The sequence below is a fragment of the Gouania willdenowi genome, chromosome 3 (genome assembly GCF_900634775.1).
Source record: "Gouania willdenowi chromosome 3, fGouWil2.1, whole genome shotgun sequence".
Classification (NCBI taxonomy): domain Eukaryota; kingdom Metazoa; phylum Chordata; class Actinopteri; order Blenniiformes; family Gobiesocidae; genus Gouania; species Gouania willdenowi.
The window spans coordinates 40,862,314-40,934,402 of record NC_041046.1 but is presented as its reverse complement, the minus strand read 5'-3'; the positions used below and the strand labels follow the sequence as shown (position 1 = coordinate 40,934,402).

The 72,089-nt window shown below is 37.5% G+C and overlaps 1 protein-coding gene and 1 long non-coding RNA gene across 2 annotated transcripts; both read right to left on the bottom strand.

The window, feature by feature from the left end:
- Positions 1-21,754: 21,754 nt before the first annotated feature.
- Positions 21,755-22,294, bottom strand: LOC114480508 (uncharacterized). The gene is made up of 3 exons (XR_003676121.1): positions 22,243-22,294; positions 22,007-22,098; positions 21,755-21,871 (listed from the first exon to the last, which is right to left on the bottom strand). It is a non-coding gene; the product is annotated as an uncharacterized LOC114480508 (long non-coding RNA).
- An 11,698-nt stretch (positions 22,295-33,992) lies between these two features.
- LOC114456908 (sodium- and chloride-dependent glycine transporter 2-like) lies at positions 33,993-70,170 on the bottom strand. Its single transcript, XM_028438972.1, has 16 exons — positions 70,034-70,170; positions 68,639-69,094; positions 66,798-66,945; positions 66,330-66,461; positions 65,996-66,169; positions 63,951-64,101; positions 62,072-62,204; positions 60,059-60,193; positions 59,011-59,114; positions 58,048-58,172; positions 57,282-57,394; positions 47,296-47,427; positions 46,779-46,878; positions 45,091-45,191; positions 40,756-40,923; positions 33,993-38,489 (listed from the first exon to the last, which is right to left on the bottom strand). The coding sequence occupies exons 1-16, from the start codon at positions 70,034-70,036 to the stop codon at positions 38,334-38,336; spliced, it is 2,331 nt and encodes a 776-aa protein (XP_028294773.1). The 5' UTR covers positions 70,037-70,170; the 3' UTR covers positions 33,993-38,333.
- Between the last annotated feature and the right edge of the window lie 1,919 nt (positions 70,171-72,089).

The window sequence follows — 72,089 nt, the reverse complement described above, 5'->3', positions numbered from 1 at the left end:
TGGAATGTTTCAATGGTGTATTCCTTTAAAATTGTCCTCCTCTGCTCCTTTCCTCTTCCCTCGTGGATCACTGCTCTCACTGTTAAGACAGTTTAAGCTGTCGCAAAAGACACTATGTGATCAAACACGATCACCAGTTCTAAATATCTGTCCGAACCCGACCTGTCTGGTGCCGTCGGATCCCGCCAGGCTTCGGTTGGGTATCCATCCTCTATTATCAGCTGTAAACAGTTGATGCACGCCCCGCGGTGGCTTGGCTGATGGCTGCTGTTACCTAACCACCGTGGTGTCACTGGAGTCTGATTTGTAGATCCTGCCCTATGCTCCTTTAAACCTTGTGTAAATTATTAAAATCAATGTTTTTTCTTTTTTCCCCAAACAATGTAAAACTTATCAACCTATATTCTTCTTTAATAACCATCATATTTTAAAACTATTATTTTATATATATTGAGGATCCCTCAATAGTGTTACATTGAAAAACAAAGGTAAAACAATGCTGAAAAACCTTCCCGAAGTGTCCAGCAAATGTAACTTTGAAAGCAATGCTATGGATTTTATTTTCTTTAGTTTTTTTTTTACTTCATATTCTGACGGTGGAGGTGATCTCGAGAGTGGAGGTCTGCAGCTGGACTGCCTTATTTTTAGCCCATGACAAAGTTAATTTTGCATATTTTTATTTGATCATTTCTAGTTGTTGTGACCTTCTATAGCATTGTCCCTTTTCAGTCACTCTGGTTTTATCAGTAATCCATACAGAGTTTTAAAATGTTGCCACACTGTGGGTTAAGTTCATGAGACCATATTTTTATTAGATACAAAGTAGACTGCACGACCTAAATGTTTAAAGTTACCAGGGTTTTAAAACCTTTTACTGTTGAAAACTAATGTGTCCTATTTATTCTATCAATTCCACTTTACAAATAACAATTTTGTATGTGTAGTTTTTCACACTGAAAAATTTTGTAACAACAAATGTTCATTTTTTTTTTTTTGTTACTTTGACATTCAACATTTTGAAGGATGAAAACTCACCACTACAGCGATGCAGCAGCCACAGATGCCCATTCATCTGGCCTTTCGTTCGTCCTACTGAAAGTCACTGTCATTGGATCACAGCCTGAGCCATTTGATGCTGTAGCGTTTGCTGTGTGAAACCATGAAGCGTGACGGCCCATCTGGACCGAGCACAAATCAAAGGGCCCGCATTACAGTGGACAGATGTTGTCCTCTGTTTGCTTACTCTCCTCTCGGTGCTAATGCAGACAAATATTTGTTTCTGTTCACATATTGAGGCAGCAAAGGCCAGAAGAGATGTTCTCACACAAGGTTACAAATTTCCAATCTAATTAAGATAATTTGTGGAAAACATTCAGAAGACATTTTGTAGATTCCTTCACATTAACTTCAGAAATAGAGGCACAAACTATTATTAGATGGTCTGCGTGGGGCTTTTAAATGATGATGAGCTGCCCATTTGTAAAACCAACTCAATTTACAACTCTTCGGTTCAAGAAACAAAAAAGATTTCAGTCCATTTCTGCTACTTTTCCACAGACTGACATTACAGAAAATCCCAACAATGCAAAGAAGGAGAAGATTACACGTAAGGTGGAGATAAAACCAGGCTGCTCAGACTGAAATGCTATGATGATTGGTTTAGATACTGCATCTGTCTGAGAAACAAAAATGTTCTCACTTGAAATATATTTGTCTAAATTACAATATTAGAATGAACTCAACCATCAATTTAAGATGGGCCCTGACCTTTAAGACATTCATCATAATTTGTAGAGCACTTTCCAAACAAGTGAATTCAACAGTGTTTTCCAAAAGAAGAACAAAAGAATGGCAACAATTTCTCAGCAGTCGCAACAACCCATCATTGTCAGCCATTTTATCCTTATACCCCTCTCAACAAACCTAAACCCCATCCACACACAACCACCAAAACCAAAGGAACATGGTGGTTTACAACAATAATAGAACTGACGGATATCGGCTTACTGATATTTTTGCCCAATATTTGCCATAATATGAATCCTGATTGACATTGCTATCGGTTTTTCAACCGTTATTGAAAAAAAACAGTGTGCCATTCGGCGCCAAGCCGGATTACTGAATTTACTTTTGTAATTGTGCTACATTGCCATCTAGTGGTGGGAAAAAATATTGTTTGAGTTTCCCAAACTGACCTTTAAATAGAAGTAATTTCTTTTCAAGACCGTAAGTACTGGAATGCATGGGCGGTTTGCTCATAAGAGCGATAGGGCGACGCCCCACCAAAGTTGAAAAAGGATGGATTTTTTTCAATCATATTCTTCCACAGTGTTACAGGGCTGTGACAGTTCTTGACAGTTTGAGCTGCTCTCTATGTCACTGTCCAATCAGCACAGGGCTGTGCATGTAAAATCTGTTTTTTTCTCATTTCAGTTGTTACAATGCATTCCTTATGGGTTCCGGGAGGGGTCCCCATAACGTGCTTTCGTATCTAAGCCATGGCACCGCGCGAGTTACGTTCGAGGTCAGCATGACGGTGAGTGTACAGAGCAACAAGTGTCTACCAAAGGTGGGAAATCATGTAACCAGGGATAATCGCTGAGTTGTTATGAGCGGAAAACCCGGCTAGCAGGCTGTGAAACAGCTAACACATTATTCTGCTAAACCTGGGCACACTGTTTCACCCTGATGGCAGTACGGCAGACACCACCGTTTTTAACTACAAGAGCCACCAACATGCATCATCTGTCTGACAAGGACACACACTATAATGAAAATATACTAAATGAGTAAAAGATTAAAGATGAAATCGGGGCTTTCACCTTTAATTGGCCATGTAATGTTATTACATTAATGGAATTGGTCCTCTGCATTTAACCCATCCCTGAGGAGCAGTGGGCAGCCATTTTGCGGCGCCTGGGGAGCAGTTCGGGGTTAAGGGACTTGCTCAACATCCCACAAATAAAACAAAAAACAATATTTATACAAAAAGTACACAAAACAACAACAGAAATGCACAAAAATACACAAATGACTAAAAAACATATTACAGAAATATACACCAAACGACAACAAAAGAATGAAAATGACTCAAAATACACAAAACTAAATATTTATACAAAAAATATGCAAAATGACAACACAAATGCACAAAATTAAACTACACCAAAAGAGATACAAAAATACACAATGACTCGAAAAAACATACATTACATAAAAATACACCAAACAAAAATATATATATATATAAATGAGAAAAAAAACAAACATTGCATGCACATCATGCACATGTCCCATAGAATTAACCCAGGGAAAATGCACACGCTATTTTACATTGCACTCACAAATAAACCCCTTTATAACATGTATGTATGTAAGTATGTACAACAAACCTTAAAGGATCAGCAGAGCCGGTGGCAGAAAGACTGGGACGGCTTATTGTAAACACAGGAAGAAGATAAACCTCCTTCACAATGAGCTGATGAACAAGGAAAACGATCGTCCCTAAAGGGAACCTTTCTTTCAGCGACTCATCAAAAATGTGACGAAGCGATGGCAGATGATGAAAAACAGCTTTTGATTGGCTACAAGCAGCCACCACTAAAACATGGATCACAGGGAGCAGCTCCGCAGCTAGGGAGACAACCATTGGAAAGTGGACCATCCTAAAATAAACGGCAACGTTTACCAACATTTAGCAACAAACCACGTTTAAACAATGTGTACATTTATTTAATGTTACTTTTGACCAGATTTACTGCAGTATTTGTGATATTTACTTTTCTCGTAAAAATGTAATGTTAGAGTTAAATCTAAATCTTAAATCTAGACCTCGGAGCAGAACTCACCACTTCCAGGGAAACTTTCCATGATTGTTCGCACTGTTTTTTTTTTTTACACGGTGTGATGACAGCGTGCGCCCCACTTTCAGATAAAATCTTTGATTAAATAATAAAAGTGTGTTTATAATTGTGTCATAATTGATATGTTTTATATTAGTTTAAAATGAATATTTTAGGGATGTGCTTATGTGTTAAAAATGTTTGATATTTGCTGACTGTTATGACGTCACTCCTAATTCTTTACGGTGATTGGATGTAACCTACATCAGTCATGTTTTTTCTTAAGCCAATATGTGATGGAAGCAACACAGTCTTTTGATTGTGCTTCAGACATTTTAACCTTTTTCTCATTTTTGTAACTAAAAAGTTTAAAACCAGAAGGAGGTTGTCATGTCTTGTTGCACGTGTCCGAAACGTGGTGTTAAAGATTGGGTTTACACGGTGGTACATGAGGGGAATGAGACGAGTGCCACTACAGTACTCTTGTCCTCCATTAGTTTTTTTAAACACTTTTGTAAATATGGCTCGTTTTGAAGTTAACTGGAAGTTTTGTCATTAGCACAATGGGTTTCCGAACATGTGTTTACGTGAGGTTTATGGATCAATTGAGCAAATGATGATATTCTACTTGGTCACACATAGTATATCATCTTAAAGATGTAAATCCTTGTTTTAATCAGAAATAAAATGGATTAAAAGTGACAAAAAAATAATGGAAAAGTATGGTGAAATGGGAGTTTAAAAACCACAGAAATTGGTTAAAAAAAATTGGTTAAAAGTCAAGATTGGCTTAAAAGTAGCTGAAAAAAGGGAACAATTTGTTTAAAATGGCAAATAATGTACATGACAAATATAGTTAAATTGGCATAAATATTGTGAAAAGAGGTTAAAAGTGACAATAATGGGTCAACATATATGACATTAGGTGTAAAAGTGGTGGAAAGGGTTTATAAGTGCTGAAAATGTCTTGAAATTGGAAAAAATGTGCAGAAAAGGCATTGAAATTTGATGGAAAAGTGTCAGAAATGCAGGTAAAGTAGCAAAAATGCATTAAAAGGAGCAAAAATATGGCAAGAACAAGTGATGAAAGGTTGAGAAACCCTGGTGTATAGTATGTTAGTGTGACATTTCCATCTCATACAAGTGCTACACAAATGTGTGTGTGCATTAGTATCTGCCAGGGTTTGTTCAATTAGGGCTGCACAATAATCACATTTTAATTGTGATCACAAATTTGTTACCACAAGATTAACCCGATCGTCCGCAATATTCACATTTAAAATACGAGCTCTATACTCTGTAATAGCGTATTTATTCAGTTAGCCTTTGGTACATTTTAAAATATTGGATCTTTTTTTTTAAGTTAAATTTTGCACTGTAAACTGTACACATATTTAAAGGTTAATTAATTCTCTATTGTTACAGTTTCATAGTAAACCTGTTTGAGTTCTTACAACTGGATAATTAATCTGAATGACTACACATCAAAAATGAATATAGCATTACCAAAGTTGATTATGTTTTTCTTACTTTGCCGCGATGATATTTACTTGTGGAATACGTCCAGTGGATGGATCAATATTAGTATTAAATTGATATTTCCATGGATAGATATATATATATATATATATATATATATAATGAGACCTAATTGTATCGGTATTGTATCAGTGAATATCAGAAATCTTGAGTTATTGAACATCTACAGGTTTATAAATGAAAGAATTGTATACATGCTTAAATGTAACCTACAATGCACCGTGAAGGAAATTTGCCTACTATTTTTTGGGGATCAAATTGTTAAACAAATGCTCTGCAGGTTCTTATTTCACATCCTTACCAAAGCCTCATGAAACAAATACTTTCACCAACAAAATTCACGCAAGATAAGCAGCACTTTGACTTGTTCAATTAAAAAAAAAAAAAAAAAAAAAAAAAAACAGAAACTTCCATTAATACTGTGTTAACTTTAAACACCAGCATACTGTCGAGGTGTTTTAACTTCTGGCAAACGTCTTACAAGATGAGAAATTCTTTATTAAGCCAATATATTGTGAAAATGTCTTGGCTGTAAAACAAAAGATGTCAGTTCTTTAGAAAGATTACCAAAAAAAAAAAAAAAAAAAAATCACAGAATGCGACCTGCAATTTATCCCACCAGCCACACTTTGAATGTTGTTTTTCTTCAGTAATTATGACAGCCACAAATTATGTGCTGATTTTGTTTAAAAAAAAAAAAGAAAAAAAAAACAAGTAGCAAAATTAGTGTTTTTAGTTAACAGAAAACCTTGGGTGCCACAACACATTTTCAAACTGTCATTACAAACCACAACGCTTTGTAATTAAACCTGCAAAGATTACGCACCCTGTCAGCTGCCTTCAAAAAGGTTCACAAAGTCTAAGAAACACACAAGCTAAATAATTTTAAAAAAATTCTTAAACCTTAGGAAATTAATGCAATTTGAACCTCTGTTTCAGTAGATCAAGACAAATTATTAGGGATGTAACGATTCATTCAACGCCTGATACGATTCGATTCACGATACTGGGTTCACAATACGATTCTCTCACGATTTATTTTACAAAATGGGACTTTAGTCAAATGATGACTGAAAAATATTCCTTTATTTTTTTTGGGAGAAAAAAACTAAAAAATACTGTATTATTTTCCTTTTATTTTTAATTGTCAAAATAATCCCTTGATAAACTATTCAAAATAATGCAATTTAACTAAAAATATGAATGAAATAAATAAGGAATAATGCAAATGAAGAAGAAGCATATTAATTTAAATTCTGGTTCTATAGTAAACAATGCAAAACTGCATAAAATAGTTCTTTTTCTTTTTAAAAGTCCAACTGAAAATGTAATTTGTGCCTTAACAATTGGACAAAAACGTCACTGCACTGATTTACGTCAGATATTTGTTTGGATCAGCAGAGGGCGCTGGTAGCCCAGTGGTCGGTTGGCATGCAGCTAATCTAGCAGTGAAGAAGAGATGCTATGCTAGCAGACAGAGCTAATAGAAAAACGTGACTTTTACAGATATTCACGTAATATTACAAATATCCTTTTGGTGCTAAAGGGGTAAGGAATCATTTATTAATATGTAAGAGTAGATGGCGGCCTGAAAGAAAATAGTAGCAGATTCGGCCCACCGGTACACTGCTGGACAAGAGAAGGGATAATATATAGCGCCCTCTGCTGTTTGAAAAAGTACTGTGATTCAATTTTCAAAGTATCGATGTCAATCGTGATACCTATGAATCGATTTTTAATCCCTACAAATTATAGGATTAGATCATGTGTTTTCGTATCAATTCTCCTCATCCAGGGTTTTAAGATTAATCTGCAGATTTTATTACAAGATTAAAGGTTTAAAATTATTAATTAACAATTCACTGGATGTTCGGAAATCAGACAGCGCAAAGAGTGAAGATTTGCTTCCTCAACAAGTCACTTCACAATGCAGAGTGCTATGGTAAGTGAGGTGGTCACAGTAAGTTTCGAATCTTAATGCTTTATGCTAGCATCTGGCAGAGGTTTTTACACATTCATTATCTCCGTGGTTGAAGAATGGGATGCCACAGTAACCAGGCTGTTATTGTGTGTTACATACAGTATGTGGCACCATTATAAAGCTTATCCATCCAGTACAGTACTTTTCTTCCTTTTCAACAAACATGAGTAAGTTTTACTTGAAACTGTACAAGAAGGGATTTTTTTTAGGATGCGTGATATTGGATTTTTTTTTTTGGCAGATGTTTTAAAACTCATGTGGTCCATAACCAATACTTTACCCCCACAATGATTGCAGATATGTAGTTTCTGTCGGTCCGGGGTTCAAGCCCTGTGATGAGTTTGCATCTTCTCTCCATGCTTTGGTGGGTTTTCTCTGGATCCTCCGGCTTCCTCCCACAATTCAAAAACATGACTGGAAGGTTGATTGGAGTTTCTAGATTGCCCATAGGAGTGAATGTGAGTGTATGTAGTTGTCTGTGTGTGTTCCCCTGCAACACTTTGCCAAATGTCCAATGAGAGCTAGAAATAGGCCCCAGCAGACCTCTTCGACCCTGAAAAAAGAAGCAAGCAGGTCAGAAAAAGGATGGATAGTTGCTGTGGTGGAATTAACATATTGAATTATTCTGAATACTCTATCATGTTGGCCCACTGGCAAATGCAGACATTAGACAAAGCTGAAAATTACTGTATGAAAGATGCATTTTTATTCCTTGTGCAAAATAGGAAAAATACTTCAACAACTATTCAGATAGCAGCCTTTCTTACTTAAAACAGTTATTACCTACTTAAATTCTGTATTTGAGTGGTAAAACAGCATTTTTACAACATCCAAGCGTTCTGTCATAGCTACAGTATATATATCTACATATATAGATGAGAAAAAGAAAATCAAACTGTTTGGAAATTGGTGAATTCAGATTGTTGAGTGCCTCTTATCTCCTGCAATCTGCTCCACACCCACAAGATGGCGGCACTCATGATGTCTTTGGGTTGATCAAAGAAGCAAAGCTGTTGTTTTATCGCGTAATTAGATTGCGTAATGTCCAATATTTACCGGTACTTCAGTGGTCATAACGGTGTGGGTGATGTAATTACGATACAGTAGAGAAAATATTTGTGATTAAAATATCTCAGTATGGATCATATAATGTAAAATGTCAAAGTCCTTTGTCCACTGAAGTGTTAGCGTTAGAGAGAAAACTCAATGCGAGACACTTTGCCGTAGGGAATATTAGGATGAAAAGTGTGGAACACGTCAAAAGACTTTCTGAGAAGAGTGACTGCTAAACTCCAAAAACATCTTTTAATTTCCCCAGAGTTTTGCCATTTCATGCCTGTGGAGCGCTGCCAGGCAGTTTCATGGTGGAAAGATGCCACCGCTCCTATGATCAGATACTACTGCACCAGATTATAAGGAGCCTACTGCCATTTTTAGCAGTCGGTAAAATTATGTCTAACATTTTCATTGTTTGTAGCTCAGAACATACACTACTAGTCAAAAGTTTTAGAACACCACACTTTTTCAAGTTTTTTACTGAAAATTATTCAGTTTATTGTGTCATTGCACTCTGAAATGAAAGCATAGAACAAATAAGCAATTTGAGTTGAAAAAGAAATTATGGAATTAATTTACAGACCAAAATGTATTCTAAACTTTTGACTAATTCAAGTACAGTGTTCTAGTAGCACCAGCTTTCAAGGCTGATTCAACTTTTTTGCTGCAGAATAGCTTTAAAATGTTAACCCACTTCGTGTTCCCTGAAAAAGGCCTTTTTGTATAATTCTGAAGTGCACAATTTTTTTCGGGTAACCTCTGGCTGTTCAGTACTTACCTTTGTACCATTTCAAGCTATTCATTGGACTTGCACGACTTGAATTGCAATAAATAACTGGAAAAAATTATGGTGTTCTAAAACTTTTACCAGTAGTGTACCAAGCATGTATGAGAATGTCATTGAACAACATTACAAAAAAACTGAAAGAAGTTGCATTTGGGGTTTAGTTTTTGAAGCAGTTTGTTAATTAATACTTTTCTTGTCGAAGCTCAGATTGAATAAACATGTATTATTGTCTCAGACTGACTATCACACCAAGATACAAGATGTCATTTATCTTATTAAACAGCAGTGTAGTTCATTTATACATAGGGATGGGTACCTTTCACATTTCAACCAATACTTGGTACCTGTGAATCGGTGAATAGTCTTATTCAATAAAATCTCAAAATGTTACAATTTACCATATTTATTTATTTTAACAATAATAACAACAAACTTTAATACATCAAACCAACATCCAGCTGTTTGTAATGTAGCAACATTTGTTTCACAAATGTCTTCCTCATGAAAACCCTTAACTACAAACCAAGCAGTGTTTTTTAAATAATGCACAAAAAAATAATAATAATAATAATAATAATGCACAAAAAAAATAATAATAATAATGCACAAATAAACTAAAAAGCAGCTCTATGTCACAGGTCTCTGTATTACAAGTATTTCACTAGAATTTGTGCACATGAATCGGTACCAGGTAGTACTGAAGGAATTCGGTGGGTACCTAAAAAAGTACCGAATTTGGTACCCATCCCTATTTATACAGATTACCAATATGACTTCTTGAAATCTTGATTTGTTTACCAAAAAATTCTATTAAGAGATGGATTTTTGTTAAACTGAGATAGATATTTAGTTTATTTTACCATGTTATTTATTTTTTTACATTAATGAGATGATGGAATCATTGAAGATGACGCTTTGTTTTGACGAAATCGTCATGCACAGCAGAGAGAAGAGAAAGACTGAAGGAGATCAAATACCAGTAAATTTAATAAAAAAAAATGTCAACAGGAAAACCCTCTTGGATAATAAAAGCTCAGAGAAACTTATCCTATAGGAATTTGAGGTCACGGTTATTTATTGGTGTATATTTAATGATAATTTAATGTTCTGTAAGCCTTGAGGTTTTTTGTTATAGTTTTAGTTTCTAGTCAGAGATGTTTCTCATTGTTTCAATGTATTATGAATTTTAAGAAGACTTATGAGATTTCTTATGGATAGATTGTTGTCGTGCATAACAAAGATGGTTGACTTCCGTCATTTTTTAAGTCTTTGTTATAAAGAGAGAAGTTGATTTTTAAACCTTAAGGACAATAACAACTTATTTACCGTTACAAGGTAGATTCAAGAAAACACAGTACTTTACTGTACAGTACGCCAAGGTCGGCCCATGTGTCCTCTTTTTTTAAAGTCCAAATATAGTCACTCTGCTCACGATGCACTTGTTTTCCCAGATATATTGTAAACAGTGAAACAATTGGACACCATTGCAAAAACAATCAATAATATTTTCATTTTAAAGTCATACACAGACAATTGTTACAGCTATATTCAGTTTCAACACATTTTCAGTTGATGTTTACAAATTAGGAGACAAGTAGTTAAGTAGTGTTCAAATACCTTGTTTGGTGAAGTACCAAAGGAGCAGAAAATATCCTTCTGATAACTTCCTTTCACTTAGCATTGATTCTTAGAGCAGGACAACTTCATTTTTATAGCTTCACATTCATAGCAGTAATGCTAATGCTAGCTACGAGCTAACCACGCGGGTAGCAGATGACAACTTTGGCCTGTGACGTTAACAGCGCTTGGCATTGATATACATATATGCAGGTTCAGGGGCCAGCACCTGCAGAAGTAAACAGGGGTCCACCCTGGAACATGAATATCAAAAATACCTGCCATTGATAATTGACTGTGTGTGCGTGCGTACCCCTAAAAAGTAATGACTTGATATAATTTATCTAAATGATTCATTAATATAAAAACTAATATAAGCATGTGTAATGTTAATTATACATATAAAACCGTAAACTTAATAACTTAACATGTTTTTTATGTTTAAGTTATTTTTAACTGAAATTTAAATTTTAAATTTTGTAATTATTGTATGCCTTTAAAATAGATGAAGTCAGAAGAAGAGAAGAGTGATGATGATGATGATGATGATGATGATGTTTTCAGACATTTGTACATTCAGTCATTTCATTTGAAAGCTTCATATTATGTAAGGTTTTAAATAACTTTTAAATCTCTCCCTCATCACCAATGTTTAGTTTTTTTCATTAAATCCTCACCTTGATTTTGTGCATTTGGTGTCATAAGATATCTATGTTTTATATGATGCTGTAGAGTAGATTATTCTTTATTCATCCCGCAGAGGGGAAATTGAGTTTAATACTTCTCTCATCTCTAAAATGTAATCTTTTTTTTCCTTTTTTTTTTTTTACATTCATTCTGAAAAGATCTGCTAACGTACAAGAAGATGGATGGATGGATGGATGAATGGATGGATGGATGGATGGATGGATTTGACAGTTGTAATGTGATCGTGTTCTCCAAACTTTTCAAAAGTTATGTAAAAATATGTATTTATTGTGCACATTTTATAACATAGTAGTTTATTTTAGTACTGTGGGAAGCTAATGAGCAACAATCAGGAATTTGGGAGACGAATTAAACAACTGTGGTTGCATATTTTCATAAGAACCCCCACGGCACAAAAATGGTAATACTGTATGTGTACGCCAAGTAACAAACTGAAAAGTATCAGGGGATATGGACTATTTACCAACTTATATATATATATATATATATATATATATATTAGTCTGTGCTGCTCCAGCTGAGAGCACAGAAACATTCCCTGTGCATTATTTAACAAACACAACAGAAACACAAGCAGCATGGTCTCTGACCAAAATACAAAATAAAAAAGATATCCCTATTCCCACATTAATATCAATTTTAGTGGGAATTATGCAAAGCAGTAAATCAGTATTGCTGGGTGGCGCGTAAAAAGGTTTTCAGTGTTGCCTTACAGTTAGTTGTCAATAAATATAATACATTTATATGCTAATAGTATATTTCTGTCCTGAATTAATTTTCAAATAGATTTATTTAACTGAATAAAAGGAGTTTGTCAAGATTTCTATTTATTTAAAGGAATTACTAATTAATAAAAGAAAATGTTTTTAAGCATGAAATGTTAAACCAAGTATAAATGTGGTGGTTAGATAAAAAAAAAACAATTGTTACTGAAATTAATGAATTGATAAAACAATAACTAACTTGTTTCCACTTTCCCACACTTGGACTGACTTGGACCTGTAGATAATTTTAATTGTAATTTCTATCAAAAGTTCATATATAATACTGGAGGTTTAGTCAGGTTATTTTCTTTAATTTTCACTGCTTGAACTACATTTTGTAATGTTTATTCAGAGGTATTCAGAGTGCTGATAAATCCTGCTCAAGTAGAACTACTGTTACTTGATTGGATTTGTACAAGTAAGTCATACATAAAATACTCAAGTACAAGTAAAAAGTAGCTCAATTAAATAGTACTCAAAGTAAAAGTTACTAATTATTTTCACCCCCCATGTTTATTTTTGGTAATAAATCTTGCCACATTTCCTTTGCATACAGTAAACATCTCATGTATAAACTTAAAAAGGAAGAGACCAAATCATGCACAATTGGAACCTAAATTATTTTCCACAAAGGCATCTGTGTAAAATAAAAGGTTTGTCAAAATGTACAATTATTTTTTAAAGGAGAATAACACCAATGAATTCAATTCAAAATAAAACAGTTCTAAGGCTCTCAGTACAGCTACATTTTTTAGCTCTAAAACTGAGAAAAGAACTGGCATTCAATGCTGTTTTAGTGCCATGCATTATACTGGATGTTTAATCTGATTGGTCGGCTATGATGTGATGCATTCGATTGTTGTCTGGTCACTTATTTATTTATTTATTTTTGTAGTTTCACAATGTTTGTTGATCATTTTAAAACAAATAATAATAAATTACTCAGTAATGGTTGGGTGTTTAAATGTATCGAATTACTTCTTTTAAAATGTACTTAAGTACAAGTAAAATGACTGATTTAGAAATAAAAAAAAGTACAAGTATCCATAAAAGCTCAATTAAAGTAACAAAGGAATCAAAGGCTACACATTAGCAAACAAAATGAAAATCTTTGGGTACAAATGAGTGAGGATGAAAATCCCAATCATTTTTAAATGAAATAGTTGCACTGGGTCTGTTGTTAGAAACTTTCAGGTTTGCATCTCAAGCTAAATGAAGAATATTCTGGATATCTGAGGAAAATGCAATCTGCTCCTGTGTTGTCAAGTCAAAGGGCCAGACAGCTTTTAACTGATGGTGAAGCAAACAAAAGTGAGTGTGGGAGCATGAGTCGGAGGGGGTGATGAAACCACCACAATGACAAATGTCTGGAAGTAAAAAGCTGAGAGACGCCGACGGTGCAATCTTCAAGGTCAGACATCCGCAAGTTGTCTGGAGAGCCTGATATTTAGCGGCACTTTTACCACTAAACCTGAGTTTCATTCAAATGTGCTATCACTTCCTGATCACTGAGTGGAATGAAGAGTATATTACATTACTAAAAACCCCAAATGTGTGGGTTTTAAGCATAGGTGAAAGTACTACAGTATGTTACTGTAATTGAGTTGCTTTTATGGATACTTGTACTTTTTTGAGAACATTTCAAAATCAGTAATCTTGCTTGTACTTAAGTATGTTTTTAAAAAAGTAAGGTAATTGGTTACATTTCTACACCCAACCGCTGCTGAGTAAATTATTATTTTTGTTTTAAAATGATCAACGGACATTGTGAAACTACAAAAAATGAAATGTTGATAAATAATTAGCACAAAGTGCTTGCTTGTTATTTGGAGTAAAAAGTTGCAGGACATGGCACATTACTTGTAGAGGTATGGTTAATGTAAAAAACAATTATTACATTATTTCTGTGTGAGTATTATATTGCATTTATTGTTTATTCATTGAGTGAAGTTTCACTGAATTTGTGTATTTGGAAGGACTGAGCTGTCTACAACTGAATTAATTGGATTTACACAATTACACAAAACTTTAGGTTTTTCATTTAGTTTTGGTTTTGAGTTTTGAGTTTCATTTAATAGACTTCAAGTCTCACTATCCACCGCATCTCACTGACAAGTAGTAAATTAGTATTTTTACACTTTTCTACGTGAGACTAAAGTTCTCACTGGGAAATAGAAACTGAAAGAATGCAAAGAACCAAACGGTGAGACACTGGAAGTACCATACATGGTCGAACACCCAAGAAAATTCACCTGCAATCATCATTAAGATCTGAAATAAAGGGTGGTAAACCAGGTGCATCCCTAAATCCTTTGGTGACGCTGTTTCCTAACCTGCTATGGGGAATTCACTAACATTGCGGCACTTAAAGACACAGAAGACACAGGAGCTCATTGGAACGATGCGCCCGCAGCAACATCCATGGATCTCCGCGCACAGCGACTCTGCACTGCAGCCACACCAGACTCCACATGCTCCGCCTCGGGTGTCCAGCTTTTTCTCTCCCTCACACACACTTGTCTTTACTCTGCATTTTCTTATTCAGTGGCTGTTAATATTGACTATTGTTTTATTGAAATTATCTTCTTATACTAGAAAGATTAACTGGAGTCTTTTTTTCCATCTCCGCTGTGTTTGGTGTCCACATTTACTGCAGCTGATCTTTGCGTGTGTTTTTGCACCTGCTTGTTAGTCATACTATTTTTCGGTACTAAAACAATCACCGCAAACAGTTCCAGATTTGATGAATTGCATTGTGCCACTGCTTTATTTCATGTTCATTTCCTCCTCCCATCTTTTTGCGGCCCTTATGAATGGATTGTGGGTGCATTGTGAGGTGCAGAAGACACGCAGCCCTGATTCTCTGGGGTTCGTACCCCTTATTAGCGCGTGGAGTGACGTTTGCACATGTTTTAATAGCCCTAAACCTTTAGTGAATCCGCCCCTCAGTGTACAAGACCAACAAAAGCAAAAAAATGTCAACTCAAAAAGACCCAAGTGTTGATATATTCACAACAATACAAAACCATGTTCCCAAACAAACAGAAAGCTATCACAGTGTGGTACTAAACAAGTCCCACATGATACATAAACACATTTAATCCAAAGATCGTTACATTCTCACTTCATCTCGAGTTGGGTTTTCATGCTCTCTCATGTATCACACTTGTCCCTTGATGCGTTGTTTAACTCCCATCCTTAAAAACATGCATTTTCAGTTCATTAAGTTCTCAAAATCATTCGGCTGGTGAGCAATTTAGGCTAGTTTTCACAATGAGGATGGTGGAATCCAGCGTCCAATGACCTAGCTGAGGATAAGAGAGTATAGAAGACAGATGGCTTGCTAGATAATAGGACACGTAACATGCTCTGTCAGAATGATCAAGGAATGCTGTAGTGAAGCATTTGTACTGAGCTTCTGTCTTTGCTCTTGCAGAGTGACTTTCAGGACTGACAAAGAAAAATGAATCAAAGATAATGAGGTGGATGCTGGATGGATACGACAGCCTTGCATCAAAGAAACCCAGATGAATTGTTAATGCAGCATCTGAAGCAAAGTCAGAGTCTGTTTTTCTGAATAGTTTGGAAAAAGAGTGAAGTTTAACCGCTGTATTTATTTTCCCATGTCTGTACTCACAGACTGTGTTGGATTTGAATCTTCACGCACACTGTAGGAGTCACTAAAGCTTTTTGTCACAATTGGGACATAAACTTCAGTTTTGCACATTGCTGCAGGCCAGGTTTGCATTGATGTACTTGCAATGCTGAAGGATACTGTGACACCACTCATAAATGATTGAACAGATGGCTTAACTGTTTTACTTCCAAACACATTTTAGTATGCCGGACTTGTGCAATCTTCTCTTATTCACCTTTCTTTCATCTTACAAAATAAAAAGCAAATATATTTAAAAATAATAGAGTTTATGAAGTGGCTGGTCATAGAAATTGGTAGACGTATGAGTAGCCTAGCTCACAGACACACACAATCACACCTTTGTTCGATTTAAACACTTCAAGGGGCCCGATGCTCCAACCCACACAATCTCACTGACTGGTCGTGAAGATTCTGACTTCGTCACTGAACAACTGAATCTCAACAACCTCCCCTGGAACTATTCTACCAAAAGAAAAGTCAGGTTTAAAAGAAATCTATGTACCAATCTACTACACACCTGATTGTTAGGGTTCATTTTAATTTTTTATATTCCTACTGAATTGAAAAAGTCATAGCCAGAGTAAGCATGTCAAAACCACTTTTTACTGCTGAAAACAATTGTATTTGTATATCTGTACATAGCACTCTCCCTCTAAAAATTGAATTGTTGTTTTGCTCTTTTGTTTTTTTAATGTGTTAGCAGGATAACTCAAAAAGTTCTGAATGGATTTAAATGAAATTTGGTGAACTGATAAACAATGTCAAATGGAAGAACGAATTTGAGTTTGGAAATTATTTTGTTGGTGTTGCAGATACAGTATCCAGAACAAATTTTGGAGTTTACTGTGGATGTTTGGCTGGTTCTACATCACCACCTGCTGGTGATATTTCGTCTCTTAACTTGGCAGAGGTTTGCTCTTTCTGAGTGCTCTTGTTCTGTGATGTTTTTGAGGTTTCTTATGACACTGTTAGCCCCGCCCCTCCTATAACAACTATCATCTGTCAACCCGGCAATCTGTGGCGAGTAGGTTGGATTGATATAACTGATAATAGAGAGGTATTGTGAGTATTGAGTAGGTAGTTAGCATAGCGCAGATTGTTCTTGCATCTGAACACAAAGGTTGAGTGACAGCCTTATAAAGACTGTTATGCTTGACTCATCATCGTGCTGCGTGGAAATGAGACGCACGGAATCTGCATGAAACAACGCATGTTGCATTTATACTCCGTGCGGTTTCCACTACCAAACCGCAGGGAGCAGTGTATTACAAACACACACCAACCACGGTACAAAAGTACAGTAGAAGAAGTAGTTGTTGTTCTCAACATGGTGGCGGCGGCAGCAAGACTGCGTCTACTTCTCCTCAAGGAAGAGTAAATTTGTTGTCGTTTGTCACTATTGAAAAGACAGAAAAGAAAGCGAAGGTGGTCGACTCGTCCTTTAAATCGTAGGAGGCTTGATGAAGGGGTGTACAGTTTGCTTGTGAGGCCAATGCGGATGGACGAGGAAGTACACTTCAAATATTTGCGGATGTCAGCCAATAGATTTGATGATTTGCTGCATCGCATTTAACCATTCATCAAACATTCAGGTACTTACAGTTGCCCTATAAAACCACAAGAGAGACTTGCTGTAACCCTTCTTGTCCTTTCCTCGGGAAACAACCAGCGAAGTGTGGCACAGAGCTACATGATGGGACCCACTGCAGTTTCCTTTATTGTGACGAACGTTTGCGAAGAAATTTGGGCACCGTTGTGCAGTGAATTTCTTGGCTGTATACTTCCAAATACAGCCAAGTGGTCAGAAATCCGTGTGGAATTTTCTTAATTGTTTGGGGTGTATTGATGGGAAGCATGTTGTCATGAAAGCACCAACAAACGCAGGCAGTGACTATTTCAACTACAAAGGAACACATTCCCTTGTCCTTATGGCAGCCTGTGATGCAAACTATCAATTCATGGTGGACATAGGAGCATATGGAAGGAAAGTGATGGTGGTGTCTTCCAGGAGAGCAGATTTGAGCAGAATCTTCTGCATGGGAACTTGGACATACCAAGACTTCCAAGAAGGTTGGCAGTCCCTGTACACGTGTTCTTGGCTGATGCTGCATTTCCTCTTCAACAAAACCTGATGCGGCCATTTCCAGTTATACTATACATCTATTAGTAATTATGTTAAAAACATTTTTGTATGTCAACTTAATTCGTTTTTGTTTTTTTCCCAACGTGTTTTTCCCTCTTTCTTTCTGTACTGTGTATAACCTGAACATTGGGAAAACATTCAGTTTTTTTTAATAGTTTTCATAGATTTGTATACATACAGTATATATCCTGTGTTTTTTGTTTTTATTGTACAATTTCTTTTCTTGCAACATGTTTTTCCCTCTTTCTATCTGTCCTGTGTACAGGGCCATAAATGTATTCCTGTTTTTCTGCTACTGAAACTCAAATTTTCCCTTGTGGGATAAATTATGGACATATCATGTCATCCTCATCTCGTTGTATTAACAGCAAAAAACCTCAGCGATGCCCAGCAAATCTACAACTACCACCACTCACGTGATAGAGAACAGCTTTGGCATACTGGCAGCACAATAACGAATCCTGGGACAATCAATGGAATTCTACCCACAGAAAACTGTGAAGGTTGTGAAGGTCTGTGTAGCCCTGCACAATTATTTAAGCAGTACAGATGTTACCAACTCCCCGGCAACCAGTTCCATCCCTCCCTGGTTCACAGACTCCTCTACGCACTCGGGTGATCCTGTGAGTGGAGAGTGGGGGGGGCAGTGGTAGCATGCAACGACAACTTGTTGGACATTGGCCGTCTCAGCAAAGCACGAGCTTGCCGGGCTGCACTCTCAGCTCGAAATGATTTCAAGTCAATCTTCTTGACACCACAGGGACTTGTTGAAGGTAATCAGAAAATATATGCTGAACAGGAGTGAAGAAAATACAGGACTGCAGTGAACTTGAAATACAAAACTGTTTTTATTGCAACACACTGTAACAAAGGATGGATGGATGTGATCTCTATTATCTATTCTCATACAGCACTTGATAGATTGTATATTTGATTGCATCAACTTTGTGTACTGGGATGGATTCCAGCATGTACACAACAACACAGCCAAACCTTGTGTGTGCTGTGCTTAATGGTGGCTGTTTTTGTGGCTCTCTCTTTCTCAATATCTACTAATCTCTTTTCAAGCGTGTCAGCATCACTTTTCCTCCGCTTCTATGACTCTGGTCTTGGCGACACACTCCTTGAGGCACAGCTTTTACCTGAGCAGAAAGGCAGAAGTGATATAAGTATATAAGTTAAAAACAACATAAATACAACTCAAGTTCATTTGGTGAAAAAAATAAAAACACTTACCACCACGAAAGGTATGGGGATGGGCAGAATGTGAAGGTGAGGATAAAGGGGTAGATTTGACGCTGTTCACTTCCAACTCCACAATAACCTTTAAATATTAAAATTTAATTAACCTATAACGAACATTTGCATGTCAGTGCTAAATTTTCGGTTGTAAAATAATTATTTGATTTACCTCATCTGGGGAGAAATTTGAGTCTGTTTCCCTGTGTTTTATGAAAGTGATGAGCCAGCCAAACTCTCTTAAAATCCTGGGGACAAGTTTGCTTCCACTGGGGTCTCCACTGGGTCTTTTGAAGGCTGTTTTTTGCTTTCACATACGGTATCTGTCCGTAGATTTTTCCAGGTTTTTCTCACCCATGCCTCTTCTTTGCCAAGTGTGGCTGCAATCTCATGCCAAGAGTTATTTACTGCCTGGCTGTCGCAATGATCCTTGCTTGAAGAATCATACAAAAATCCCTTTCCTGCTTGCACTCAGAGGAGAAGGATGGTTTTACCCTCAATCCCTCCTTTTTTTCCTGCTTGCTTTCTTTGTCTTGTTTTAATCTAACAGGAGCCTCTATCTGCATCCCGATCCTAAATCTAAATCATGGAATTGATCAGCTGGTCTTTTTTCACTTTTGGTCAAATTTCTCAACTAGGAGGACGGGCATTGGGAGAGTCCATAAATCATGAGGATGTGGAAGACGTCCACCACCAGATTGGAATTATGATAACAGGTCTTCTGCTAATTGGATCTGGCATTTTCTTGATTTATCGCAAAATTTGGATTACGTTGGCAGCAATATTGGAAGCCGCTTCTCATCGATGGAAGGGGCCGAGCTCTCAGAACTCTCTAATGTATTCCACCATGGTGAACTTTAAAAAGAGTGGAGAGTTCGCCTCAAGGAAATGGCTACATTATTGGATTATTGACTGAATGACCGCAGGAACAATAGGGCTGGCAGTCATGTTGTGGCCAGCCCAATTGAAAACATCTTCTCTTAACACTGCGCAAAAAGCCCAAGAATCGAACCCCAAATATTCCAAGATATGAGTCAAATACGGTGATATACACCTGGGATACTCTCCGAACAGCAGTTGAAGTCGATGTCATGTTCGGAGCATGTCAAACTCCGGATATGGGAACACTTTTATACTTGCCATATCCCGGAGTTCAATTCTTCCCGGATACTCTCCCCGGTCATATCCGAAGTCCGAACACCACTAGTATTTTGATTCCGAATACTGCACCGATACTCTCCCCGGTCATATCCGAAGTCCGAACACCACTAGTATTTTGATTCCGAATACTGCACCGATACTCTCCCCGGTCATATCCGAAGTCCGAACACCACTAGTATTTTGATTCCGAATACTGCACCGATACTCTCCCCGGTCATATCCGAAGTCCGAACACCACTAGTATTTTGATTCCGAATACTGCACCGATACTCTCCCCGGTCATATCCGAAGTCCGAACACCACTAGTATTTTGATTCCGAATACTGCACCGATACTCTCCCCGGTCATATCCGAAGTACGATATACAATTCATGGCCCATAGGGTGACTCACCATACCCAGGACAGTTAAATGCAGTGTCCCTAACTCTATACTAGGTCCACTTAAACCTTTTTCCCCTCTGTACCAATTGTCTCATCAAAAATGGCAGATCTACATTGAAGATAGAGACTATCAAGATAAATATTAAAAACAAAAATCACTTAGTGCACATAACATTTTATTCTATCACAATAAAATTAGAATGAGTTAGAAAAAGAAACACACACACACACATATATCACACAAACAAAATTTTAAACATCTCTATCTGAGTCTTCTTCCACCTCACTCACATGCAGATAGATAGATGTTTTATCTGAATTAGGGCGGAGCCTTTTTGAAAAGTGTCCAGAGTCTGTGCATAAGTAAGTGGATCTTGGCTCAACACTTTTTTTTCTGTTATTGCCCAGTGCTTTCTAGCAGGTTTCCATCATCTCTGACAGTTGTGTTGCTCGCCACTTTGGTAGAGGCAAATTTGTAAACAGTTTTTTCTTCTGGAGAGAGGATCCTCTGTCCCACTTTGACCCATTCCTTGAAAAGCTGTGTGACAAATGTGAAGAGAGGTCAGTATCCTGACCATTTTTATTTCAGCTGTCCTAACATGAACACTTTAAATATTTAATCCCATACATTTCTTGGCTAACACAATGTAACAAAACAATTATGGGTCCTTAAATTATGACAATAAATGATAACAGAAACAAATCCATTGCTGATATTAATTGTTGTTCCAATTGGTTTATTGATGCATTAACCTTAGCTCAACAGCTTGTCGCAGGCAATTAAAATGTCTTAAAGAGTCACTTTAGAAATAGCCTGTATACACTTTGTTTACAGGTGATTGATAAATACCATGATCAATAAATGCAGCAGCACGGCAATAACACTGGATCTCTCCTGGTGGTAAGAGTCTTCCTACTCTTTACATCCTCCTTGGTCCCATTCAGGTCCTGCTCCTCACTGGCCTCGTAGGATTCTAAAGCCATGTTGCAGCTCCTAGTGAATGAAAATGACAACACAAATACTATGTCATGAATTCATACTAAATGTATTATTTTAAGGCATCTGAAAAGGATAATGATCACTCAAATACATTAAATTTGGTCCCCAGATTAATGTGATCAGACTTACTTCTAACTTGGCTTGTGCCCCAGTGTGGCTCAGCATCTTAAATGGCCCCCATCACAGCCATGGTCACTTTTTCATTGTGATCAGAACAGAATCTGTGGTGGTGGTGGTGAAGGTAGAAGATACTCATCATTCAGCAAAACATGTTACAAAAAAAAAAACAAAAAAAATCTAACTAACTGTGTTTTGTAATTTTCACAAACAGTGCCAATTCAGAGGGAAAAAGACCAAAAACATACTTGTCCTCTGGCTAGACCTTCCATTGCAGCTCTGTGAGGCTTCTATATGTATGATGGACCAAGCCCTGTATGGATATAAATACAGTGGTGATCAAATGTGTGCAATGTAGAGGAGAGACATAAATACATGCTTGGACATACAATCTAGACATAGTACATGGATTCTTCGACATGCAATACACAAGTGGTTCTCAACCTGTGGGTTGGGACCCTTCCACTCTATTAGAGTTTTTTTTTTCCGATTGCTAACAAGTATTGGTTGAAACTGAAGTCACATGTTCAAAACTCTAAACACAGCCTGCACATCCATCAGTCATCTCAGCTCAACAGTTACTCTCATCTCCAAAAGTGTTTCTCACCAACAAAACACTTCATACACGTCTCAAATGAAGCTCATTCAACCACAACACTAACAAATAATCTCATCTAGTCACTCTGAGCTCACTGAACTACTAAATACTAACAACAAAGAGCATTACATTGTCAGGTACATCAGTATTTTAATACAAAATAAGATCTCTGCACAAAAAAAATATAAAAATTACTGTAAACAAAAAAATAATCTACAGGGTACAGTTATATAAAACACAAAATACTATAATCAATATATTTCATTTAGCTGATGTGTTTTGAACAAAGTGTGTTAGCATTTTAAAAATGTGCTGTAAACGTTTAGTGTTTTGCAGGTGGTGAACTAATTATAATATTAATAATAAAAACTAGTGAGTGAGAAAAGAGTTGATGAATGTTGTTGACTGTGGTCAGTGAATGTGTTTTGTGTGAAAACAATGAAAAATGAGTCACAGTTTATTCCACATGGACTGAGAGATTTGCAGACCGTGTTCAGAGTTTTGAACATGTGACTTCAGATTAGACCAATGCTTATTAGCATTGAAAAAAAACACTAATACACCTGAAAAATAGTCACACTGACCAAAAACAAATCTAATATAATAACACTTACCCTCCTTGATCTTAATCGGTCACGTCTGAGCTGAACTCTTCACAGCTGTGATGAAGATGTGGTTTGTACTGAAGCTCAGTAGAAGTTCCCCTGCTACCCTGATTTGCATGTGTAGCTCACAGCATTTTCATTTACATGTTAAAGCCTCTCCTAGAATTGAGGGGAAAGGTCATGGGGGTCCTCCCCCCAGAAATGTTTTAACAAAAGACATGCAAATTCCTGCATTCTGGTGAATTTTAGCTGCAAGAACAAGTAAAAAATCCTAATAAAAATGTTGGTACAATAATTTTTCTGAACTCAGTCACACTTCTGTCACAACCAGTGTTGTTCTAGTTACTGAAAAAACATAACTAGTTACTGTTACTAGTTACTTCATTCACAAATGAACTCAGTTACTTTTTTGATTACTTACCGCAAAAACTAATGAGTTACATGAAAAGGTAACTTTTAAGTTACTTAGAATTAAAGAATGCATTATTTTTTGGGTCATCTGTGTCTGTACAGCTTCATATCAGCGCTGTATCAGAAAAGAATCCACTGTTGATCAACGCTGTGGTGGAGGAACAGTGGTTAATGAAGCTGACTTATAATCAGAGGTTTGAATCCCTCCTACTCCTACTGTATTAACATTGCTTTGGATAAAAGCTTCTGATAAATGAAATGTTATTGTATCTAACCCTACAGTTTATAATCATTTACATTAACAGAACTAAACTCTGCCTAGTATTAATCTTTACAAATACCAATCTGACTGAAACACTACGTATTCTATTCTTTCAATACCAGTTTATTTACCTGAGACCAGCAGAAACTGAAAATGTTACAAGGAATTCTGAAATAAATAACACAAAACAACCTGAATATTATTCAGAATCAAAGATCAAAACTTAAAGTGGCTTCAGCTTCATAAAACAGTTGTGTTTAGCTTTTAGAATGTTCCTTTACAGGCATCAAAGAATGGAATGGGCTCCAAGATAATCTAAAGAACAACGCAGCTTCTCATGGACAGTCAAAGATTGACTTTAGCACAACCATGTACGTAAGCAATGAGACAAATCAGATATAACTGGGGCAGATTGAAACTAAAAAGACAGTTTGGAAGAAAAATACACAAAATCTAAATTTTTAACAAATAATTCTAATTTAAATACTAAACTTAATACACATTAAACAACTCACATACAGATACCAAATAAATCAAAGCAGGCACAATAGACCCCTAAATGATAAATAATAATAAATCAATTAATAGATCTTTAACATATTTGTGTTGCTTTAAATCAGCAGTAAATTTAATCTATAACTAACTACAAGAAATTGATCATTTGATTTGTAAATGTAAAATATCTTCTAATTAAAAGAATACTGTAGATATACACTTTTGAAATCTATGATTTGGCCTTTATAATTTATGTATGTCTTTATCTTTGATTTTGCCGAATGACAACGATTACATGATGTTTTTGCATTCGGAATTATTTACTCCGATTTAAATCATTCAGAATTAAAGTGGTAATTCCCGAACGAGGTTTACATGGAAAACAGGTTTATTCGTCTTTAGATAATTCCACTTTAGGGCTGGGGGTTGGGAAGGCTCTGACTGGACAGGGGGACAGGGGTTTATCAGGACAAACATACAACAAACATTTTATTGTCGTCTATGAAACAGAAGACCACACACGAGAATTGTTTTCACCTTTATTTTGATTTAGTTTTGAAGCATCAGCTCAACAATAACACACGGTTTCAGTTTGGACCACGGAGCGGAAGGAGATATGAACTAATCACTGGTAAAAATCCCAGTAAAACTCTGAAAACAATCACCACGAATAAATATTTGCTCCCTGGTAAAGACAGTAGCTCTAATAACAGGTAAAATGATAAACTGGTGATATTACAGCCTGAGAATGCAGTACTGGGACGCATTTACTCCGGGGGGTCCTAGTGCCAGCCGTCCGATGAAGCCTGTTACGTTTACCGAGGTTCGTGTGTGTTTAGTAAGTCCGTGTATGTCCGTGTGAAAGTCTGCATGCTTATGCCTTTGTCCATCCACTCTTTTCATTATATCCATGTCTTTTAAGGCTCTTATCAAATAATCTAGGCTGGAGTCCGGGCCGTCGCTATCTTAGATTATGTCGTCACCAGCACGTCATCTTCGCAAGTCGCGCATGCGCAAAACAATACAGATTAAAATAAAGCGGCTTTAACCAAGTTAAGTGTTTACAAGAAAGAGGAATTATCTAATTTGGAATTAAAAACGGAATAAACCAGCCACATAATTTGGAATTAACTGTACTTGGCAATTAAAACGATTCTGATTCTGATACGGTTTAGAGGGGAAACACTTTTTCACACCACTGTAGTTCAAAGCATAGATTTCATAGACATCACATCCTGGATGAGCCGTAATTTTCTCCTTAACCAGGATAAAACCAAAGTGATTTTATTTTGTCCAAAACACCTCAGAGATAAATTATCAGAGTAAATAGTGTCTCTGGATGGCATTACTCTGTCACCCAGCACCACAGTAAAAAACTTAGGCGTTGTCTTTGATACTGACTAATCTTTTAATTCTCATATTAAACAAATCACAAAGACAGCCTTCTTCCACCTCCGTATTATCTCTAAAATCAGGAATATCTTGGCCCAGAGTGCTGCTGAAAAACAAATACACGCATTTGTTACATTTTGTTAGATTTTTTTATGTTTATTTGTTTATTATGTTTTCTACATTATTATATGTTTGTGCAGCAGACAGAGAAGTCCATCTGCCTCCAATTTAACTTCCTGAAATGTCTGTGCAGCGCACTGACGTCCACATTAAATGAGCAAAATGCTCATTTAAATGGGGCGGTCTGCACCACTGCATGCACGTTAATTATTGCTGCAATCTTAGTGAATTCCTCACAGTAGGTGGGGAAACTGCGTCATCAAAGGATTTAGAGAAGCAACTGTTTTACCACCCTTTAGTTCAGATCTTAGTGAATACGGCCCTCAGTCTGCTGGTCTTCTTGAAGTTTCTAGTGTCTAGAAGTAGAACAGGAGACAGAGCATTCAGTTACCAGGCTCCTCCCCTTTGGAACCAGCTCCCAATCTTAGTACAGGAGGCTGCTACTCTCTCCACCTTTAAAAATAAACTCAAAACCTACTTATTTGCTAAAGCGTATATCGTATAATAGCAATAACCTAAAACGGACATGGTCTCGTTGTTTTGGTCATAATCACCGACCATTACACGTAAATGGACAACACCTCAGACCGTTACATTCAAAACCTACATATTTACTAAAGCGTACATTGTATAATTGATATAATTTAAAGCAGACATGGTCCCCTCTGTAGTGATCGCTGAGATGCCTACGTGTGCCCAGTACAAGACGAAACCTCATCTGTAGTGGTAGCATTTCAGAGCATGGCATCGATACGAGTATATCGTAGTGTATCATGTTTATCCTGCAGTCTGTGTCTTGCGGCTGAAGCTAGTAGTTCCTGATTAATGGTGCCTTGATGCTGGAGCAGGCAGTTCCTGGTCGATGGGTCATGGTGCAACTAGTCTGGGACACTCAGATGTTCTGCCCTCTATCCTGTTCTGATGGTCCTTCTGTTCACTAACCCCAACCAGTCGAGGCAGATGACGGAGTTTTTTCTTCCCACTGTCGCTAAATGCTTGTTCATGTGTTGATCTTGTTGGGTTTTCTTACTATGCATTTTATATTGTTAAGCACTTTGAGACGAAAGTTGAACTGAATTGAATATTTGACCAGATATGGGGCATATAAAAAAAACTCCGGATATGCATCGGAAATGTCCGTATTCTCGATAGAATCAAAAACCGGATATTCTCGATTCTTGCTCTTTTTGCGCAGTGTTAGGTGTGCAGCCTAAGTTACCATAGTGATTTAGCCCGGTAAGGAGTTAACCAGCGTCGTAGTAAAGGTCACACCGAATAAATCAAGGATGTTAGTGCAATAGGATGAAATCCAGCTTCATAGTACAAGTCCCTAAAGCATACATGGAGTTTTTCAAATTAATTTGAAAAAATAAATTTTTAATATAATGTGCATAATATACAAACATATGAAGTGACATGAAACACAGTGAATGTGCAAAATACAGTGAATATGAATTAATTTGTTGTTTTAAAAATACAAGGTTTTTTTTGGCGCTTGAGTCATGTGACTTGGTTCTTCTGTTGTGCAGTTCGTTCTCGCATTGTAAATGGTGAAGCAGTTCATGTATGGTACTGCAGAAAAAAAAAAAATGTATTTATTATGAACTAGTACAGTGCCCGTCGGAAGTATGCATTCGTGTGGGAGCATAAGGGGTATAATTGCGGTTTTTTTTTTAGTATCTTTCTGTTGTGTTTTTACACATTTTTTGTCTAATTATTGTTTTTGTTACTCATTTTTATATTTTTTTTGTTTTGATGTATTTTTCTGTAATGTATGTTTTTGGAGTCATTATGTGTATTTTTGTATCTTTCTGTTGTCTTTTTGTATAATTATTGTTTTTTGTTGCCATTGCTGTGTGATTCTGGAATCTTTTTGTTTTATTTTTCTATCTTTTTAGTGTAGTTTTGTGCATTTCTGTTGTTGTTTTTGTATAAATATTTAGTTTTGTTTATTTTGAGTCATTTTCATATGTTTGTTGTTGTTTGGTGTATTTTTCTGTATTGTATGTTTTTTGGAGTAATTTTGTGTACTTTTGGATCCTTTTTGTATATTTGTATGCATCTCTTTTGTCATTTTGTGTACTTTCTGTATAAATATTTGTCATATTTTTGTTGTTGTTTGCTGTATTTTTCTGTAATGTATGTATTTTGGAGTAATTTTGTGTACTTTTGGATCTCTTTTGTCATTTTGTGTACTTTTTGTATAAATATTTGTCATATTTTTGTTGTTGTTTGCTGTATTTTTCTGTAATGTATGTATTTTGGAGTAATTTTGTGTACTTTTGGATCCTTTTTGTATATTTGTATGCATCTCTTTTGTCATTTTGTGTACTTTCTGTATAAATATTTAAATATAGTTTTATTTTACTCATTAAATATATTTTTATTATAAATACTGTGTGTGTGTGTGTGTTTATGTGTGTGCGTGTGTATGTGCGTGTGTATATGTGTGTGTATGTGCGTGTGTATATGTGCGTGTATGTGCGTGTGTGTCAACCATCTCCGTGCGTTATCCATCGCGCGCGCTTCTTGCACATAATCCATCGCAGGTTGTTAAAGAGAGACACGGAAGTACCGCGAAAAATAAACGTTTTGCAACACCACAGTCGCATCTCTCTCTAAGCGGCTCTGTGTGCTTTGCACCAGCCGTGTGTGTGTGTGTGTGTGTGTGTGTTTACATTGTAGCTGCTAGCATCCTTTCTTAGCACATAGAACAATATAAGAACACTTACCCTTGCGCAGAACCAACAATAATCAAAGTAGAGCCGTGTTGTGGACACACAAAAACGTTACATTCAGAATGTTTGCGATAAGGTTGACTAATGACCGTCAGCACAGGCACCGCCCACAGTCATGAGATGAAGGAGGAAGTGAAGTCCGTGATTGGAGATTTAAAGGAAGTTTAAAATCACTGGAATAATATTAAATAACCATGAAATATTAACTTTAATGACTTTTAGCGGTACAAAAACTTTTAAAATATTGACCTTTTTTTTTCTAACCCAAACAACCTGCGACACGGTGACATCATGAACCCGCAACCGGAAGTAGCGCACTCAATACCGCGCTCTTACCGAGGGAGCCGTAATTATAAAATTAATGTTTTGACCGTTTTGCTTCACCAAATTGCTCCAAAATAACAGTTGATTCACAGTTCATCTGTTTCGCCTTCAAAATGAATCCCGAAAGTCGTCTCTCAACACATGCTGCGCTAGCGCCCTCTCACACCCTGAGGTCAAAAGTTGAATAGGTTTCATTTCAGGGCCGTCCAGAAGTGAAATAAAATTAAAATAAACATTTTGAAATTTCCAAATTACTCCAAAATAACAGATAAACACACTCGGGGTATTTGGAACCCGTCGACCGAGTTTCAGGTCCAACTCGCGCCGCGTCGGGGAGATATTTGCTCCACACATCCACACACATCCACACACACACACATCCCCACAGACGTCCCTTGAATTATAGTATAGATTTACAACATTAAATGTGGCATCAACGCAAATCTTTATAGTCTTTTTATAATCAATCTTGCATTATTGCATATGCTACACATATTGTGGTTGGCGCAAATCTCGAGAGGGTCTATATACAGTTTTTAATCCTATTTTTCTGACAAGAATCTCAAACTCCGCCTTAGCCCTGGAAAGTGTTTACGGTGGAGATCAAAACAAACTTTTGTGCAGAAATTTCAACCTTTTACATATTTTAACAAATGATCCTCAGTTGAGCTGCACAGGCTGTAATATCACCAAGTTTATCATTGTAACGGTTGTTAGAGCTACCATCTTTACCAGGAAGCAACTATTTATTTCTGGTTATTGTTTTACGGAGTTTTACTGGACTTTATTTACTGGTGATTAGTTTCTATCTCTTCCGCTCCGTGGACCAAAGTGTGTTACTGTTGCTTCAAAACAACAATCAAAATAAAGGTGAAAACAGTTCTCATGTGTGGTCTTCTGTGTTACAGCCGACAATAAAATGTTGGTTGTGTGTTTCTCCCGATAGATGTTATCGACGTGATATGTCATGTTCGCCCCATGTCCAATCAGAGCCTTCCCAACCCCCAGACCTAAAGTGGTATTAACTAAAGCCAAATAAACCGGTTTTCCATGTAAACCTCAGTTCGGGAATTACTATTACCATTTAAACATGAAGCAGAACACTTTAATTCCGAATGATTTAATGCAGAAAAACTCATTCCGAATTAAAAAAAAACATCATGTAACCATGGCGACTGAGGAGTTCAGAGCAACCGTTGCTATGCCGGGGAAGAACTCCACAAAGGACGACCTCAAGTGTGATGTCAGAAGATGACATCACAGAGCAGAACATCAAAGGAAGAAATAAACACGTAGAACTCCAAAAAAGAGACCAAAAGCCAGAACTAAACACCCAGAGCAGACCGAGTGTAAAAGACTAAAGCTGCAGATAGGAGAGAATAGGAAACAACTGCTCAGAAGCTGCCAGCTAATAACGATAATCTAGTTTGTTTCAGTAGTAATTTCAGGTTTCAGGTGTTTCAGGTTGTTTACCAAAGCAGTGACACTGCACCAGTCATGAAGATTAGGAAGGTGATTCTCATGGATCAGTTCATGAGGAGAGAAACTCACCCCCAACCGCCTGCTGATGAGTGGTTAGATGTCTTAGGAAATGGTGAGCTAATGAAAAAGGTGCTGCAGCCTGGAGGAGGAACAGACAGTCGGCCACAAGTTGGACAGATTGTGAAAATTAACCTAAGAGCACGTTTGTTGGATGGGTCAATTGACGACGAGGTGTCAGATATCTGGTTCACTCTGGGAGACAAAGATGTGATATTGGAACTGAATATAGCATTGCAAATCATGGGAATGGGAGAGAGGGCGCTCATCCTGATTCCGTCAAGTCATGAGCTTGAAGTTACGCTCCTGGACGTTACTGATGCTCTAGACCTGACGTGGCTGTCCCCCAATGAGATGATTGCTCAGGCCACCAGCCTAATGGAGCATGGCAATGTCCTATATCAGGGCGGGGCCTACGACTATGCCATCAACCAGTATAAGATTGCCCTGAAAATAACAAAGTTCATTTCTTTGGATGATATTAGTTCTGATAAGGAGAATGAGCTGATGGAAATGACAATGAAATGTTTCAACATTATAAGTGCTTCTGTGCAGAAACCAAACCACTTTGAAGCAGTGCTGACAGAGCTGCCTGAAAATGTGAAAGCACCCACAAACATCAGCACCCACAAACATCAGGCCACGGATGAGAAGATGTTGGAGGACCCGTCCAGCACCCACACACATCAGGCCACGGATGAGAAGATGTTGGAGGACTCGTCCAGCACCCACAAACATCAGGCCACGGATGAGAAGATGTTGGAGGACTCGTCCAGCACCCACAAACATCAGGCCACGGATGAGAAGATGTTGGAGGACTCGTCCAGCACCCACACACATCAGGCCACGGATGAGAAGATGTTGGAGGACTCGTCCAGCACCCACAAACATCAGGTCACGGATGAGAAGATGTTGGAGGACCCGTCCAGCACCCACAAACATCAGGCCACTGATGAGAAGATGTTGGAGGACCCGTCCAGCACCCACACACATCAGGCCACGGATGAGAAGATGTTGGAGGACCCGTCCAGCACCCACAAACATCAGGCCACGGATGAGAAGATGTTGGAGGACTCGTCCAGCACCCACACACATCAGGCCACGGATGAGAAGATGTTGGAGGACCCGTCCAGCACCCACACACATCAGGCCACGGATGAGAAGATGTTGGAGGACCCGTCCAGCACCCACACACATCAGGCCACGGATGAGAAGATGTTGGAGGCCCGTCCAGCACCCACACACATCAGGCCACGGATGAGAAGATGTTGGAGGCCCCGTCCAGCACCCACACACATCAGGCCACGGATGAGAAGATGTTGGAGGCCCCGTCCAGCACCCACACACATCAGGCCACGGATGAGAAGATGTTGAGGACCCGTCCAGCACCCACCACATCAGGCCACGGATGAGAAGATGTTGGAGGACCCGTCCAGCACCCACACACATCAGGCCACGGATGAGAAGATGTTGAGGACCCGTCCAGCACCCACACACATCAGGCCACGATGAGAAGATGTTGGAGGACCCGTCCAGCACCCACACACATCAGGCCACGGATGAGAAGATGTGGAGGACCCGTCCAGCACCCACACACATCAGGCCACGGATGAGAAGATGTTGGAGGACCCGTCCAGCACCCACACACATCAGGCCACGGATGAGAAGATGTTGGAGGACCCGTCCAGCACCCACACACATCAGGCCACGGATGAGAAGATGTTGGAGGCCCCGTCCAGCACCCACACACATCAGGCCACGGATGAGAAGATGTTGGAGGCCCCGTCCAGCACCCACACACATCAGGCCACGGATGAGAAGATGTTGGAGGCCCCGTCCAGCACCCACACACATCAGGCCACGGATGAGAAGATGTTGGAGGACCCGTCCAGCACCCACACACATCAGGCCACGGATGAGAAGATGTTGGAGGACCCGTCCAGCACCCACACACATCAGGCCACGGATGAGAAGATGTTGGAGGACCCGTCCAGCACCCACACACATCAGGCCACGGATGAGAAGATGTTGGAGGACCCGTCCAGCACCCACACACATCAGGCCACGGATGAGAAGATGTTGGAGGACCCGTCCAGCACCCACACACATCAGGCCACGGATGAGAAGATGTTGGAGGACCCGTCCAGCACCCACACACATCAGGCCAAGTCAACATGGGGTTTGAGCTGGAAGCGGATGCTTGGTGCCACTGCAGTAGTCATTGGCGGCCTCGCTCTGGCTGTGGCCATCTATACTAGAAAGTGATTCAAGAACTGTAGTAACAACACGACCTAAACACTGAAGCACATCTGGCAGAGCATTCTGACCATGTGGTCCATGAGGGTGAAAATATTTATGAGTTTATGACCTCCTCACTGTTGATTGATCGAGGCCTACAGCTTTAAAACACCAACGCTGAGGGTCGTGTTTTCATTGTTGGCAATATTTTTTAATATTGTTAACTATATGTCATTATGACATCTATGTATTAAAGCAATGAATCTCTGTATGTGTGTGTGTGTGTGTGTGTGTGTGTGTGCCTCAAATATCTCTGGTGTTCAGGGACAGACAGAGCTCATACTTGCTGCACAGCTGCAGCTTGGTTCAAAGCTGCGTCATTCGGCCCCTCCACATTCTCCATGGATGAATGTTGATTCGACGCTCTGACCATTCCCTTACTTTCCATGAACACCTGTGATCTGGCTTGGCTAACAAACTCTTGAGGTCATGTCTACGGCAACGCCATCCCACGTCATGGGCTGCAGAACTATGAGAGACTATAACAGAGTCTCAGTACGCAGGCTTAACTCAAAAGAACACTGAACACTTCACTCCCACATTTATTTACATACACAACCTGTTTCTTCACCGTCTTCTCTGGCCCCCCTCCCCTCCTCCCTCCCAGCAGAGGCAGCAGGAGGCGAGCCAAAAGGGCAGCGCCATCCTGTGGCCGACCTGTGAATTACCCATCTTAAGATCCATTCCCTGTGCCAACGTGCTGTTGTATTGAATTGAATGTTGTTTGTTGGTTTTTGTCGCAATGTTGCTGAAGAGTTTTTTTATGATCCCAAACTCCGCCCCTCTCTACAAAGGCCTAGTTTGGTTTTTGGATATTTCACCTCTTCTTCCTACCCAATGTTTTGGGGGGGGCATGGCTGCAAAAATTACATAACTTGTACTCACGGAGCCATGCGGACCTTACGAATGGGTCAAGCATAAAACAGCCTTTAATCCCAGAGATTCATTGTCTTCAATGGATTTTCCTCAACACTATTGTTTCTATTTTTTTAAAGGAGTGGCATGTGTTCAAAATGAGACAGTGACAACAAAGAAAACAATAACATTTATTTTATTTATTCTTAGGTTATACATTTCATGAGAGAATAGCGATATAATATTATTGGCAAAGATACTATAATCCAATTGCATTTCTATACATAAATACAAAATCTGAGGTAGGGCCTCAAAGATTGATGACATGAGAAAAAAATAAATGCTTTTCACTATAGCCTATGTATGATATACTGTATATATTTGCATTTTTTTTTTTTTATTACACATTACACATTTTAAAATGTATTTCTTATATTTCTACTCTTAAATTTTAAATCAATTTGATGTCATGAGCTATTGGAGGCACATATCTATATCCATAGGCAGCAGTACCTCACATACACACAGAAATAGATGACATTACTCAAGTAATTAGAAATTTAACCTATGCATTCATAGGTCACATGTTAAAGTGCCGGATAGACACGACAGACAGGAAGAACACGGGTACCATGGTAGACAGACAGCTACTGTGTGGTGTTACATATAATATACTGTTAGAGGACATCTATAAGGCCAATGGTTACCTGAAGATGTTTTGTAACGTATTGGCAACCATCAAAGAACACTACGTGTTAGATGAATGGCAGTATCTCGACCTCTTATACGCAGATGACACACTTCTTTTAGTTTCTTCTAAAGTTAAATATTCTATAATCACTACAACCTGCGATAAAGTACTCTCTTTGGTTACGTGTACCCGCCCCAAACGTCTTTTTTTTTGTTGATACTTTTTCATTTTTCTGTCCTATTTCACCTTTGCTAATGGAACACAGCAACCTTCTCTTTCTTAACTTTACGCTGAACAAAAGCTTCCCCAAAGTAAGCATGCAAAGACTTCTATTAAGAAGTAAAATATTATTAAGAGGAAAAAGACAAGGGCTATTTTACGTGGACATTGAGTTACAGCAACACAAACTGCACATGCAGGCGTTTTATTTGTACCGTTTATAAAGCAGTGTGGCTTTAACTAAATCCATGATCCAACAGGGATAAGGCGGCGCCAAACATATCGCAATTAACCCCAGCAAGAGGTCATCCATCTGATCATCCAACTGATGATTTTTTTATTTTTCAAAAGAAAAGGCCATCCTGCTCTTATGAGTGCAGTAACCATATGATTAAATCATCCAGAGCTGGTTGGTGTCTTATGTTTGTTTCATCCAGCTCGAGCTCACATTAACAATAAATCCTCATTTTGCATCGAGGCGAGGCATCCTGGGAAAAAATATAAATATATTTATATATATATATGTATATACTGCCAACCTCCTCTGAGCGCAGGCATGCAAACATCTGATTGGCAACTGGAAGGACTTTAAATAAACGAATACAGCGACAAACACACACACGCACGCACCCACACACAGACTAACGTTATTGTTATATCAGGACAGATGGATCTAAATACACCACGTTCTACTGAAAAAAACACACTGCAGCAAGCAAGCTATACAACATCAGTGTTTTTGTGCTCTTTTTTATTGTTCAACTCAACTTTATTTATATTGCGCAAATTACAACAAAGTCATATCAGAGCGCTCAATAGAATATAAAGTCGGTAGTAAGAATTATTATTATTATTATTACTATATAACATCTTCCTAAATCATAAATGTGCTACTTTTCGATTGTATTCATACAAATTCATGGCTTAGAGAAGGAGTTAAAGAGACTTTTCAACTTTCAGCAACTCTTATTGCATTCATTCCTGCGTCGTCCAAGCCAATTTACAATGAAGTACCTGCTGTGTTAAAAGCACTTTCAGGCTGATCGTGACATCCCCCCCCCCCCACACACCACAAAGTAGGACTTTCCAATCCATCACCATGTGAAAATAGCTAATTGCTTCTTTTACGGTAATTGTTTGGCAACCCACAAAGTAGAAGTCACTCGCCTGTCGTGTAAAATTTCACGAGGCGGCAATCGGACCACCAACTGAGCTGCGCCGCACTGTTCCTACGTCTGGAGAGGAGTTTCAAGCTTCTGAAACGCTCATATGGCAGCAGATTTGTGCCGCCGTGCTGGGACGTTGCCTATGTCTGCTAAATTACAGCAATTCCACTGATTCTGATTGACCACAGAGTGAGTCCGGAAATGGCTTTCTGAAAGCCTTTGATTTTTCGGCCTGTTACAGTTAAATCAATCTCTTATGTACAACAGTCAGGCTTGAGAGTCAACAATTTTTAAAAAATTTTTTAACTTTCATTTCCAATGTATTGGTTGATTTACAATTGAACAAAGCTGGTCCGAACATGCGCATGTGCATCTTTATTCAATTCTTTAGCTTGTTTACATGATGTTTTTTTAATTCAGAATTAATTATTTGGAATTAAATTATTCAGAATTAAAGTATTCTGCTTCATGTTTACATGAAAATAGTAATTCCGAATTGAGGTTTACATCAAAAACTGATTTATTCGGCTTTATTCAATTCAGCCTAAGTCTGGGGGTTGAAAGAGTTCTGATTGGACAGGGGGCAAACGTGAGGTATCACTTCGATCGGGAAAAACTCACAACAAACCTTTTATTTTCGGCTACAACATAGAAGTTTACATAATAATAACTGTTGTGCTTAAGTTTATTCAGACTTAATTTGACTTAATTTTTTTTTTATTCTGAGGGGAGCAGACCAGCTTCAAATGCTGAAAAAGAAGAGAAAGAACCGGAAAATGAAAGGCCAACTAAAACAACATTGCACCAACTCAGTGGTTTCCAAACCTTTTCCCCATCGCAACAAAATTAAAACCAAATTGGTAAAAAAGTGTAACTTTTCTAGAAAACAGGCAAGAATTGTGACTATTAGATTAGATTAAATTCGATAGATAGGGGTTTTTAAGTATGCTGAATCCATTTTTAATGGGATCCACACTGGCAAACCAATGTTACAACTCAAAATTGAGAAATCCAAGATGGTTGCCATCCATATTGCTAGTTTGGATATATATAGAAGCATGATGCAATCTATTCTGAATTAAAGGAGAATGAAACCTCTCGTGTAAACGTGGCCATTGTGGTTGTTGGGTCGGATTTTTTGGGGACTTTGATGGAATCACGTATACCTGAGACCCTGTTTTCATGGAGATACACAAAGAACGTCTGAAAGGACATTGATGTCCTCAGAAAGAAGACGACTAACACCTCCAGGGCAGATGAAGGTCATTCGTCGAAACTATTTTTTTCTACTCGCACATAGCAGCATTTTCTAACATTGTGAGGACACGACGACACACACTTGCAGACAGTCTCCATAAATAGTACAAAGTTTTACACAGCTAGCGATAATGAAGCTCAAAGACATAAACCCACACACTCTGTCTCAAACTAGTTCTCTAGCTTTGTCCTCCAACAGAGGATCTACATATACTTTTATATGTATCTATATATACATGTAAATATATAATATTGTTACTCTACTGATTTAATGTACATCGCAAAGAAGGTTGGCTAACCTATCACAGAACACACATGGGTTAATATGCACATTTGAAATATATGCAAAGAGACCGACTAAGCGATCAGTTTGAGACCCAAAAAAGGCAAAAAACGGAACACATTTTTACTCACTGAAAGATAAATAGACGAAGCTTCCTACACTGGGAAGGTGCTACTTTTACATTCTACGATGATACAATTAGAGTACAGCATCATAAATTGACAAAAAAAGAGAGGGTATCACAAATGATCCCTCAGGTTCCGAGAGAAAAATAGACCCAAGCTTTTATAATACCGAAGAGTCATCCGAGGCTAAAGTGTATCTACTTACAGTGGTAATCAGGATGCATACACTACACTACTGGAACGTAGGAGGCACAGATTGCTGACCTTGTAATCTATTTTTGACCAAGCAAAAGCCACTGTGCAGTAGCTGGCACCAACGTACAGACAGTGAGATGGGAACACATTGTAATGACGGTTTGCTTTTTTTTTTTTTTTTAAATCAGGGGATATTATTTATATTGCTGATGGGTTTTTAGAGCCAAACACTGATCCCTACCAAGCTTGATTATCCTTTTTTACCTGCTGCACAATTTTCTCTGTTTTTCTACATGTGATCTCACTGAAATGATTTGCTACATATAAACTAGATAGCACACACAGACACGTAGTTACCACATCTACACACACTCACACTCACACACAAACACGTACACAAATCCATAGGGAGTAGTTGTGGCGAATGTAATATTGCAAGTGCAGTCTGAGCTGTGTCGTTTGATGACACAATTTTTCTCTAAATAAAGATCCCTGGGAAGGGCCAGAGTCATAAATGGTCATATGTGGGAGGTAATGAAAGCCCATGAAAGCAGCAGTGGAAGAGTAGGCAACACATGTGCAGCCTCTCCTCCCTGAGACAAAGAGAGAGAGAGAGGATGTGGTAGAGATGTGAAGTAGACGGACATCCTTATTAAAGGTTGGAGAACCAGGAAGAAGGGAGCAGGAGTACAGACACAGAGATTTCCTCCTCTAGTGCCTCCTGCGATGATTACGAGTGGTAGGTACTGTGTTGCCAGGTTGGCTGCTACTGGTAAGACCCGAGCTGGAAATCCTTGGGAGGCAGTTTGAGGCCCAAGGAGTTGGTTCCTAACGGGTCAATCATGTTCTTGTAACGTTCTCCACGGTGCTTCATCAAGAAGGGACCCCAGTCTGGCTGAGGGGAGCAGACCAGCTTCAAACGCTGAAAAAGAAAAGGAAGAACATGAAAGACCAAATAAAACAATAGCTGGGTTTCCATTACAGATTTTCACAAAATAAAAGCGAGGTTTCTAAATGTCGACAAAGTATAATTGCACTTTGAACTTGTTTCCACTCAAGGTTGTTTTGGGCTGAAGCCTCCTGTGAAATCTCATCCCACGAGACTTTGCTGCAGGAAGGCGGAAGCTCCAAACCTCCTTATAATTCTCTGTATTCCTTTGTTGTTTCACGTCTAATGTGGCAGTAATAATTTTAAGTAAAATGCTAAGAAATGTCTCGGTCTCCTCGTCTGTCTACACGTATGTACACCATGTTTTCTCAGAGAGGAGTGCCCATGTGACCATGTACGTCACGTTCTGTGAAAAGTGTTTCCATAGCGCTTTTGGGACACATTTTAATATTGAAACGTCTGAAATTCCTCCTCATGAAAGCGTAAAAACTTTTTAGCAATATTTGGTTGTTTTTTCAAAAATGTTCCATTGCCAGTTTTTATTGCTCTGTTTAGATTTTGCACATTTCCAAGGGTAATGGAAACACAGCTAATGATGCACTCATTCAATGGTTTCCAAACTTTTTCTGAAAGAAAAATGTTCAGGGTAAACATTTTTTACCTTTTGTTGAAACAGATAAAAATTGTGACTATTAGATTAGACTAGATCAGATCAGATCACATTAGATTAGATAAGATAGAACTTTATTAATCCATTTAGCCCGGCAAATATGTCAAAAAGATGTTCACTTGTGGAAGAAATCATGAAAATGTGTACATGGGGGTTTTTGAGTATGCTGAATCCATTTTTAATGGGATCCATCCACACTGGCAAACCAATGGTTCCCTCTCAAAATTAAGAAATCCAAGATGGTCGCCACCCATATTGACAGTTTGGATATTTTGTCATAACTGTGGTTCTATTTGACATAGAAGCATGATGCAATTTACAGCATTTTAAGCTATTTCATTACAATTCTTGTCCCCAAACCACAAAGATCTTGTTTCTAACAGAACAAAAGTTATGGTAAGATTGAAATTCAAAATACGGATGGTGGCCAACTTGGATCTTGCTCTCAGCACAATTTATGGTATTTTAAGATATATAATATAATTCCTTGACCCTGAAAACCTATAATTCGCTTCTGAGATCACGCTTATATGCCAAATAGAACAAAGTTACGGCCATCTTGGATTTCTTAATTTTGAGCGGGAACCGTTGGGTTTTAGCCTAATATTGCTACATATCTGCTGGGCTACTTTCGAAGGCTCCCTCAGGGAACTTAAATTACCAGCAGCATTGAAAATAAAATAAAAGCAGCAAATAGAATTTAAATAATACAGTATATAGATACAGAATGCAGAGAATATACAAAATGTGCAGAAATGAATAAACAAGGTTGGTATACAGTTACTGCTCCTCCTTTGTCTAGCTGTTACTTCCTCCTCCCCTTCTTCAAAACTTATTAAATTAACATAAAATGTGCAATCGCATATTTTTGGGTGTAAAGCAAAAATTGTTTTTCTATATTTCATTCTCAATGTTCAGCCAGGCTTTTCTCGCGTCAAGTCAAAACGCCCCCAGTTTGGGAACTACTGACTATCCCCTGCTGTGTGCTCTGACTCTTATTTTGCAACAAAGTCATGCATTTTTCATCAGAAATAAATCCACTTTTTTCACTGAAAGTATAATTCTATGCAGTTTTCAGTGATGAATCAAGTTTGTTATCATCATTATTCATACCTCCAGGTTTTGTTGATAGTGTTATCTTTAGTGAAAGGAGGTGGAGCGAAAAAGATTAACTTTCATCCATTTTTGCAATGAAACGCCAAAAAAAAACTAAAAACTAACTAACATCATGGTTTAAAAAAAAAGCATGAGCGTTTGAGGCTATGTTTTTACCAGGATGACAGAAAACCCATCGATGCATGGTTTAAAAGGCTAACGATGATTAGAAATTCATTACAGAGAACCACAGGAGAAAAAAAAAGATCACAAGATTAAATCGTAGAACAGTCCGTGATTCAAGGCTGCTGTCAGTGATGCAGTAAGAAAAATGCCACAATCATTAGTGTCAATTAATCAAAGTCTTTAAAAAGGGTTTGAATGAACACTCTGCCTGCAGCCTCCCTCCGTCCTACGCTTGCTAATGAGCCAATGCGAGCATCGATTTCTGTGAGAGTGTGTGTGAGACAAAAGCCCAACACGCAACAGTTGTGGCCTGCAGTGGTTCCCCCGCAGCTTCACTTCAGTCATTACCTCGCCAAATGTGCCAGGTGCCAGATACATCTTAATGAAGAACATGATAGGAATCCAGATGACGGAGCAGATGACCATGAGCCAGCCTAGAACCATGGACCAGGTGGGGTAGGTGTAGTCCTCATATGTCATCACCTTCCACTGGTACAAACTCAATCCCAGGATGCCCTGCACACACACACACACACACAAACATCGCTGCTATGTTAAAGAACTCGTTCCTAAATCCAGTTTGTACTAATCACTGTGTGAACCCACGTTAAGCATTGAAGCTGCTGGGGACGATATATCTCTGTGTATCTTTGTATTTAATCCAAAAGTCATTCTCCTCCATTACAGATGCAAGCATGCTCCTAAAAACCCTGTCAAAGTAACATTCTGGTGTTTTCACAGATTAAAATTATGGAAAAAACAATGGCAGATGTTCATATTTTGACTTTCCATGAAAACAGGAAATACAGCTGAAGTCAGGTGACATTATATCCCGGGGAACAAGATATCAACAAAAAATCCACAAAAACAAGAGCACTCAGCAAACCTCTGGAAAGTGCCATATATCCTCCTTTCCCCATATTGGTAGATATCTGATTCAGTGACCCTGATCATGGCACCATGAACATTCACACTTTAAAGGATTGGAAGACATTTCTATCATTATTAATAACAATACAGTATAAAGAAATGTGCAAATCCAGATCTGATTTTAAAAAAACAGTGGCGTAATTGAAGAACCAACCCGACATAACTGAATAAAATTATATAATGACTGATCAATTACGAACCGAGATATGAATGTTTGAGGTTTTGCCAATGATGAGAGATAGGGATTTTTTTTCTTTTGGAACTGACCTAGAATCAGATTTGGATCTTCCATGGCATTAGCAGTAAGGTTTATGTTTGGTTTGTTAAAATACGTTTCCTTTTGGTGTAATCCTGGTAAGAGAAAAACAGATAAATAAATAAACACCAGTGAAAATATGTGTTCCTTATCTGTAAGAATGAAATAAAAACACTTCTATTTCTGCTTTGTTGCTGTCTTAAGATTCTTCTACTGGATCCCACAATGCAATGCACAGAACTTATCAAAGTTCAAGCCACATCACAATATGACAACAAACCCATTGTTTATGTTGGAGTCAATAACACATTTCAAGTATATTCTCCTGTTTTTCAGAAGAAATACCTTTGATTTATTGATCAATGAGGCCTAGACTATGTCTTTATCGGTATTAAAACAAAGTTAGTAATCAACCCCAGCAGCTTTAGTTATACAGTGTGTGCATGTTTTTTAAACATTAAAAATATCAAGAACATTAGTCAATGCTGAAAGACCTCTCAGAACTAAAGTTAAAGATACAAATGTCTCTTTGTTTTGGATAGAAGCTTGTTCCTCTACACTAGCAATGCTAATCTAGCACATGTAGTTGACGCACACTTATAGACTTGTGAAAAGCAACTTGCTGAGGATAAATGAAAACATCTCCATGAAGGCCAGCCAGTTCTTCCCATAAAGGACTTCTGAGAAGCCCCTGGTTGACCTTTGTTCAATCCAGCATCCACAAACTGCTCTCGCTAACATTTCAGTGAGTCGTCTTACAACGTATTATGTATCTAATACATGCCCATCTACATGCTGTATAACACTGTTTGATCTTGTTGTGTGCACTCTAGGTACAAGAAACGCCATTAAATGTTAATAGACTTGGGCAGAAATAATGAAATTCACAATCCTTCGAGGCAACAGATTACTCTGGTGTTTATTCAAATGTCTTTCTGTTTCTTTTCAAATGCAAATCCTTGTCGCAGCAAAAAGAACAATATGAATCATTTATTATTGGCACTAATTTTCTACTTCAGACTGCAAGCTCATCAAAACAAATTGCCAAGGTTTGGAGTCGTACCTGTTTGACCCGCCTGAACTCATAATCCCCAATTAATCTGAGATCGTCCATGTAAAATGATGGATTACAGATTGAATTAAGGTCTGTCTATCTGTGTGTGCAAAAAAAAGCATATTGGAAAGCTGACTATGAAGAGATTTAAGTAGAAAATGACTACAGGATGGGGGGGATTTACATAGGTAGAAGACTAAAATAAATAACTGGGATAAGAATCAATGAGCCCTCAGTGGAAATGTGAGTTCTCTCCAGAAAAGCAGGATGACCAGTCCAACCCGAGTGTGGCTCCATTTGTCACTGTCAAATCTGCGCTGGAGTTACACTGGTTTTCAATTGGGCTGGCCTTGGTCCCAATGTGAATCGTTGGAAAGGTAGATTTACAGATGATGAGTCATCTATCTTTAGTGCCCTGCTTATTATTAGGGAAGAATTAATGATCTGCAAGCTTATTTTTTTCCTATTGGTCACTTGGGGTAATTCATCTTCCATCGCCTCTTAACGTTTGAATTATGAGTCCACAACCATCTCTATCTCTTCCTTCATGACATTCCATAACCCTTCTCTAGCTGGGTTTCCATTAGTTTTTCGCAAAATAAAAGCGATATTTCTAAATGTCGACGAAGTATAATTGCGCTTTGAACGTGTTTCCATTGAACGTTGTTTTGGGTCGGAGCCTCACAACTCCCATGAACTCAGAAAGACTGACGTTCCAAACCTCCTTATACCATTCTGTATTCCTTTGTTGTTTCACGTCTAATGTAGCAGTACTAATTTTAAATGATGATAATGATAAGAAATGTCCAAATCTCCTCGTCTGTTTTCACGTACCGAGAGCAGTGGTCATGTGACCAGGTACGTCACGTTCTGTGTTTTTAGAAATATTTGAGTGTTTTTTGAAATTCAGATGTTTCCATTACCAATTTTTATTGCGCTATTTAGATTTTGCGCATTTCCAACGGTAATGGAAACAGCTTCTGTGAGCAAGCAGAATCATTACGTGTTCATATTCTCTAATAATTCTTTAATCATCTCAATCTGGCACCGTCATGATCTCTCGTTAAAATTTCCTCTATTACATGTGGCTCAATTCTGTCAACATTGGTCGATCCAAAAGAGAACCTCAGCAGGCCCTCCAGTTTTCCATTTCAAAATTTCCCAAATTCTATTTCAGGGTTTACCCATTTCCACGTCATGTTGAAGTTTTCAATTTCATTTCAGTTTCATCATCTTTATGGCTAATAAACTTCCCCAAACTGTGTCAAACATGGGTTAATAGAGTCAACTACTGTTAATAATTTGACATTTTACAAAATCTGAATAGTTGCTGAAATCACACAAGATTGCATTGCAATGACAACGTTAGCTGCAATACTAAATCCTCTAAATCCACTCGTTTACCATGGAAATGTGTGATACGGTCCAAATAGGTATGATATAAATATATTTTGATAGAGTTTTTGTTCATATGTTGTTGTTGTTTTTTTTTAATTAGTCATAGCCTAGTTACTGTCACTTTAAAAATGTAGCCAATGAAAACTATGATGAAAATTTTTAGTCGACAAAAAGAAATTCAGGGCGGAATTGGACATATTGGTTTGTTTGTCAAACTTTCTAGACCGTCATCTGTTTTCCAGTGTAGATGTGTGACATCGGTCTAAAAAATGCATGTAAGGCATTTCTGTGTCATGTCGGGCCCTTATTTTAAATAAAGAGAAAAAAAGCAAAACAGGTCAGATTGATTTTTTCCATTTTTGAACATGAATTCCATTTTTTCCGTTTGGTTTCTGCGATCACAGATAATTGGAGGTCCTACCTCAGCATCTTCATCTCTTCACCATCTCCAAACCAAATATAGTATCAGCTTTAATTCTTAAAGTCGTATAGTGCTTCCCCTTTCACTTTGGGTCCATTCTTTGGTCACACGTCACCCTGACACTTGTCTCCACCCTTCCTCCACTCTTTTGTGACCCTCTGGTATTGAAAGTCTCCCACTATCACTATCTCTACACATTGCATCCCATGACTTTTCCAAGATTGGTAAAATACCATAAACACAAGTAGAAAAAAAAAGTGAATCAGCTCCATTCCATTTTTAAAAGGGGACAGCTACTTAGGTGTGATTGATGTTGGCTCACATTTGGAAGGTCAAGGTTTTGAATCCAGGCCTCAGAACACTTCAGCTTCCATAAATCGATTGTTGGAGAAATATGTGATGAATGGTTGTTTTTAGGACTGCCAACTTGAACAGGGTGAATGAACCCTGCTTTGCACCCTGAGGAATCCCTGATTCTAAATTCTCAACGAAGGCTGTTCCAGGTCTGTTCCTGTGAGTGTGTGTGTGTGTGTGTGTGTGTGTGTGTGTGTGTGTGTGTGTGTGTGTGTGTGTGTGTGTGTGTGTGTGTGTTTACCAGCCTGAGAAAAACAAATTCAAACTTACTGTCAGAATGGTGGGAGTCACAAAAGCCCAGCAAATTCTCCAGAACCGGTTCGGCTGAAAACCAACCATCATTTCAATGTCCTCACAAAACCTCTGCAGGCCTGAGAGTGAAGAGGAAACGAAAAAGAACAGATTGGATTAAATCAACAGAGCAGACAAAGGCTGTGACCTGGCTGTAAAAAAAAAAAAAAGACTTCCCATAAACATCCAGTTCATTCCCATATGAGAGGAAGATGATGTAGGGATGGGAGGATGGGAGGAGGGTGGGGTATCACTTCCTGTTGTCCCTGGGAAAAGGTTCCACCTTCACCCTTTTATTGACTGATAACAGTGAGTGACACGAAGAGTCACAGTCACACAATCATTTCAATATGTCATCTGTGCTGATGCTGCATCAAACTGGAGCAAAACCATTTGCCTTCGTCTGTGCTGCACACCTGAGCTCCCAGTTTGCTCTGGGACTTGGAAGTTACAACAGAGACACCTAGTGGTTATATATGGTAAGGTAGTGTAGATTCTGACAGCACGTTTTGATTTAGTTTTAGTCATAGTCTTTGGACTACTTCAGTTATAGTCTCGTTTTAGTCAACTAAATGATATTAAGAGTTTAGTTACAGATATAGTTGACTAAAATATACAGAATAAGATTCAATTCAGTTACCATTGATCAGCTTGATATGGGATTGTTCTAATGTTTGATGTTTGTAAATACACGCACAGATTTGCCAGGTCTGTACTACGAAGCTAGATTTCCTCTTATCGCACTAACTTCCAGGATTTATTCAGTGTGTGTGCTGTACTACGACGCTGGCTAACATCTTAACGGGCTAAATCACCATGGTAACTTAGGCTGAACAACTAACCAGGTCGGGACCAGGTTATGAATAGATAAGATCTGAGCGAGTACTAAAGTCCCGCCTCCTGACCAATCAGTTCTGTTGGAAAGCTGCCTATTGTTAGAAGGTCCTGATTGGTGCAGATCTGACAGCTGCGTTTAGGAAAGAAACTGATCAGAGCGATCAGAGTCCGTTTATCATCCCATGGATTAATATTGTATAATCTCAAGCTTTTACGCATGAACAGTGTCAGCAGCTTCCTGCCTGTGTTCATTTCTTACTGCTTTTACTGTAGCAAAAGTGTTGTTTTTGGTCTGAATTATGAATTTTAATTATTCATATTTCTAAAGAATTATTCCTCATTTGTGACGTACGTTGCTCTTCACATTTCTCTGTGTTTGTGATTGGTCTGACGCTGCAATCTCCACCCATTACTGGAGTGCCCATGTAACCTCAATCAACTCGTGAACGTAGTACAGGCCCCGCATGATCAGAATTAGAATCAGAATCAGATATACTTTATTATTACTTGTGTTACAGAGGCTCAAGAAATATTACAAATAAAAATAATAAACACTAAACAAGAAAGAAAGAAAGAAAGAAAGAAAGAAAGAAAGAAAAAGAAACACGTACATGATCATATGAGTTCTGATTGGATTTCGTCCCATGTGACAAATTTATGCTTTTGTTTGTTTTTATTATAAAACAAAAATATGTGTATATTTTGATAGAGTTTTTGTCAACAAGTATCTCAGCCGACGTAAACTATGATGTAAATTTTTAGTGGACAAAATTAAGGGGAGAAGTGACGCCTCTGGGAATTACAAGCTTTAATTTTACCAAACAACTCACCATAAAGGTAGGAAATCCCCACCAGCTCGAATATAGCAATGATGACTAGTGAATAGGAGGCAGCGAAGGTGTCCACCAGCTGCAGCATGTACATCCCACTCTGTAAAACACACACACACACACACACACACACACACACACACACACACACACACACACACACAGACAAATTACTGGGACTTCACTCACACAGCTGCTGCTCTCATGCTCCGACACCTTCTGTTTTTCCACATCCACACTTTCCACACGAGCATGTCCCAAAATATAAGAAAGTACATGAGGGCATGTGGCTGCGATTTCTATTCTGAGGATGTCAGCTGAGATTTTAATAAGCCTTTTGCCTTTTGTTCCAATCACTGAGTCTGTCCTCCAAAGGCCAGACTTCACTTCACTTCACACGAGGAAACACTCTGGGCTTAAAAGAATGAGTCAGTGTGAGTGTGTGTCCCTGTGGTGTGAGAGGAGGGGTCGTGTGTGTGCGTGTCCTGGATGTGTGTGTGTGTGTGTGTGTGTGTACCTCTGTGATCATGGGAAATCCCAGGATGAAGAAACAAGCACAGCAGACCAGGGTGAAGACAGGCTTGTGTTTCCTCAGGTACTTTGGGAACTCATCGGATACGGAGGTCACAATGGTCTCAATGGTGGCAAACTGGGACAAAAAAAGAGAATAGAACAGAGCTTAAATAAATACCATTAGAATATGTCGGTTCAATAACAAGACGGCTAAAGTTTTTCCATTAAAAAAATAAAATAAATCATGCAGATATGATTCAATTCAATTCAACTTTATTTATATATTTATATTACAATAACAATAGTCATCTCGTAGCACTTGTCAAAATAAAAAAAACAACAACAATTCCACATGAACATGCATCAGCGACATGATCAAGTCTACTAAAATAGTTCAGGCAGTGGCTATCCATACGATTGCCATATCAATATACCAACATTCTATCCGTACGCAGCGCCCCGTATTTGGCCAGTTTAGGTCATGTGACTAAGACTAAACCCAACCCTAACCCTAAAAATTGTTGCAATATTGGATTATAACCTAACCCTAAACCTAACCCTAAGGCGCTACGTACTTTGGTAAATGTACCAATAGACACGTTCAATAGTTTACCTATTTATTTATTTATTTATTATTATTATCCTCATTATCATTGATAATAAGAGGAAAAAGAAGAATAAAGAGGTGTTAATGCTGTCTTTGGACTCTGTGAGTATGGGGACAAATTAGGAGGAGTTGTGAAAATGTTTTTTTAGAATTAATTAATTGCAATTTTGGATTCATAAATTTCCAAAGATTGATTATCAACATTTTTCAAATTGTGATACAAACCAGATGAGCACTTTTAATTTGGAAAAGCAAAATAATTCAGCAGCTGACAGATGTTAAATGGTAGATCAATAAACAGCAACAATGGAAAAATCGATAATCGTTAATATTTGAAAATGGGTTTATAATCAAATGGAGACTTCAATAATCGGAATTGAATTTGGAAAACGCTTCTTATTTACCGGTCCTGACAGAGGAGGAACAACAAAAGCAACGTGACGCTTAAAAAAATAAATAAAATAGATAAAAAAAAGACTAAGAACCCAAAGGACAGCAGTAAATGCATTTATAAACAGACACATTCTGGGAAGTTGGTGCAACGTGTGTCAAAATCTTCCTTTTTCTCCTCCTGAGCTCCCAGAACTAATTTCCTGTCAGAATCCCAGGGTTATTATCCACGAGCTGAGTCCTACAACAACACCACAGTGAATCCTATAGCTTAGAACTGCTGCTGCTGCTGAGGGAACGTGACATTATCGCTCACTGCTACTGTTGACTTGTGTCTTAATGCTCTGCTCTGCTCTGCTCCTCCTCAGTGGCTTCACACATGCAGCTCTTCATGTTTTATTTGGAGATGTTTACACTGAGGTTTACATGAAAGGGCTGTGTTTCTGTCAGGATTGGGGTCAAACATAATTGCGTAATTGATAATCAATTACAATTTTAAGGTCATCATTATAGTAATTGTAACTAGAATATTTGCATTTCCTGAGAAAAATGCAAGTGAGGATGCAGGTGCTGGCCCGCATCATTGAATACTGCAGTAGCCTAGCATTAGCCTAGAATCAGCTAGCATTAGCCTGGCATTAACATTAGCATTAACATTAATATTAACATTAGCATTAAAAATTTAAGGAGCATCCTGACATACTGTATCTCCAATGCAAAAGAGACTGCAGATTTATGGGATTACGTCCACTTAAGACTTGATATTTCAAAAACCAATGAACCTTATTCAGTAAAAAAATGTGTTATTGTGAGCACACCAACTATTTTACAGAAAATTAGGACTGGGTTGAATATTTTGGAAGTAATGACCATTCGTTCGCAAAGATTTTTAGGTAAAGATGGTACCTGCGCCATTCTCGCTTAATGAGCTCATCACTCTAAAAATGGACAAAAAACTTATTCACATTTTTTTTTATAAAAGTTACAAATCACAAAAAGTACAAGCACCCCCGTGCTGAATTTTTGACACATTTTGAGATCTTGATTGTCAAAAATCGGTCAAACGCTGAAGGAGTTGAAACGCGCTAAAATTCTATGTCTTCCACATACGTAGTTAACAATTATTAAAATATGTTTCAGATCAACCTTTCCCATGACCTGTCACTTCTCTTGATGATTATTTTAAAAATATATATAAAAAAGTCTAGATTATACTGACAAAAGGCTCTGACGTCCACACTGATTTAAGACTCGTTATCATAAGAAAGACATGGGCAACTGGCGGCCCAGGGGTCACATGCAGCCCTCAGTCTAATTTTAAGTGAATGTACAAAATGGCAGAAAAATATACAACACATACATTAACAAAATACAAATAATTACAACATTGCAGGAAAATACAGTAAAAGACAAGAGAAAACACAGAAAATGCTCCAAAAACACACAACAATATTCCAAAAATGAACAAAATGAAAATTGCAACAAAAGTACACAAAAAGACAAGAAAAACATGAAAAATTACTCTGCAAACCTGCAGTACCAACAAACAAGGAAAAAGGACAACAGAAATACACAAACATTACTCCAAAAAACAAAAAAAATGACAGCACAGATACACAATATGACTCCAAAAAACATATTGTACAGGAAAAATACACAAAAAGAACAACAGAAATGCACAAAAGGCCTCATATTGAGCAAGACAACAACAAACATAGACATAATGATGGAAAAAGACTCAAAATTAATATAAAAACTCTTTGTTAAAACTCATTATTCTAAATGACGACATGAATGTTGATAACGTGGTCCTGGATCAAACAAACACGTTTTTGTGGCCGGTGATAAAAGTTGTCCACCTCTGTCACAAGAGATGCTAACAGGAAGCTAACACAAGAAAATTACATTTTATGGGCTTATTCATTTCAGGCTTAGTAATTGTCATTAATTGTAATTGAACTTTAGTAATTGAGAACATAATTGTAATTGACTTTCAGGGATGAAATAATAATTTTATTTTAATTGTAACTGGAAAAAATGTCGGTCAACGTTATCGTAATTGAGTTCTAATTGAACATGGATAATTGAAGACTTAATTGTAATTAAAAAATGTAATTGACTCTAACCCTGGTTCCTGTCATGTCAGGATTAGATCAGGACCCCAACCTTTCCTAATGTAACAATAAACCACAAAACACAATTTAATTCCTATAGTTTTTTTGTTTAAAAACCACATAAAGCAACCAAAACACACCAAAGACATGACAGAGGATTATGTAAATTAAAAGTCAATAAAGACATGTGAGCTCTCGCTTGACAGCTTTCATGAATAAAGCTGCATGAGCGTAGCCACCACAAACTCACACTATTTAATGCTGCCTTTGGTATTAAGCCGTCAGTTTACACACAGGCTTTATCACGGCCGTTCTGCTTGCTGCTAAAAGCAAAGCTGATGAAAGCACTAAAATAAATCCATACAATCAAACTTCCAGGGAACTGGCAATAACTTCTTATCTCTGGGTTTCTTTGCAATAAAACAGCTTTCAAAGCATAATTTAAACCATTACTGGAAAAAAAAGGTGGAATAACTGCTTATTTGGTGTAAGTGAAATGTTTTATCCACCCTGAGCTGCAGACGGACGCAAACAATATGTGGTGCAATTTGTGGATGTCATGCAGATAATGCCATCATTTAAAGCTTGGCAGGAATGGCAGGAAGCGAGAGCACACTTTTATATTTACTTTATCTTATATTTATTGCTGGATTACCATCAACAACTTTAGATCCAAGACTGGCAACAAATGAGAAATGAGGAAGCTGAGGATTGTTTGATGGAAAATGAAAAAATGAAGTCAAAATGTTGGGGAAAATGAAGCAAATGTCATCACCGTCACAGCTGTAGATTTGTTACGACATTTGGGACAACTCCCTGTCTAAATAAATAAATAAAAGCCCTCCTTACTACAATTAGATACTTAGTGTTTTTTCCATATATTATGGCAAAAATTAATTTTACGGTAGTTTGCATGTGCGCGCATATACAATCTTGGTACGATGCGCACTCAGTACATGACACCGGTGTCGTGTACTGAGTTCGCATCGTACATGCACACTACCGGAAAATGAATTTTTGCTAAAATAATAATTCATTTTTGTTCATTTTTGTTTTCATAGTGAACAAACACATGTTTTATTTGTTTATTGGATTATGTTAGGGTTAGAGTTATAATCTCAGTACGGAGGTAAACTGAGAACGTGACACCGGCTTCAAGCTAAAAACCCCTTTTCAAAATAAAAGCATCTCTTCTCATCTTCCATTAGTTTTTTTACCCTAATATAAATAGGGCTCTTGTTTTGAAGATAACCAGAAGTTTTGTCAGTAGCACAATGGAGGGTCTCCGAAAATCTCTGAAATATCGACATGAAATGTTTTTTTTGTGAAAAAAAAAACTCAAGTACAGTACAAATCATCAAAAAAAAAAAACTACCATTGTGTTCTTTTCTTCCTGCTTTTTGCAGCAAAAGTGTTGTTTTTGGTCTGAATTATGGATTTTAATTCTTCATATTTTTTAAGTATTATTCCTCAATTGTGATGTAAAATGCTACAAAGAGTTTTTCCGGGATTGTGATTGGTCCGACGCTGCAATCTCCACCGCTGTCACTGGAGCGCACACGTCACCTGTCTGAAATCACCTCACTTAAAGCTGCAATATGTAGAATTGTGAGGCGCTCCACACTCCCCCCTCCCCTCCTGAAGATCTGACTGGTCTTCTTGGAAACGCTTGTGTGCACGCGCTCAACTGTAAAACTCTCTGCGACTGTTTTCTCCATAAACTAGTAACAAATGTAGACTTTATCTTGTGTTATTGGAGAGTTTTCTGATGTTTTAGAGACATGGAAGCACGTATCACTCACTGCTGTGAGGACGGTAAGAGGCTCAGAGACGCTCCTCACACACAAGCAGCCGCTCCTCCGCCTCCTGATCCCAGCTGATCAGAGCAGACACACTCCACACTGCAAATTAAATGGGTCTGTTCTCTGTCTCTACCTTAGATGATATTTCTCTTAGTTTTACAAGCTATTTATCCCATCTGTTATCTCTCTCTCTGACTCGGGACGGACTTATGCCGCATACCGAGTAAGAGGAACCTCCGCAGACTGTTCCTCCTGAATGATTGTGCCTTTATTCCGTTGCTTCTGCACCTCGGTCTTCCTTTTTCCTCTTGATTTGTCGTGTAACTGCTGTACCAAAAGCCACGTTAGAGACTTCTGCTTGAACATAAAGCCATGGGACTGTCCCTACCCTCAGATTGAAAACAAGCATTGACTTTTGATAAGCAGCTCGAGCAGCCAATAGTAACGCTTAAAACAGCTCATGGGATCGCCCAGTTGGTAGAAAGATCTCTGATTGGCTGAGCTTTAGAAATACAGGAGCGCGACGCTCCTGTATTTCTAAAGCTCGTTTACAGAATCAGGAGAAGGAGAAGAGATTCACTGTCCACCCAGAACAGTTTGGATTACAATATGCTCAAAGATGGTTATGGATTTTTGACGAAATTACACCCAAAATTACATAATGCAACTTTAAGTGAACATGTTTATATCCAGCTTCGTAGTGCAGGCCCTAAATCTCCCTCCCATCAGACTTCTGTCACACTGACCGTCTTTTACTGTTCAACTCAAAACCTTTGTCCTATTTTATCTCATTTATATTTTACTATGATACTTTTATGTCCTGTTTTACTATCATCTATATGTTGTTTGAAAGTTTGAATCCCTTCAATCAGTCTCCTTGAGTGTTTTGAAACAAATCAAATCTATAGTTTTTATTATTTTAGTATATTTTTCTGCAAATGCAGCCCAGTATCTCCCGCTCACTGAATAAATAATCTCTAGTGAATCACTTGTGGTCATTATATCATTACATTTAGCAGTGTGAATATACTGAGGTGAGGTTTAATCGTAGCATTATGTTTACGACGGTTTGTTTTTTTTAAAAGTCAGGAAAGTTTCCCGGCACTTAAAGCCAAGAGAGATGTTGTTCCAATAATAAATGAGGCGTACTTTGTTTAAACTTTGCAGTGATTGTTGAAACATCTCACAGCCCAATCACACAGAGCCTCGTCTCTTCATCTACCTGGAGAGCCTCGGCACCTCAACACTTTGAAATCGTACGCAGCAGGTAGTGCTGAGGGAGGACTGAGTAACTGGGTCAGCGTGTGGAGCTGTTGATGCTCTGCGTGGTGGCACCATTAACGTCGACTGTTTACTTTAGAGACGAAGAACGTGGAGAGACTTTTTGACATGAAAGGATAAAAAAAGAAATTATTGAATTATCGTCTCAAACTGAAACAGCGTGTTCTGTCTTCAACACACCTCGCTAACAATGAGGCTAAATATATTCTAAGTGAAATCCCTGGAGCTTGAACTTGACTACATCATTACTGTAGCTGTATTGACACGATTTCTCTTCAACAGTGGAACCATGTTACAGTTCTATGGCTTACACATACTTAGTTAACATTATTAAAATGTGTTTCAGATCAACCTTTCCCACTACCTGTCAGTTCCCAAGAGAATAATATTTTCTTTTTATCGAAGGGTAAACTGACAGAAAAAAGCCTCAGACACCCACACCAAAAATATTAATAGCAATATTTTAATTGATTAGGAAGCCTAACAATGTAACCAAGAGATGAACAACAAATTGGATGATAGATAATATTTCTAGTGTATTTTACAGCTGATTTAAGACATGGGTCAAAGCTGACCCATTATCAAAAAAATTAAAAAAGTTAAAAAAATAAAAATAAAATACCATAACAGATGCTAACAGAAAGCTAACACAAGAGCAAGGATAGGTTTTGTGAGGTTATTTATTAAAGGTTTATTAATTGGGATTAACTGAATTTGAACTTTAGTAATTGAGAATGTAATTGTAAATGAATTTCGGGAGAAAATATTATCGTAATTTTAATTGTAATTGGAGAAAAAAATTGGTCAACGTAGTCATAATTAAGTTGTAAATGAATCATTGTAATTGAAAAATGTAACTGACCCCAATCCTGAACAACATGTGACCAACATTCCTTTCAATTACAATTCTAATTACAATTTTTTTTCTCTCTAAGTCAATTACAATTGCGTTCTCATTTACTAAAGTTCAAATTCAATTAATTACAATTACTGAGCCTTTATCAAATACCTCCATAAAACATAACCTTCCTCTTGTGTTAGCTTTCTGTTAGCATCTTCTGTGATAATGGGTCAGTTTTGACCCATGTCTTAAATCAGCTGTAAAATATAATAAAAAACATCATCTAATTTGTTTCTCATCTCTTGGTTAACGTGTTAGGCTTCATAATCCAAGAAAATATTGGTATTAATATTTTTGGCGTGTAATCATCATGGACTGTTGAAGACGCACAAACCCTGAGAATAGAAGTAACTTTGGGTGTCCTTGTCTGTGATTTTCTCGTTAACTTTAGCCACCAGAGCGTGTCAGCACACTGTTTAAGGGAGAGTAAAGGCCCCTTAAGAGATCTCTTCTTCTCTGCTTCATTGTCTCCTACCAAACCACAGAGTTGGAACTGTCGCCCCCTGTGGTCATGGATAATTTTTCGGGTCACAACTGTTTTTATTTTCTTTCGGTAAACAAAAGAGGTTTACATCAAGATCTTTAACTTTTCCTGTTTATTTAAAGCAACCAAAAGCAGCAAAAATGATCATTTTGACTGAAAAAGCTGCTAAATGATGTAAAAAGCAGGCTGAATGTCTCACTCCAATAGAAAACGATGGGATGTTTACAGGCAAATGGGGCCGTGTGACATCATCAATGCTCTAAAACGGTCAAGTACTCCCATTTTTGAAAGTTCATAAAACAAATACAGTGTAAAATAATGTGTTTTGTTATGCATAGATCTTCTAAAAAGGACATTTCAAAGTTTTTAGGCCACATTTGTAAAAACAGAGGATCCCTTTAACACTTTCCTAGTATTCTGTCGGTTGGGGCCCAGTCACTAAACCCAATAAATAAACATGCTTTGACTACTAGATACTGAATTCTAACCAGAGACTGAACAGACTGCCATATTTGTTTTGGGCACAGTTAAGGTTCTCTGTGTGTGTCCTTATAACTATGACATATCAATAAATCCTGTGTGAACGTTACAATGGATGAAAGCAGAGCACATGGCTACTGAAGTGTGTTTGATAGTTTGGGTTTTCTCATTATTTTCTTTACTTTGTTCAGTTCAGGACCAATCTGCTTCCTTTTTCTTTCTCTATCTGGTGTGTTTACAGATTAAAGTGTTGGCTTTGTCACTAGTTTCACTGCTATTTCCAGTTGCTCAGTTTATTTCTTTCCAGTGTTTAGTTCCCATCCTTTTTTTTTTTTTTTTTTTTTTTTTTTTTTTTTTTTTTTTTTTTTTTTTTTTATTTAGTTCCCATCCTACGACGTGTCTCTGTCAGTCCAGCGGTTTTTTGCTGATCAAGCCTCGCTGTGAAACTCTGCTAGAGTCAGCTTTTACTTTTGTGCATATCTTCATATGAGATACTTTTTTTTAACTTCTTCTTTAATTCCCTGCCAGAAGCACCTGCAGCTGTCCAACATGTCTGCTTTCAACCCTCCATCCTTCTCTCCCAGACACACACACACACACACACACACACACACACACACACACACACACACACACACACACACACACACACACACACACACACACACACACACACACTGACTTTCAAAAATGTGGAAAACCACATTTTTTTGACATGGTTTGTGGCTCTGGGGCTGATGGGCTGCCATATGTGAGACAGAGCGACATCTCTGAACTTCACATTTATGTTGCTTTTCGCACTCAATTTAAAGCCTAAAATTCTCAGAAGTGGATTCAAAAATATTGCCAAAATAACCTCATTGCTTTCCCAAATGAATGTATCAGGAAATAAGCAAAAATAGACGCTTTAGGAGGTCTTTCATCCCGGCTGTCATAACATTATACAATGGCTTTTATTACACTTTTATAGGCTGGGCTACCGGACTCAAAACGTCACTCACTTTGTTCTTCTTCTTTTTCTTCTTCTTGTGTACACGAGTTAAATCCGCTACTCCTCTGTTAATCTTGAACAGATCAGGCTTAAATTTGGGTCTAGGTATAATCTATGGGTGCGTACGCACAGAAAAAAAGACTAAAGTCGATTCCTCATTTATTAGCAACTCAAATATTACGACGGTTGGTAGTACCGAATCATTGGCACATACCAATATATATATATAGATATATACATAATATGGGGTCCATTACTCCATACGTGTCATAGGGGCACCCGGGGGCCCCATGATTTAAATGACTACTCCTCTGTTAGTTCTCATTAGATCAGAATGCAGTTTGGTATGAATACTCTATGAATGAATATAATGAGACGCTCGGAGCCCTTTTTTAAATGGGGCCCGGGGGCCCATCCCCCATTTTCAGTAATTTCCAAATTTATGAGAACATGGTCGTGTGATATATCATTTCAAAAGTAATTCAACGTATCTTACGATTATGCCTCACACAATTCGATTAGGGGCCCGGAGGCCGACCCCCCTTTTTCCGGCAATTTCCATTTAAGTCGTTTTCTCTTTTATTTTTCGAGTCAAATATTGTGACAGTTGGTGGTACCGAATCATTGACACATACCAATATATGAATGGGGCCCATTACTCCGTATGTGCGATGAGGGCGCCAGGGGGTCCCCCCCATGACTACTCCTCCGTTATTGCTTGTTGAATAGGCTGTAATTTGACATGGATATTCTATGAGTGGATGTCAAGAGACCTTTTTTTACTCAGTGGAACTGAGTCATTTGACTGAATTCTTGGGAACATGGTGCGTGCTATTCGGCGCAGAGACATTCTCCGGCCGGAGCTCATCCAAACTTTTTAACCTTTTATTTATTTATATATGTGTAAAAGGTGTGCTGAGGACGTCACACATGTACATACCATGGTATCCAGACCCAGAGTCAACAGCATGAGGAAGAAGATGATGGCCCAGAACGGAGACAAAGGAAGTCTGGTCAGCGCCTCTGGATACACCACAAAAGCTATCCCTGGACCTGTTAAACACACACACACACACACACACGGACACACAAAGAACAAAAGCATGCAGACACATGCTTTCCATAAACAACAAACTTCCTGCACTTGAGTACAATTTCAATCAAGTAACAGTACTTATTATATCAGCACTATTTACATCTCTGGTTTTTAGTCTCTTTGACATGACAGAGTTGCTCATTATTTCATTTCTGCGCTACCACTGAAAAGTCACGTAGTTTTAATCTGATTTTATGGATCGTTAGATGAAACTGATCAGCAGACCTCAAAGCTCTTTGGGGGTATAGCATAAATATTTCAGAGGTCTGTAAAATATCAGAATCAGAATTTATTTATTTTTATCCCAGGGGGGAATGACTTATGTCACAGAGGATCGAGAAATATTACAAATGAAAAGAATAAATACCAAACAAAGAAGGACAAGAAAGAAAAAAAGAAAACATACATAATTAAAGGAAAAAAAAGTTTATTAAATACAAATTAAATACAAGTGCACACATTACAGTAGATACAAATAATAATAATAATAATAATAATACAAATGTACAAATATATATAGCTGTCAGGTTAAAGTGATGCACTAACCTGTTAAAAATCTAAAAAAAACTCAAATTAAAATCTTAAAATGAGCTCTGAAATGGAGTCTTACCTTCATCGGCCACTTTTTCTATCGGTACTTTCAACTCATGTGCCATGAAGCCAATGACGGAGAAGATGACAAACCCAGCAAATATACTGGTGGCACTGTTTGTACATGTCACTATGATGGTGTCCCTGTGAGGAGAAGCAAAAACCACCCACATTATATATCTTTGATGTGCAAAGGCTGCCAATAATAAAACATGTAAATGTGTTAAGGTTTAGTTGATTCAGACAACTTTTTTTCAGGAAATTTACTTTGATCTCCTGACATGATTTGACTGCCAGCTGTCAGTCTTCCTCAGAGGCATCTACTGATTGCGTTGACGTATCCCTACGAGTTCTTTTCTAAGGAAAAGTAGATGCTTTGATGCTTCCCTTAGAAAATAACTTGTATGGATACATCAAAGCAATCAGTAGATGCCTCTGAGGAAGACTGATAGTTAGCAGTACAAACATGTCAGGAGATCAAAGTAAGTTTCAAAGTAAATTTCCTGAAAAAAGTTGAATAAATTAAACTACGTATTTTATTTTGAAAAAAGAAGACAAAATAAACTTGCCGGAATTAATAAAACATAGTTTGTTTGTGTGTGTGTGTGTGTGTGTGTGTTTTCTAATTTGTTGTGTCATGTGCGCACAAACAGATAAATGTATTAATAGTGACATCTAGTGGCAGAAAAAAAGTTGAGTTTTGTGTCACAATTCGATGTCTTTTTTTCATCTAGTTTTGACTTTGAAATGTATTTTGCATGAAAGTATCTGTAAGTGTAAATTATATATATTATTATCAACTGCACAACGTGACATTAATAGACAGTTAGTGAGAGACAGTGAAAGAAACACTGAACGACAGGCTGCAAAAAATGGCATTTATTACTCTGACATGAGCGTGAATTACGACATAACAGATACAGCGTCATGCATCTGTGGAGAATGTTCTGCCAGAAGCATAGTTTACCTTTTGAGTGTTTACCTGTAGCAGTTATTGTGAAACTTATTGTAAGAAGAGAGGGTGATGAGGCCTCCCCAAGCAGCCGACAGAGAGAAAAAGATCTGAGTGGCTGCATCTTTCCAAACCTGCACATGATGCAAGAAAGAATGTTTAATACTAAATTATGATAGAATCCTAACAGAGCGTATTGCACTCACTTTGAAAAACAAAATCTGATTTTTTTTTTTAAATTATTATTATTTGTTGTTTTTTTGGCAATTCTTTTCTGTTTTTCGAACAATTTTGTTTTTTTTTCTGTTTTTCAGAGTATTTTTTTTTTCTGTTTTTCAGAGCAATTTAATTTTCTTTTGTTTTTCAGAGTAATTTTTTTTCTGTTTTTCAGAGTAATTTTTTTTCAGTTTTTCTGAATAATGTTTCTCAGTTTTTCTGAGTAATTTGTTTTTCTTTTGTTTTTTAGAGTATTTTTTTCTGTTTTTTGGAGTAATTTTTTTTATTTTTCTGACTAATTTTATTTTCTGTTTTTCAGATTATTTTTTTCAGTTCTTCTGAGCACATTTTTTTTATTTTTTATTTGTTTTCACAATAATTTTCTCTGTTTTTATGCACATTTTTTTTTCTGAATTATTGAGATACTTGTTGTTTCAAATGGGCCCTAAACTCAGAAAATAGTCACGTCTTCCCCAGGGTAACTGTAGCTACAATAGTAGCTTACCACCACTAAGTGTGGAGTGAAAGAATAACCCCTTAATTCTGTAAAGCGACTTTGAGTTTCCCCCCAAAAAAAGTTTTAAAATAAAAAATAATATATATAAAAATAATATATATAAAAATAATATATATATATATATATATATATATATATATATATATATATATATATATAAAATTGATGTATTATTATTATTGAAAATTGCATAAAAAACAAAAGAAAAAAAATTGCCCAAAAACATGAAAAAATAGCCCGAAAAACAAACCAAAAAAATATATTATTAAGATTTTGTTTTTATTAAGTGAATGCAATACGCTTTAGACTCCAATCCCTGTCTTTATTTAGTGTTTTCACAGTTACCTTTGCATCGTTGAGTTTCTCCCATTTAGGTGTGATAAAGTAAAGGATGCCGTCTCCAGCACCTGGTAAAGTCACTCCTCTGATGAGGAGGATTACCAGCACCACGTAAGGAAACGTGGCCGTAAAATACACCACCTGAAAAATATGAATTCATATTCAAAGACAGAAAAGGTAACACCCAAGACAAAGAAAAGATGAACATTTAAAAATATTTAAAGGTACAATAATACATTTGTGACTTTTGGATTTTGACTTTTAAAATTAAACAAAGAAAAAACTTGTGTCATTAAATTAAAAATACAAGAAATTTGCATATAATATGCAAAGTGGTAGGTAAGGTGTCAATAGACATTCATTCTCATGAAAAAACTCTATTACTGTAAAGAGACAAAAACATTTCTAAGGTAGTGCATTTCTTCCCTTTCTCCAGCAGAGGGCAGCCCAACACCACCAGTTACACTATTAATTATCAAAATCAGAGATAGGCGACTTTTATCACAGCATTTAGAATAATAATAAATCTGAGCATTAATACAGGAAAAAACAAAGAGTTTGTGAGTTTTGGTCGTTTTGTGTTTTTCTGTCATTTTTGCTGTTGTTTTGCTATTTTTGTTTTTGTCTTGTGTATTTTTGACATAATTTTGTGCATTGTTTTATTGTTTTGTGTGTTAAAGTGTGTTTTAAGTCATGCACAACATCAGATCGATGCCTGCCACTTGTCCATGCTTTTGGGGGATTTATCCACGTTTTCCTGAAGTTTTGGCTGATTTGACATTTTGCTTTCACCTGTTTACCAGCTACGCCAACTGAACTTTACCATGTTGGACTAAATTCATTGTACAAATAAAAAATTCAAACTAAATCACGGTAAATGCGTAAACACACACACAATGACTCCAAAAAACACACAAATGACAGAAAAATACAAAAATGACAGAAAAATACAAAAATGACAACACACAGACAAAAATGACATCAAAAACACTATAAGACCTAAAACGATAACAAAAACACACTAAAAAATAACAAAAATACACAAAACAAAAACAAAAGTGCACAAAACAACAACAAAAATGACAGAAAAACACCACAATACAACAAAAAAAACACCAACTCTTTATTTTTTCCTGTATTAATGCTCATATTGGTTGTGAAAGTTATGTGAATATAATCAATGCAAAATACAAACACAAATTCTGTGCTGATCAGATGCAAAATGCCAAACCATGTAGTTGTGCTGTTGCTGCAACACACTGTACCGATGTGCAATGGTTTAACATACTTTTAGAGAGTTTGTTAAAGTATAAAATATTCCATTTTCAAACCAACAACTTTAAACACTACAAAGAGATTTCCTCCCTTTCTCAATACATTAAAACTATTTAAATGTAAAGGCCTTGTCGACATAAGTCTGTTAATCCTTTACGATCACGCAAGATAATTCAAATTTATATATCAATATTTTGGACAGATAAAGGTTAATAATAAAGATACCAGCCTCTGAAATTCTCCTTATGTTGTTTTGAGACATGCTGGGATCTTTGCTTGCAGTTATCCGTGTCTGCAAATGGTATATTCCATTGTTTACAGTAGGGGTGTCAAACTAATTTAGTTCAAGGGCCACATACAACCCAGTTTGAAATCAAGTGGGCCGGACCAAAGGAAAAAGGATGTTTTTCTTAAAAACAAAGCACAAATTCAAAACGCCTTGACTTTGCAAGTAATTTTCTGGAAATTTGCAGCGTAATTTGCCAGAATTCTGTTGGATAATTTTTGAGAATTTCATGTTGTGAAAGTCATGTTTTTGCTGGATTTTTAACTTTAAACAAAATCTTCCTGTGGGCCGGACTCGATGCTCTAGCGGGCCAAAATTGGCCCGCGGGCCTCGAGTTTGACACATGTGGTTCAAAGGATGAAGTTTCACCTATTATTACCAGATTATTTAACAAATATGTGTTTAACTAGTACAAAAGTGTAAAGAAAGCTCCATCTGCAGCTATGACATATGTTTACCTTGCCTGATGATTTGATTCCTTTGGCCAGGGAGGCGTAGACAATGAGCCAGGCCAGGAAGAGGCATCCGGCCAGGGGCCAACGGAGGTCCCCTGGATATTCAATCCCTTTGGAAATGTGCAGCACGTTGTACCTGGGATTAAAGGAGTGGAAGATGAAATCAATCGCCATAGCAACAAGATGAAACCGGGTTATTCCTGATGGGTTTCCTGTACTCTTAAAGGGAACACGTGTCCGTTTGTCACTGACAAAAGTCACCAACCTTTCTGAAAAACTGAGGTACTTTATAGGTACTGAATAGTCCGAAGGGCAACCAGTTAGAAAAACACTTATTAAATACTAAACATTGACTGTTTCACTTTAATTAGAGGGTAAGATCATGAGGAAGACGAGCAGTAACTGAAAAAGGTAGGAAATGTTTAAGTTTCAACATGAAACACTTTATTTCTCCTAATTTATGCAACTGTTTCATTTTCATTACATTTCATAGAAAATTATCATCTTCCTATTTCACTAACTACTAACAAACAACTTTTAACTCATCGTGAAACATGTAAAATTAACAATTATGTCATATTTTACGTAAATCCACCTTGAGTTTTTGGAAAATATATCATATAAAACATACCACTGACCATACACCAAATCTCTGCAACACCTAAAAACATTTGTCCCAATGTTTCAGTAAAAATAAACATTTAAAGATGGTTCATTTAATACAAAAACCTTATCAGCAGTATTTAACTCTAGTAAGTAATAACCACATATTTATCTTTGTGAGTTTGAATCCTGGAAAGTTAATCAGATTTTAGATGGAGCTCACTAGTGTCTAGAGCTCCTGAGGGCCCCTGGACCATGTGGCTACCTGGGGCCCGCACGCACCATGTTGAGACCTCTGAACTAAAACATCAGAAAACTCTCCAATAACACAAACTAAAGTCACTACATTTGTCACTAGTGTCTATTTAGAACAAAGTTGCAAAGAGCTCCACAGTTGTGTGTGTTCATGGGGATACCGTTAAGGGACGATAGTTTGGAAGCAGGGAGGGGAGGGGCATGGTTGTTTCTATACAAGTCTCACGATTCTACAAACTGCAGCTTTAATATTAGAATGGTCATGTATTGATTCACTGAGAAGAATTGAGCATTATTGCAATGTTTTGCACAAAACATGGAGAACAAGCAGAGAAACTGTCTCACAAAGTGATTTTTGAAAACTTTAAAATAATCAACTCTTCCCCACCCTTTCCATTTCCTACCTTGAGTCTCTCCTCCCTGTTCCCTTCCCCCTCACCCAGGTGTAACACTGCTCTCCCTTTTTATATCCTCCCTAGGGAGGGCTGGTGATGGTCACAATTATGCAATAAAATAAATTATTTTAATTAATTGCAGTAACAAAACATACATTGCTGTCTTAAAAAGATTGCACTTCCTGTCGTGTTGACCTTTGACAGCATGCGCAGAGAGAAAAAGACAGAGAAAAAAATAAAAAGTGATTTATGAGCTGCAAAAACACTAATTTAATCAATACAATATATATTAAGATACATTGTGTATCAACATTTAAGAAAAAGCAGTTATTCTCTTAAAAAATCTTCAACTTTGTGCTAATAACTAACTATATTTTTTAAGTTTTCCATCAGACCATAAAGATTTCCAAGGTAAAGCAACACTCACTGGAAGTATTAAGTTAAATATAAGCTTTGACTGTTGTGCAAACAATCGCTGTTTTTTCAAGAAAATATTACTTTTAAGCTGCAAAAATATCTTTCCTCAAACGTTTAAAGCAGTAGCCAATAATTTTATCAATAAAAAAACCACACTGAGATACAGTGTGTATCAAATTTGAGAGAAAAGCAGTAATTCTGCTGCGACTCACTTGAAGTATTCCTCGCTGGGGCTGACGTAGGTCTTGTTTCCATCCACTGTCATGTTTATCAGCTTTGACAGGTTTCCCACAGCGTTTGCAGACAGACAGAAAGTGGAGTTCTTGATGGATGAGATGTTTCTGTCCCGCAAGATGCAGGAGTCTGTTCCAATCAGAAAGCGACACACGTCAACGTTGATCAGCTGAGAACAGCTGCAGTGGGACACGGATTTACTGTCACGTCACAACAAACAGATGGTGCACATTTACTACAACACAACAACAATACATGAATAAAATACATAAACTGCACCAAGACACAATATATATTTAACAATGAATTATGGCTTCATAAGTGGAAAAACTGATGCCATTTTTTAATATTTTCAAAGTTCAAAATGCTGTAAAAATTTAACTATTTTTTTACAAACATCATCTACAACAATGAAATATTTTTATACTGCATTTTATTTGAAATAGATTTGTATTTGAGAAAGAGAAAGAATACAGAATTGTGTGTTGCATTTTATTCATGAAAATAATTTAATATTGATTCATTTCATTTCAACTGTAATTATATAATTACAACAATACTGATGAAGTTGTATATTACATGATATACAGTATATCCTGAGCCAGAGAGCTGTTTGACTTTGAATGTCTATCATAATGTATACATGAGCCGTGTGTGTGTGTGTGTGTGTGTGTTGTTAAGCTATTAAAAACCTAATAAATATATATTTTTTTAAATAATAATATTTGTATTGTTAATTTGGAACTATGATTGATGTTTTTGGATAATTTTTAAATTTGTTTAATGTTTTCTGACGCACTTTTTTCATCATGTAAAGCACATTAAATTGCCTTGTGTGTATGAAATGCGCTTCACAAATAAATTTGCCTCTCCTTACATTAGCCAATATAAATATTTTTACTCTCGTCTTTGCATTAAAGTGAATTATTTGCTTTGGAAATAGTTTGAATTTGGCATTTTAAGAGCTTTGAGTTACATCTATGGCTAGTCTTGTCTTTATCTGTGCATTTATTACCATTGTTTGTATTTCGCATTGTATTCTTGTATATTTTACTGATTATTATTGAGTCACTTTGTCCTATTCTGTTTAGTATTTGTTTGTAGACTTCTAGAAGTCCAAACAAACTATAGGAAGCATTGTGATAAAATTGCACAATTAAGAAATGGGATTAAATAAGTCTTTCTTCTTCCAACTCGAGCAAACATTTTATTGCAATTATAAGTTCTCATGGATTGCATATATTGTTTTCTCTGTTGGGCTTTCTTTGTACACTAATAGTTTTTTTTTTTTTGTTTATTTTTGTTTATTTTTTGTCCCTGCTCAAAACAAATAAATTAAGTTAATGAAATGCAATTTTTTTTTAACATATGACTGAATAAAAAAATGAAAATGAATTAAAACACTAATCATCTCAGTAAATACATTGTGTTTTATTTGCTTAGAGAAAGGAGACAAATGGTGTAGCACATGTAGTGACCACCAGGGGTCAGTAGCTCCCACAATGCACCACTGCAGCAGCAGCTTTGGCTTCGTACAGTAAATTTGTCAAGCAAGCAGTTTTTCTGCTGATTTCACTAAATTCCTAGACGGGATTATTCCTCAAAACTAAACGGTTTTCAACTTTTAACATCCACGCGGTTGTTTTAACGTTTTCTAGAATTAAAATGTATTGACCTGGAAGTTTGAATGCAGACAAACAAGCAGTGAGGGGGGGCTGCAGCAGTTTTTTTTTTGGGGGGGGGGTGAATAAAAGGAGCATTTCCATAAAAATAGAGGTAGAAAATACAAATATGTAGATATAATATATATATATTAATATGAATGTGTCTGTTTCGTAGCAAACAGAAGCAAACTGACTCAGAAAAAAAGATTTTGGGGAGTAAAAACACTGCAGAGATCACAGGTCAGGATTCATTATACTGCAGGACACCTCGATGGGGGGGAGGGGGGGGGGGGGGGGATGACGCATTGCGCATTGTGAAGAAGTGTGCGTGCGTGTGCATGCGTGTGCGTGTGTCTTACCTAACAGCAGCATGTCTTTGTCCTTACATTCCACCGTGTTCCACTCATTCCTACAGTTAGCCCATGGCAGTGAGCCCTTCAACGAAGCGAACAGGTAGTACAGTGTCCAGCACATAATAATATTATAGTATATGGCTATCAAGACAGATATTATCAACATGGCAATCCCGCAACCTAAAATAAATAAATCAGACGGAAATATATGCATTACTCTTAATGGGTAGTCTTAATGAGAAAAAAATAATTGTTGTGTTTATTCTGTTTTTGTTTTTCTTTATTATTTTTTTTGTGGTTGTTGTTTTTTGTTTAAAGTGATTCGGTGCAGACAGTTTACCTTGCAGAGCTGGGATGCATTTCCACACTGATACTGGGCCCTGACTGGCGAACTGGCCCAGGGAGACCTCCAGTAAAAAGATGGGAATCCCAGCGATGCCCAGCATCGTTAGATAAGGGATTAAAAAAGCTCCTGAAAAGGAAAAGGAAACACCATGGGCTACACGTGCAGTCCAAACAGGAAACCCTGACACAGGATTTCATAATAATATGAATTCAATGTCCATGATATTGGCTTATCAGCATTACATTATATTTATTTGTATCCAGTTTATACAAATATATATATATATATTTATGAACGAAAGAAATGCTTTATATATATATATATATATATATATATATATATATATATATATATATATATATATATATATATATATATTAGCATTTCTTTCGTTCATAAATTGGCCAAAAATAGCAAATATTCAGTGGGAATTCTCATTTTTTCATCCTTCTTTTATCTTACCTCCACCGTTTTGGAAAGCAAGATAAGGAAACCTCCACACGTTCCCCAGTCCCACTGCATAGCCAACCATGGACAGAATAAAATCTAGTTTATTGGACCAGTTTCCTCTGGCCTTATTCTCATCTCCCCCATCGTCATCATCATCAGCCTGAAGAATAATAAAAAAAAAAAAAAGAAATCTATGACTCTTTTTTTAAAAAAATATAAAATTGGGCCTAAACGGTCAATTACAATTTTCAACAACAAAAAAATAAATAAAACTTTAAAAAAAATCCAAGTAAGTCTTACCTAGAATTTCAAAGCTTAAAAATGGAATCACGTTTTATTTTCACAATGTACATAAATAAAGAGTTTTAATCGATACAAAAATATTGAAACACATTTCCCTTTAATCCAACTCAGCACTCTTTAAAGAAAATTACTTGATTCTCATTAAAAGCATTTCCTTTACAGGATTTTGCACATCTGCTTTTATTTTGAAAAATCATCTTCAGCTTCATTTTGCCCAATCATCAAGAATTCCCTCACATTTTACATGCAGCAATGCTAAAAAATAAATAAATAAAAATCAAATAAAAAAAATCTAAATAAATAAAGGCATCAAAAACTGCACATAAAACACAAAATGCATGATTCCATGTGCAGCGCGGTCTGGATGTGCGCGCATCCACACACACAATCTAACAGCTTCATTCATAATAGCGTAGGAGTGTGCGTGAGTGTGCGTGTGAAGGGAAGCCCTGACAGTGATTGGAAACGATCCGCAGTCCCGCGTGCTACAGAGCATGCCTCACATCTGGGCAACACCTGGGATTGTGGGCTATACCATGAGTGCACACCCAAAATACCGCGAGAGTAGGATTTTACTGATATTACCCGTGACCACGCTGCCAGAGAATACCAGTTATAATTTATCTTAAAGCGACAAATAAGAACAAAACGTGGCAAAGAGCATTTTGCGTCTTGTTCAATCGTTTTCCTCAGTTTTTTGCGGTGCGTCAGACTTGGACAGGGCACGGTGCGTAAAACAGGAGAACCTGGCACTAAAATGTAGCCTTTATGGGGAGTTTAACACCGAGCATGCGCACACCAGTTAAAACACATCAGACAAATCAAGAAAGTCTTTATGCATTAAAAACAATAATAATTTAGCTCTGATTTTTTTTTTTTTTTTTTAAATAAACATTTAATTTTAAGTATAATTAAGCCATAAACTTTCTGATTCTGTCCTCAAACGTCCTCTGGATTTCCTCAGTTTTACGCACACATCACGTGCACTACAACCACAATGCACCGCCTCACTTTGTGGATCCAAGAAGTCATTCAGCTTCTCCATCATTTCAAACTCCAAACCACAGCGCACTCGTTCACACACGCACGCACACGCATGCACGCAAACGCCGCTCTCAGGTAGAGCTGGGCGATATGGACCAAAAATTCTTATCTCGATATTTTTTCTCAAAATAGCGATATACAATAAAATTCTTGATATTTTTAATTCAAAAAAGTCTTGTCAGAAAAACAATTCTCAGTTACATTTGCTGATGTAAAATGCCACACACGCACATTTATTAACAGCACATATGTGCACATTTAGCTAATTCTCCTATTAGGGACAGCATGTGTGAGTGAGTATGGACACGCGCAGAAATGCATCAAACTGTGCTTTTCATGCTGTTCTGAGAAGGAGTAAAAACAGCAACTCCTAAAACAAGTATTTTAATGTAAAATAAGCAATAAAATAAGAATATATCAATATAGGCGATATTGTCATTTTCTATATTGCCAAAATAGAAATATCGATATATCGGGTAAGGGAAGTGTACTTTAAAGCGACTCACCACTGTTGTTGATCCGGGCTGGACTGACGTGTTCCCATCAGCTCCCAGTATAATGGTGGTCTGGCTCATAGTGGTCCAGTTGCCAGTTGCGTTGTTCTGCTCCGTAGTTGCCCCGGAATCTTTCCTAAAGGCCGAATTGGCGGCCACTGACCCTGGCACCGGTGGCGGGGTCCCCCTAAACGTCCCATAGGCCTTATTGCTGTCCGCGTCCCCAGGTTTACTCTCCGTGGGACAAAAAGTTTTGCTCTCGTTGGAGGGGGGCGGCGGCTGCGGCGCGGGGTGATGGTGCGGGGCCGGGGCCGGGGGTGCGCATGGAGCGGTGCAGGTGTCCGGTTTGTTTGCTGTAAATCCCGCAGCTCCGTCGGGCTGCTGCATGGGGATGTAACTGGTGCTGGTGCTGGTGTTGCTGGGAGCGTTGGTCGGTTTGGACGTCATGTCTCTCTGCTCGGAAAAATCCTGAAACATTGGAGCGACACAATCAGCAGGACAGGAACCAGGGGCCACTAGTGCTTCTGCTGCTGCTGTAGCTCATGTCTGAAGGGGAAAATCCACTTTCTGTGCGGGTTTTCCTGCAGTGTGCAGCAGCTTTCCCTTCGGCTGCTGCTCACCGTCTACCGGGAGCAGGAGTGAGGGAGATGGGGAGGGAGAGGGACGGAGGAGGGGGTTGCGTCTCCAGATCTCGCTTTCCGCAAGATTTTTTAATTTTACGCCCCATTTCCCCTCTCATGTCATTCAGCCACACACGTCCACTGGTTTTATGGGCACTAGACAAGCTGCTGCGGGTCTCAGTGGCTCCATATCTCCCCGCGGGCATGCGGGGGATCAACGGGAAAAACCGGGGTACAGTTACAGATGACACTCGATAATTTCATTTTGACTGGAGGAAAAACTAAGAAAATCTTTTCTTTTCCTGAACAATAATTTGTGTTTTTAATATAGTATCAAAATTATATAAAATTATTATTATTTTTTTCAAAAATGGGGAAATCAGGCACTCATTTAGATTTTTTAAATTTTTGAATTTCATCCCATTGTTTTAAGAGCACACAAAACTTTATGTCTGGTTATGTCTATGGAAAACTATATACAAAATAAAGCAAAAAGATGAACTAATTTTTGTTGTTTAACCTACAATAAAAAAAATTAAAAAAATGAATCCTGAACACATTTTTTAAAAAAGTTGTAAATTGTTAAAGAAAGAAACAAAGAAAAAAGGGGGTGGGTGGGGGGGAGAGAGAGAGAGTTGTGGTTTCAGAACCACGGACAGTTCCAGAAAGTGAACTCTGCGCTATCGTGTTTAAAAACGCGTAAGAGTAAAAAAAAAAAAAAAAAAAAAGATTTACGCATCAACCCAGATGTAAACGGTGAAGTTTCAGATAAAGTATGAAAACTTACCATGTCTGCAGATCTGCTGCTGCTGATGTGCTCCTGTGCAGGACTGGGAGAACACTGGTTTGAATCCACTCCAGCAACGCGTGCCAAAGCTTTTCTACAGAAAGCCTCGAGTGTGCGTCAGAGCAGCGCAAGGTGCCCTTCCACTGACATATTCTTGATAATAGGAGTTTGATAAATCATTGGCCAAGGAGGGACAGTGAGTAAGATCCGTGATGATGGAGGCGCGCACGTGTGTTTGCGTGCGTAAAGACATGGCGCGTGGGCGTTGCGTTCTTGGTTACGCAAGTTTCAGGCAAGAGCGCGGGATCCAGAGCCAACAGACGGTGTTCACATTCATTCACAACTGGAAAAAGAACTTTTTACGCAAAATGTTCCAAAATAAGAGTCTAATAAAGGTTATAATTGCGAACAAATCTCATAACTCGAGGCCTCTACATTATTAAAAGTACAAAATACAGGTTTTGTTTTATGCCTCCCTGTTAAAAATAGGACTTCAATGTTATTCAACATCTTTTAAGATAGAAAAGTACAAATAAAACCTAACGTTTTAAAGAGGCGTGGCCTACACTAAAGCCATCTGAACTATTAATAGTTGTTTACGCTTAACTGACTTTACGCACGCTCTGGGCGTCTCTTTGTGCGTCATCGATAGGTACAATGATCAAAGACAGGGGGGAAAGTAGGCGAGGTCTTCATAAAGGCACTCATTATTTGCTCAAGTCCATTGCTGAGGATGGGGGTGGGGGTGGGGGGGTTACAGGAGCCTAAAGAGTGCTGGCAGTGCACACTAGTGGATCCTAAAACACTGCATTGCGCTTATACTTTACTGCCAGGCTGACAATTGAGCAATGGCTCTGCTCAATCTTTAGGATGATAACCTTCCCCCTAAAAACAACAATATGTTAATACATCTTTATTTAAATACATATTTTCCAGGATGTAATCCACACAATGCACTAGTTAGCCAGGCCTCAACAATTCCAAACGAGTCCATCATTGCTGCACCAAAACAATTGTTTCTCTAAGGGGACGGTATGGCTAGGCTAGGATGAAAAAAAATATAACAGTAATAATAATATTGTTTTGAAGATAGTTTACTTATTTATTTCATTCAAGACATTAAAGCTACTTTCTTTATTCTCAATGATGAAGAAAAAATGAATGAAAAGGAGCAGAAAAAAAATGAAACATATCTGCCCCCTCCATAAAAAAATAATGACATTAAACAAAGGCAAACTGCAACAGTCATTGTCACATGTCATTTGAAACAACAATACAGTTACACTTCTGTCTTTTATTTCTGCAACATAACACAATGAGTTTAATATGAAGATAATATTTAGCCTATATTTCTTTAAAATATAGAATCTCATTGGACTTTATTATTATTATTATTATTATTATTATTAATAATAAATTACACGAAACAATTTTAAGTGTATGTTTGGATTTATTTGTATTAAAATATTTTAATGTTAGTGATTGATGTTTAAAAAAATTCAAGCTTTGTTTTGATTAATTGCTATAATTTATTTTTAAAACACACCTAAAACAGTATTTATTTTTTTTAATTTTTTTTATTTTCTCCACATCAAACACATTCCTCGTTCATTTTAAATGTTGTAAATGTCCTTGACCTTTGCATCATTATATGTTATAGGTTTCCGGGTTGCGTCCCTCTGAGGACCCTCTCGGGGCCCTGCATGTGAACGACCCTGCCCTTGTAAACTTCCGCTAACCTCAGATTAGAGACCCCCACGGGGGGCGTGTTTATTGCCGCCTCGGGTTTGATGACGTTACCATCGGTGACAGAGAGGATTTCTAATGGATTTCCGCTGCTCATAGGTTGGGTTCGTGCAGAAGGAGCTCCTTGTGACGCATGCGGCGTTTGAAGAGTTTTACGCGCGTTTAACGCAAACCCTGCGCACATGTACCGTGTGTGTTGGGATCAACTATGGATATATAGTCGTTCAGCTGCTTTCAACCACTGATTTAAACGGATTGTTGGCTTGACTCCATGGTTTTGTAAAATGACCCACATTTAAATGAATGCGGG

What these genes read in the sequence shown, in the direction of transcription:
- LOC114456908 (XM_028438972.1), bottom strand. An exon ending in GGGGATTTCCTACCTTTATG is followed by an intron (nt 45,192 to 46,778) that starts GTGAGTTGTTTG and finishes CTTCACTCTCAG; the next exon opens with GCCTGCAGAGGTTTTGTGAG. An exon ending in CACCTGGCACATTTGGCGAG is followed by an intron (nt 38,490 to 40,755) that starts GTAATGACTGAA and finishes TTTCTTTTTCAG; the next exon opens with CGTTTGAAGCTGGTCTGCTC.